Below are 72,089 nucleotides of genomic sequence, written 5' to 3' on the forward strand. Positions count from 1 at the left end.
ATGATGTTATAAATGTCTAGTTACTGACTCGGCTCAAGGTTTCTATTTCTATGGTTCGTAATCAGGCTTCATGTTCGGCCGTCAGTGATAAACTCCCTCAGGAGGCTTCCCAACCTTTAAAACACAGGCTTTACGTATCTCGAGAATTCTGGGGGAAGGCTAATCACTAAGCGCAACCGTTGAAAAGAACTTTCCTCACTTTCCACTTTTGATTATAGTGGGTTGGAACACTTGGTGTCAAAGTCGTTTCCCACTTAGGTCATTCCCTTCACACCAGCCATAAATGGCTTTAAGAGTTGATTCCAACTCCTTGGGAAGGCAGGCCTGCTAAAAGATTTATTGCTTGAAGTGAATAAAACCATAAGATTGGTTTGGATTTTTGATCACCCAGTTAAGGGGAGAGCATATTCCTTCCACTTTCGAGACAAGGCAAACAATTTTTCTTTTTAGCCTTTCAAGATAAATGATTTGCTAACTTCTATTGGGAGATGTTGCTCCAAAAAGCATGGTGTTAATTTTATTTCCCCAAATCAGTGATTTTTTTAATCTAGGAAAATAATCGAGTCAACAAAGCAAAAGTTTGATTTTTTATAACAAAAGGAAACAGGCAAAAGGGGAATAACTTCCCTCCTTTGATTGCAATAAAACTTTGTAAGTGTGGTTCTTTCCTTTGCAAAAATTAGAAATGAATCCTTTTATACACCAAAGGATGGTGAGGTTCTTTTTATAGCTATTTTTGCAAGAAGGAAGGTTTGTATGGTTTTTTTTAAAGCCCAAAAATAAGTTTTCTCCTATGAAAACAAGAAATGTTCTAATTTGTGGTTCTTTTTATAGCCCAAAAAAGTGAGTTCAATTTTAAGAACAAAAGAAGTTTAGATTTTAAACTAACTTAACTAAGTTAGTGAAAATTCTAACTATCTTAATATTTTAAAACTAAGCTCCCATCTGCAACAAATTTGTTAGAATCCTGCAAGAAAACAAGAGGAAAGTGTTAGATGATTGGTGGACTTCAACAAGTCTACTTTTTATCCCCGGTTACAGATTTTAAATTTTTTATTTCTATCTGTCAATGATGTGCTACAAAATAATAGTGATGCACTAAAAGAAATTGGTGATGCACTACACTATTTTTGGGATGCGCTATTCTGTGTTCCGAAAGTGCTGCTCTATTTTTCTCCCGCGCTGAGACCTACAGGAAGATTTTAGTATTCTAATGCGCTAATAAATAGACTTGACGCGCTAGATGATGGACCCAACGCACTGAATAGTAAACTGGATGCACTAGGCTGTTGACCAGATGCACTAGGGAATGCTTCCCACGTACTAATTCTTGTTTCCCACGGACCTACAAAAGTGGTTATATTTAAAAACCGATTTGATATATGGGGTAATGCCCCATGGTGGGCACCAGAAATGTATGCGGAAAAAGCTGGCTGATAGAACTCAATATGTGAAAAACGGAGCTCTATGGAGCCTTGCTCACACATCCATAGGACTTCTTGGTGTAAGCTATGGAGTCATGAAGTATGGCTTAGCTTCCCAAGGATGGTTCCATGGTTCTCTATCTTGCACGGTCCCTCAAACCAATGTTTTTGCTCTTAGATCACTGAGCAAAATGGTTTAGGGATGGCAAATGCAAGAACAAGGGATGCTTTTGTGGATTTTAATATGAGATGCATCCTAAGCTATGCATGATGCTTCAAATGCAATAAACTAGCTATAAGATGACAAGGTTAGTAAACAAGACTAACTTAGCATGCTATATTAGTTCATGATTTAATCTAAATGATAAGGAACATACTCTAAATTAGCATATTTAGATTAATTCTTGTTTCAAAAGAGAAGCTAAATGATGAGCATATAAAATATGTAAGCTTAAATGGATTTGAGTATAAGTGTGATGCTAAAGACTTGGATGATGAAAATGGAGGAATGAGAGCTCTATTTATAGCAAAAATAGGGCAATGGATAGTCAAGATTGAAAGAGTTAATCAAGGGCCAAGTTTGAAAGTTGGGAATCCATGTTTGCAATTGGCACCAATGAAATGGTGACAATTGTCAACATAAGGTTGGTTAAGAGGAGATGTAAGAAGAATTAAATTCTTGAGAAGACCTCATGGTTACCCTAGGGGTTAAGGGTTAGGGTTAAGTTAGGGTTATCTATTGGATAAAGCTTTTACCCAAAGGATAAAATCTTGTGCAAAGGTTTAAGGATAACCATGGTCAAAGCAATAAATACTTGATGAGAACCTTGGGTTAGATGGAGGTTGAGTTTATGGAAATTCTTTAACCATGTAAGAGGGTTGAGTTAACCATTAATGGTTATGAATACTTCGGGGATAAATTTGTAAGAGTCCTTCCAAATTTGGGGGTATTCAACAAGTTAGCTTGTTGAATGGATAAAGGCTTTAATGCTTTTTGAAGACTTTACTCCAAATTTGAGAAGTGACCTCCTCAAATTTAGGGAAAATGGATAATAGATGGGTTTGGGTTAATTAATTAGGTTTAGAAGAATCTAGAAGAGGTTAGAAAGAGGTTTAAGATGCAAGTGGGAGGTGTAGGATTTTGCAAGTGGGTGAGGGAAAATAGGTTTTAATTGAATTTAATTCAATTTGGTTGTAATTAAATAAATTAGATTTATTTAATTTAGGATAACTATTTTAATTAAATTTAAATTTAATTAAAAAGTGGACAGGGGCTTTAATTGAATAAAATGAATTTATCCTATTAAATGGTATAGTGAATTTAATTGAGTAATTTACTTAATTAAATAGAGGAATGTGGATTATTTAATTAAATAGAGAAATGAACATAAAATATTCATTTAGGAATATGGTCATTTTTATACGTCTACGGCTACATCAAGAGGAGCGAACACCAGAGCAAATTTGATGCGAAATGTGATGAGGGAATATTCATGGGGTATTCCACCAAGAGCAAAGCTCTCAAGTGTTTCAATAATAGGACAGAGAATTATGGAAAGCATCAATGTAAGAGTTGATGAAAGCTCTGAGAAAACTAAGGAAACCGGCCATGAGCAAGCAGTAAATGAACCAGTTGAAACCTTCTGGGAACTAGTTGTCAGTCAACCAAGTACCAGTAACAGTGTTCCTACACCGGTAGATTTAGATGCTGATACTAATGGAGATGAGGATGAAGAAGAAAAGCAAGAGGAATCTATCAAGACCGTTCCTCGGTATGTCAAGCTGAATCATGATCCTAAGCAGATCATAGGAGATAAGGATGTAGGAATCCTTACAAGAAGAAAGATCAAAGAAAACTTATGTATGATCTCTGAATTTGAGCCTAAATCATTCAAAGAGGCACATAAAGATGAAGACTAGATCAAGGCAATGGAAGAGGAACTTGACCAGATAGAGAAAAATGCTACATGGTCTTTGGTACCCAGACCGGAGCATAAAAATGTCATTGGTACCAAATGTGTTTTCAGAAATAAGTTGAATGAGGATGGCACAGTGATTAGAAACAAAGCCAGACAGGTGTGTAAAGGATATGCCCAAGAAGAAGGAGAAGACTATGGAGAAACCTTTGCTCCTATAGCCAGATTGGAAGGAGTTCGTATGCTTCTTGCATATACATCTTTTAAAGGATTCAAAATATATCAAATGGATGTAAAATCTGCATTCCTAAATGGTGTACTTGAAGAGGAATTGTATATACAGCAACTAGATGGGTTTGCCCTATCTGAAGATAGTGACATGGTGTGTAGGCTACATAAAGCCTTATATGGTCTAAAGCAAGCACCTAGAGCATGGTATGAACGCCTGCACTCCCATCTTGTGAAGATTGGATTTGAGAGAACAAGTGAAGATAGCAATATCTACTTGAAGTTTGAAGGAGATCAGATCCTGATCTGTGAGGTATTTGTTGATGACATTATCTTTGGTGGAGATGACAAGATGAGTCATGAGTTTGCAGATGAGATAAGGAAAGAGTTTGAAATGTCACTCATAGGGGAGATTAAGTTCTTCATTGGACTACAAATCCAGCAGATGAAAGATGGAATCTTTATCACTCAGTCCAAGTATGTCAAAGAGGTGTTGAAGACCTTTGGCATGGAAGATAGCAAACTAGTTCGTACACCTATGGTGACCGGTTGTAAATTATCCAAAGAGGATGACTCAGCATTGGTTGATGAGAAGGAATACTGATCAATGATTGGTAAGTTGCATTATGTAGTGCATAGCAGACCAGATATTGCACATGTAGTTGGCATTACTGCAAGGTTCTAGAAAAGCCCAAGAGAATCCCACTTGGTTGTAGTCAAGCAGATTCTTAGGTATCTGAAGGGAACTATTGATTATGAATTGTGGTATCCATATAGCAAGGACTTCAACTTGAAAGTATTCACAGATACTGATTGGGCAGGTAATGTGGACGACCGGAAGAGCACAACCAGTGGTGCATTCTTTCTCGGTGGTAGACTGGTCTCATGGATGAGTAAGAAGCAAAGTTGTGTCTCTCAGTCTACAGCGGAAGCAGAGTATTTTGAAACTTTCATGAATCGCACTTAGACAATTTGGATGAAGCATTTATTAAATGGCTTCAAAGTTCCTGTATCTGAACCAGTAAGTATATTATGTGACAATACTAGTGCAGTTAACATCTCTGAGAATCCGGTTTTGCATTCTAGAACCAAGCAATTTGAGCTTAAGTATCATTTCTTGAGGGAAAAAGTTCAGAACAAAGATATTGCACTGGAATATGTCTCCAGTAAGGAGTAGTTAGCAGACATATTCACCAAGCCTCTCCTAAAGGCTACATTTATGTACTTAAGAGGTGAATTAGGGGTGTTTCCCGTTCACGAGGTGAACTAAAGGTATATGCTCCACATCAGTCAGGTATTGCATAGTCAAATTTTTCTTCAGGATTGCTGTGTTGAAGGATGCTACTCCTCAGGGGGAGCAACATAATAGAACAGGGAAGCTTGTGCCTCCACTTTGGCATTGTTGTCAAAGAGGGAGAAGAAGAGAAGTGGAGAAGATATCTACAAAAATTGGGGGAGAAGATGTGAAGCGGAGAGATATCTTTGTATATTGCCATCAATACCAAAGGGGGAGATTGTTGGCATTACGTGAACCGGTATAAGGACATAATGACATTGTATGTTGTCATTGATGTCAATATGCTGAAGAGGAGAGAATTGGTATATATGAGAACCGGTATAACACTGTGAACCGACATTTGTGAAGTGGTGTGTTTGTTCAAGGTAAACGGGCATATGGTTATAGGAACCGGCACATGGAAGCTTTGTATGACTACCGATTGGTAGTCTCAACTTCAGGGTTTCCGGTTGAAGTGCTTCCAGCCTGTGTTGCTCAACCAATGACTTTGTGTGATGAGTTAGCATTGTAACGAAGAGAAGATCGTGTTGCCATGTCAGCCTTGTGCGCATGAAGGATCTTGCATGAACGAGATTGTTCCCATCTACCTCGAGAATGTGTGAAGCCTGTAAACGGTGATAACGCATGATGGGTTATCAGTCGCCATGAAATCGATCGAAAACAAACAATGGAGAATGTCTTGAGATTAGATCAAGACTATTGCATTTAGTGCAGTATGCTCAATGGTCAAGATTGAACTGTTTGAATTCCTTAATCTAATAGGTTTAGGGTTTAGGATTTATGCTACCGACCTATTTGTTTTCCCATAAGGTCGATGTTGTTTTTCTTTCTGAGGCTATTGGAAAAAGTTGTATGTGAGTATCCAAGTGAAGAGATGCATGATTCTTGCCAGACCAGAAGAGTGAAGTGATACCTGCAGAGTGTTAGTGCAGAAGGTGAAGAGCAGCTAAAGCAGATCTGCATTGGCATTGAGTGATGTTACCAGAACATTGTAATACTTGTTTATCTCTAACCACTTCAATAGTCAGGAAATCCCTTAACAGGGTAGTTTTAACCGGCTTGCTATAAATCCTTTAACAGGGTGACTCAAAGCCATTGAGTTCTTGAAATCCTCTAACAAGGTAACCTTTAATAGGGTTTAACTCTTAACCAAGTATTCTAGCCATCCCTTAACCGGGTGATCCCTAATAGGATCGGTTCCTAACAGAACCTATTGTATCAGCCTTTAACTGGACAAGGCTCCTAACAGAGCGGACTTCTAAAGAGTTCAAAACAGCTTGTGGGTATTCATCCCCACCGTGGTTTTTCCCAGTTGGGTTTCTACGTGAAAAATATGTGTGTCATATGTGATGTCCTTTTCATGTGATGATATGTTGTTTTCTGTCAAGCGGTGAATCATGTTGATCTAGTTGTTTACATATATGTCTTTGATGATAGTTTACCTGTTCATGCACTAGGATGAAATAGAAATGAAGTATTAGATTGTGAGAAGATAAGTGTCAACCGATTCATGCTTGTCTCAGTTATTCTAGGTTTCGCAGGTTGTACTCTGTTTAAAGACCGGTGTTACTATTTGTCTGTCAATGCACAGTGTCTGCTAACAAACTGGTTTAAGATTGTGTTTTTGTCTGTACTGATTCACCCCCACCCTCTCAGTACCGGTTTGGTACTATCCGTTCATCATTGAGTTATCAAATAAGTCCTTCAATCCTCCATCTAACACTCCTCCATCTTCAAAATCTATTTTGGGTCCTTATGTCCAAAAATCCACCATCCCAACTTCATCATCCACTTCTTCTATTTTGGGTCTTCATGTCCCAAAATCCACACTTCATCCTCTATCTAATTCAAAACCCTCTCCTCCACTACTCTACCACCCTTCAAGGTGTGTTCCAATGTTAATCTTTCATAAATTTTTCAAAACCCCATCCATTATCCACCATCCATTTTTCACAATCCCATTCCGTTAGTCCTATCCTTCGCAAATCCTTATCTTCCATCCCCTATCCATTTCATATCCCCAATTATTGTTACCAACATCTATGAGAATACCTCCAGTTCAAAGAAATACTAAGGGATACCATCCATGGAGCTATATTATTGAGTCCTCCCTTCCTCCTTCACGCATCCACTATCCACTCATCCTCATCCTTATCCATCCAAACTATTCTAAAAATTCAAAATAAAATAAAAAATCAAGAAAAATACAAAAAAAAACAAAAAAAAGTAAAGAAAAATCATTTCATCCAATGGTGAAAACCACTTCTTGTGGATCCTTTAGTAAGTACCATGATAAAAACTTGGCAAACAAGCATCATATGTAGTCCTCTCATCATCCTGCACTCTATTCTTGGGGGAAAGCTTCATCCATGCAATCAGCCCATCCATCTGCATCCTATCTAAGTCCATTCTCCTTTCCTATCTTTGATCTTGACTATCCTATCCATATCCTCCATCTCATATCCCTCATCCTATCAAAATGAATCATCCATTATTATCTTTGGTCTTGACCATATAGAGGAAAAATAATGTATGTGCATGCATGCTTTGGAGCATACAAGCCTTAATCCTCTACCATCCATATCCATTACATCCACAATCCTCGCATCCTTAATTCCACTACCTTTACTGTGGAGCATTTCACTCCTTTGCAGCATAGTCCTTGGGTCTCCATCACCCTACCCTCCATTCCTTTATATCCTATACATATACATCCACTCAATCTATCTATCTCATATCCAAACAGTATCTCCCTCCCTCCATCCATACATCCTTTTACCAATCCTTGGTTCTCCCTTGTCATTGGTTCTAGTGAATCAGATCCTATCCACCAATCCACCCCATCATATCCAATTTTTAATCCAATCCTATCTCATCCAATCATATTCTCCATCTCTTCCAATTAAATCATTAATCCCATCCTCAATCATCCATCCCCTTTTTTTATCATATCTAATTAGTTGTCCTTCTTCCATCCTATCCAATCCATCAAACTAATATTTTCCCATCTACCTGAGCTCACACTAACTTGTGCCTAATCCAAGCACCCATCCATACTTTGATAATTAAATTCAAGTGGAAATCCTCTCATCTGCAGACCTTGCACATCCAATTTGTCTTTTGTCATCCATCAATCTATCTGCACCCTGCCCATCAGGATGAATCCTTCCCATATCTAACAGTTTATCCAAATCCACCACTTTCCCACCGAGATGCATCCTTCCCTAGTCTGACAGTTTATCCAAATCCATGTCCTACTATTGGCAAGAGATTTCATTTGGTCATGTGCATGTTGTTTGCATGGTTGATCTTTCTACTTTGACTTTTATCTTGTGTCCCAGGACTACCTCGATCATCCTATATCTTGGTATAACTTGGATGGTGTATAATGGGGCATAGTTTTCATGGCATGGTGTGTTTGAAGGTTTTCCTTGTACGATCCAAAAACCCTACATTAGTGTTTATCAATACTTGCATGATTGTGTGCAAGGCATTCCCATTTGACTGAGTGTCAGTACATGCCTTGGATCTTCATATCATTCTGGTTCTTATAATCAGTCGTGTAGACTATCCATGGCAATATCAAATCTAGGTTTTCTCTCTATATTTTCTCAACAAGAAATCCAATCCATTTATCATTTCTTTATCTCATTTCATTCGCAACACTCCATTGTATCCTCGTTCCCTCTTTCATCATCTTCATCCTTCCATCACCTCGTCTTCTAATCCATTTCGAGAGCACACTCGTGTTCTTCGAACCCGCATGTCCTCTCAAGGGGACATACAACTATTTCCTCATCATCCTTCCTCCTCGTCATTCTTCCTCATCTTATGACTGGGGCATCATGCTACTAGTCCTTATCCTTTTCTTCCACTATGTTTTATTATTCTTTGATATAACATCATTTCACGACGCTATATCAAAGAGGGACAAAATGTAGACACCTAAAATTAATATTTAATTAATTTAAGCTTGCCAACATAATTAATTGATTTAATCATGTTATCCTTATTCTTACCAATGTTAATTAAATTTAATTTAATTAATCCTATCTCTATTGTCTATTAACTAATTTATCAAATAAATTAATTATTCCCCTATTCTCCTAGAGTCCCCTCCAATAATTATTTCTTCTAAACCCACTCAGTTAATTAATTAATCCTTCTAGAATCTCTCATAATCATACTTTTATTATCCTTCAATTTTATAGTCCCACTCATGTCACATCAACATTGAGTCTCTCAAAGAAATTCAAATTTATTTGAATCCCTCAATGCATCCTTATTTTAGAATTTTTAATTCCTCATTTTGAAATTCAAATTTCCTTTCGCCCCTCTTCTCAAGTAATTTTATATTCCTGTTTATTTTCCCAAGAAATCCTTGATCCATGCCTTCCATCTTAAATTAATCTCATCCCTCCATAACCAAATCAATCTTGGCCCTTCATTGGCCTCCTCCAATCTATAAATTGGAGGATCATTTCCTCACAAAAGGATCCACTTCCTCCATAGCATTCTCATGCTGCCCATTTCTCCTCTCTCTTCTTCCTTCAATCTTCCAATCCAAATCCATCAAAATCCTATCAAATCTAATCCCTCTTGTTGATCAAAGGAGAGAAATCCACATCCCCATCAAAATATCACACAAAAATTCATCACGATAAGATCCAATTCTTAATTTTACCAGACATTGTTCACTTACTAGTACATTGTGATAATCCTAAATCCATGCCATCTGATAAGGCTTAGGATGCTTCAATCTCTCCAATTTCAGCTTACCCTCTATCTCCTCTGAAACAAGGTTATCTGAACTACCACTGTCAATTATAATTTTACAACACTTAGTGGCTACTTTATATCTTATCTTGAACAAATTCTTCCTATGAAAAAGTTCCCACTTATCTCTGATCTAGCATAATGCTCTCCTCATCATCAATAATTCTCCATCTTCAGGTCTATTAGCTAATCTGGTAGGTTCTTCTTCCACCAATTCTTATCTTCCACTATTCTTTGTCTTCTTACATTGAAAAGCATGATGTCCTTCTCCTCTGCACTTAAAGAAGGTTCCTCTAAACATCTTCTTATCCTGTCGTCTATCTTTCTTTTCATAACCCTCATTCCGATAACCATCAATTTTTCTTCTCTGGTAAAAATTTGTCATCCCTCCGATATGAACTACCTTCTCTACTAGCTTTCTTATCTTTGTTTTGATCTGCAAAGGGTCTTCTTCCTCTGATATAGGTCCTTCCTCCTCTACCTCTTTGCTTTTGCTCATGTCTTTTATTCAATGTTTCCTCCGCCTTTAGGGCATATTAGTAAGATTCCTCAACATTTTCCAACTTGATTAGACTGAGTTCATCCTATATAGACATCCAGAACGCATTCAATTATCTAGCGACTTGTTCTATCTCATCATCAGTGTTTTGGATCTAATATTCAGCTTGTAGAATGCTTTAGTATATTCCTTCACACTAGATTCCTTCTACTTCAAATTTTGCAACTTTCGAAACAGATTCACTTGATAATCGACTAGCATGAACTTTGATTTCAACTTGTTAACCATCCACTCCCAAGATTTAATCTTCTCTTTACCTCTCCTCTATCTATCTACCTGTAAATGTTCCCACCCAAAGAGATGCGTGTCCTTTCAACTTGGTGCAAGCCTATTTTCCTTTCTTCTCTTTAGTTGTGCTCTCAAATTAAAAATACTTTTCCATCTCTGTGATCCAATCAAACAATTCATCTGAATCTATCTTGGTATAATAATCCAGTGGGTTAAAATGTGGTCTGGTATTCACTCTTGTCAAGGCTCTTATTAATCTCTCTTCTTTTGGATCAATTGCCGATGGATTTACTCCTTCTTCTCCTGCCACCTCTTCTTCTTTATCACCACTCACATCTTCAACATGTCGACCTCTTCTCTGGGCCATTTCAACTGCTTCCAATTAGGTTGCAATTCCTCTCAATATTTTCATCACAACAGGGTCTGCATTTCCTCTTCGGGCCATCTTTATGATGTCTGAAGCTAAATTACCTAATATCTATTGGAGAGAAGCTGTCAATACTGTTGTATACACATTCAGCAGAGTACACATTGAAGGCGATATCGGTAAGACTCCTTATGAACTATGGTTTGGTCATACTCCTACTGTTAGATAATTCAGAATTTTTGGAAGCAAATGTTACATTAGAAGAGATGATGCATTAGTAAAGTTTGATCCTAGAAGTGATGAAGGAATATTTTTGGATTATTCTACTAAGAGAAAAGCATATAGATGTTATAACAAAAGATTGAATAGGATATTGGAAAGCATAAATGTCAAGGTGGATGAGCATGGTAGTAATTAGATTTGGGCATATGATTATGGACCAGAAGATGAATTTATCAAACCTGAATTGGTAATGCAAGAATTAGTTATGTACAGTGAGCTAGTGACACTGGTAGCATCAGAAAATTCAATAGTGACAGAGGAACAACAGAATGAGTCAGCAAATCAAGAAAATTCAAAGACTCCCAGGTATGTAAAACTAAATCATTCTGAAGATTATATTATTGCAGATAAAAGGAAAGGTGTGATGACTAGGAGAAGGTTAGTTGTTGAAGAGGTATGTTTAATTTCTCAAATTGAACCAGAATCATTTATTGAAGCAAGTAAGGATGAAAATTGGATAAAAGCAATGGATGAAGAATTAGATCAGATCTTTGGGGTGTGCATCCTTGTTTTCCTTATGTTGTGCACCGCAGTGCTTGGGTTTGTGACATGGTGTGCATTCTTTCTTGGGAAGAAGTTGGTTTCATGGCTTAGTAAGAAACAATCATGCACTTCATTGTCTACTACTAAAGAAAAATATGTTGCAGCTGCTACCAATTATACTTAGATTTTATGGATGAAACCAATGTTAAAGGATATAAGAGTAAGTTATGATGAGCCTATTTTTATTCACTATAATAATAGTGCTGATATTTATATATCAAAGAATCTGGTATTTCATTCCAAATCAAAACACATTTATACAAGGTATAATTTCTTGAAGGAAAAGGTTGAAGCCAAGGAAGTCAGATTGGTTTATGTGCCTACTAAGGAAAAAATTGTAGATATTCTAATGAAACCATTGCCTAAAGACACTTTTGAATATCTTAGAGATAAATTGGGGGTTACCAACCCTCTAGAAGAGACTTGGAGATGTAGGGATGCATCAATCCAGTGAGCTTGTCAGACATAATTTTCTGATCTGGGTTGATGAAGATAGTGCTACTACTCAAGGGGAGTAGTCAGTTGTTTGGTTCAGTAATCTTGGTTTAGTATCTGTCCTTTGTCATTGATGTCAAAGGGGGAGAAGGTATTCATGTGAAAATTGCTAGATCTTTTGATGGTGTTTTGGAGATTGTTGGCATTCCTAGGCACTTGGATGATTTTCACATTCAATGTTGTCATCAATTCCAAAGGGGGAGATTATTGGCAATATGTTGGATTTGGTTAAGTTTTGTCATTGATATCAACACTGTATCCTAGTTGGAGACTATCCCAATTGGATCTATCCCAGTTAATCTTGGTGATCTTTTTGGTTTTGGCTGTGATTATGATCCGGTATGATCAGACCTCTAGAATTAGTTTTGGATGCTTATTTTGATGGTTATATGCTTGCTATATTCTGGTGGTTTCATGATTTGGTTATCGCTTTTGATGTTTTTCTTTACCGGCTTGTTCTTGGTTTTCTCGGCTAGCTTTTGGCTTTACCAACTTTTGGCGTTCCTGGTTAGATTTATCAGTATATTGTTTTGGTGACTTGGTCAGTGGATTTTGGGTCTGACTTATGGAATCAGTTTCTTTTATGCTGTTGGTGCTTCTTGATCATATCTCGAGTGTTTTATGACTTTTCATTGGATGGCATGCTATTATGGTGGTCCTATTTGGATCTGGTTAAACTTTCACTAAGGGTTTCTACCAGCAAGTGAAGCGTGTTGGATTTTGGTCTTATCGGAATCCCCAAAGGATATAATTGTTTGGTTACTTGATTTAGGTCCATGCTATGTAATGTAAATCATAATATTGGTCTAGTGGTATCATGTGATATAATTTTTTTAATTATGGGTTTATGGGTTTAGGGTTTAACTGACCTTGTCAATAAGGTTGATGATCTATATTTATAGGTGACTTATTCATGTAATTTGTATATCACTGGTTATGGTTGGTTAAGTATGCATTAACAAAGAAAGGATTATGTGCGATTAGAGTCATATCATTCCAATAAAGGTTAGAAAGGTTTTGTATTGCAAAGCAGACATCAGTGCTTAACCGAAAGTGTATTAGGCATTAGTAGATGCTACTTTCACAATTCATTATTTTCTGGATTGTAGTGCAATGTTTATGTAAGTCAGTGAGACTTTCCTTTGTGATGAGAAGTGCACTCTAGGTTGTTGGCCTTTCTGCAAGTGCATACCCCATTATAATTGTTCACAATACTACTGCAGAGTATTCATCTGACTGTGGGTAGGATTTCCCATCGTGGTTTTTCCCTTTCTGGGTTTTCCACATCAAAACATTGGTGTTATGTGTGTTGTGCTTTCATGATATATCTTTCATTATGTTTCACTCTGATATAAGGTTTATAATTGAATTAATTATTGTACTTGTTACTAAACTGATTCACCCCCCCCTCTCATTTTACTACCGGTATTTGTGCATTCCAACACTAACTTCACAACTGTGTATTATGATTCTTTCTCTAGTAGTAACTTCTTGATTTCCCCTTTCATAGGAATATGAGCCTCTATCATATCCATGCTTAACTCACCTCCAACATCTCTACAAAAATTCCTTCCAAGAAGAATACCATATCAAGCTGGCACATGAGCTACCAACACTATCATTTTAATCTTCTTCTCGAGAAATGCAACAAATGCAAACTGTGCATCCTTAATCGAGCCTATCAATGGTACTTGTTTATTATCCATAGAAAAACACCTACCAAAGGTCTTAGTAAAAGTTAGACCAATAGCATTTGCAACCTTTGCAGGCATCACTTTATCTGATGTACTAGAATCTATGATATAGTTGCTTAACTTGTGACCATTAATCAATAATGAAATATAAAATGGCTCAATTTTCTCCAAAGGCATTGGAGAAGTCACTAAGTTGTTTTGAGAAACATTGGACTTTTGGGAAGTACTTAAAACTTTGTCTTTTTCCTTGACAAAATTAACTAACCGATCAAATTGATCCAGGTTAGACCTCAAATATTCTACTTCAAACATTTGAAACTTTGTTTTCTTAGTATGGTCTATTATGTCAAATTCTTGAAAAGAATTGATCAAAGATTGAGAAAGATTCTCATTTTGAGGATTTGGAACATTTGTAGCATTGGTCTTCGATGCAACTACTAAAAAATTTACAAGAGTTGAAGGAGCACTTACATGTTTATCCTTCATATTATCTTTTGAAGGATTTGAGTTGTTCTTTGGTGGATTTAGCAAAGGAGTTCTATGCTTGGAAATAGTGACCAGGAAGTACTGAGAATCCTTTTCTTGTGTTGAATCATCACTCTTTGCATTTTCTTGCAACTGATTAGCTTGAGCTTGCGAACGAGTGAAAACCGCAAAGACATCTCCATCATGTCCTTCCTGCACATGATCTTCTGCATATTGCATGTATCGAATGTTAGAGTCTCCATCAATTCTACCTCTTCATCTTGTGGAATATTGGCATCTTCTTCACCAAAAGGTGGAAGATCATTTTATTCCACCTCATAATAACCAATAGCTGAATTTTGAGGCGGTACTTCCAATGCAAGTCTCTCCAAAGCTGGAGGTAACTTGTTTTGATTACGAGCAGCATAATTGGAAGCATTGTTAAGGAATGTTCTCCTTGGAACATCATGATATGGCACATTTCCTTGCATGAAAATTTGCTTCTTGAGTGCTAACAATTCATTTGCTAGTGTTTGAATCATAGGGTCAGCAAAATTTATTGAAGAAGACGATGCATCAACAATTTGACTATTCCTAACCTTGTTAGGATCCTTTCTTATCTTACCAGCAAGGATAATGTCATCTTCAACTAATGTAGCCATCTATTGTGTTGAGGCCAAATCTGTAGGATTATTTCTACGCAAAAGAAAACTTACTTCTGGTAACTGTGCATTTATGAAGAAACACTTCAAATTTCCTGCAGTAGGTTGTGAAGCAACCAGAATGTGATTGTGCAACTTATTGATTTTTGCCATAAATTCCCTCATAGGTTCTTGCGGTTCCTTCTTCATTTGAGTCAATTGCGCCAAGAGCGCATGCTCGTCTTCAGTGGGTTTAAACCTTACCTCAAACCTTGTTTTGAGGGTATCCCAATTATTAGGCAAATGGTAAAACTAATCAGCAGCTACACCTTGTAAGGTTTCAATAAATAACATTACAGATACATCTTAATGTTCAACTCCCAAAACACCACATGCAATATAAAATGCAGTGATGTGTTCATCAGGATGTTGGGTGCCATCACCCAAAAACTTGGGTAAATTCTTTTTGGAACCTCGAGAAAGATCATGTAGAGGTGGTGTTAGGCTCAAAGGGCCAAACACAGTTCCCTAAGGACCTTGAGTAGTCATCCTTGGTGGATTATACAGTGGTATAACAAAATGATTGACGGTTAGGATAACCACAACTTACAAACTTGATGCCTCACTTGGAATGGGAGACTGTTGTGCAGTAGGAGGAAAACTCCTTGTACGATGCAAGGGAAATCTCGTTCGTGGAGGAGTCAGGAATGGAAAATTATGATGTTGTAAAAACTCAAATGTAGGATCAAAAATTCCTTGTGCTCTTTGACCATGAGTATAACTTGGATCAGCTAGGTTAATACTTTGAGAAAATCAGCAATAAAGATATTTCAATGGAAAAACACACTGCAACCCAAAAGAGAAAATACCGGTTGCACATCGCTCCGCAGCAGAGTTGCCAAAAAACTATTGGGTGAATATTTTGACACCAGCATACCAATGACAAAATATGTATTTCAAACACAACTCTGTTAAGACAAAGTCTTTCCTCTCATCAAGGGGAGGTTCCTTGGAAGAATTTGGGTATTTCAACAACTTTGAAATTAAATTTGGGGGTAAGCTTAGGGCATGTGATTCTCTTTTTTCAGAATTAATGTATCTCCCTTCACTTGATATTTCTTACAACTAATAGAACTTCTTTACAATGATTTTTAATATCTCAACAATCATGTAAGCTCAAAGTCTTACATGAGTGCAACTTACTTTAATCACCACAATTACAACTATAATCACAAGTTCTCATAGCTCAAAGTCTCCAAGATGTGATTAATTTTCCTAAAAACTAAGAGCAACTAATAGCAATACAAAGCTTACTATGTAATCACTTAACTATCAGAAGATTTCCCAAATATGCAAATAGGACAAAGTCTACTTATCACAATTGGAAAGTTCTCTTACTCACATAAACAATATCACCAATAAGATTCAAGTATTTAGGAAATGATTATGAGAAATGGACATAAGAACAATTCAATCATAAACACAGTCTTCATCCCAACACAAAGTTTGGAAACCAACGGATTGCTATCTTTATTTCCTTGAATCAACTTTTACATCAAAAATCTCAAAGTCTTTGTTGATGCAAAAATTTGGTAGAGTCTTGCTTAGCATAATAAAAGATATCCATATTTACAAATGAGGTCCTCCTTATATAGGAAAAGAAGTTGAGAAAAATGTGGGCACAATTGACTAATTCAACTGCACAGTCCCACTTGACTATAACTACTACACAAAATAAAAATGCAGCTGGAAGAAAATTTATAGTAACTAAGAATGAAACGACATGAAAAGATAGTGTCAATGGGGACACTTTATTATTCTTTCTCCTTCTCATTGATTTTATTGAATTGCTCAAATTGAGCCAAAATAGCTTCCATCTCGGCTTTGTCTGGCATTGTGGTAGAGCTAGTGATAGTGTGAACCCTGGAAATTGCATCTCCAACTTTCACATACTTTTTTCTTCCATCCTTCAACATTGAAGCAAGAACTTCAAAACTAACCTGTATCTCAAGCAGTTTATCAAATGCATTCAATGAGGTATTGTTCTACCCAATGAGTAATTAGGGAAATAAAATCTTGTATGATGTTCTCACTAGATATTAGTTTTTGATCATCATCATACAAGCAACAAGGAATCTCAGCTATCCTTGCCAAGATCTGGTCAATCTCATTATCACATTCTTTCTTTTCTTGATCTAGCTCTATGATTATTGACCTTATATTATTTTACCTTTATGAGATAATAACGATAGAATTTTGATGTACTTCTCTCGTGTCGATATTACCTTGTTTTCTACAAGGACATTAATCCTGAAATCTTCCATTTTGCCCCAAAGAGTCATGCTCTTTTCAATGTCTTCCATTTCTTTGGACAAAGCAGTTTTGATACCTTGCATCTGACTTTGAACAACTTCAAAGTCCATCAATAACTTAACCATTGAATCTAGAAGAAGAGAACCCTTTGATTTCAAATGATCAACCCATTCATCCACTACTCGCCCCTTGACGCCTACCTGTTCCACCTTTTCGAGCACCTCAATGTCAATTGAGGACACAATTGGCTCAACCTCCTAGGAAGATTGTGTGACTTTGAGAAGCACACTTGTCAATTGATCACACTTTTGTTTCCACTCAATCTTTTCAACTCTTTCCTCATCCAACCTGTGTATAATTGCATTCAATGCATCTTGATAGTCTTGTTTGACACTCTCATTAGTTTCAATCCCGAGTTCCACTATTTGCATTGTGTAGTTAGTAGGCTGAAAATTATCTTTTCTTTTGTCCGTCGCAGGTATCAAAACTTCAAAATACTTTCTCTTAGTAGCAGGATCCACCAACACTCAAGAAATAGTCTTTGGCTTTTTAGTCCCTCTTGCCTTGGATGGAATTAACTGCTCAAAGTCAAAGTCATCTGGTGAAATCACTTGTTTCTTCCTTTTGGGTGCCACAATATCCATTCATGGTAGAAGATCTACTTTGGTGGTTGGAGTTGTGGCCTCCTTTTGAGTAGTCGGTATCTGAGACACATTTTGACTTGATGATGTGGTAGAAGAAGATGGAATTACTTGCATTATGGTTGTGGTAACATATGGTGGTTTTGTTGATAGAGCAACAATAGTCATTATCGGTGCCTCTCCCGAAACAATTGTGGTTACATCTGTTGATGGTGTTTTAGTGGTGACAATGGTACTTACAATAGGTAAAGCTTCAACCATGATAGTTATAGAAGGTAGGGTCATTGACTGCTTCTCTATAGCTATTTGCTCCAAAGATTCAGTGAAATCCAGAATTGAAGACTCAATAATGGATGTAGGAACATCATCAAAACTTGGGAGACTAGACAATGTAACATATTCCTAATCACCCTCCTCTTATGGTAATTCTATATTCAACACCTCATCATCATATTCTTCTACCTCTTGATCTGAATCTGATTCAATAGAATGAATGACAACTTGTGTAAGAGTTGATACTCGTGAAGCAATGGGGGTAGTACTTTCTCCTTGTTAAGTCAATTCTTCTACTTCTTACATTTACTCTTTATGAGGAATCTCCCTTTCTTGTTGTTCTTTTCCTGGTTCATTTGCATCTGGTTGTTCATAATCCTTAGATGTTACTTGTGGGGTTGATGAAGATTTACCTTTCTTTGAACCTTTCACTGTGAATTTGAACTTTGGTCATTTTCCCTTAGGTTTTTGTGAAGGGATTGACGGTGGGACCTGCACATCTTCTTTGTTCTTGGTCCTTAATTCAGATGTTTTGCCAACTGGACCATCTCTATCATCATCAACACCAGAAATGGAAGGAAGTTGCTTCATTCTAATCCCCCTTTTCAACAACCATGCATTAGTATTAGCCAAAATAGGAGCAATTCTTTGGGTAATAGACTTACTTTCCTTCTTGGACTATTAGGTGAGTGGCAGGGGAGAATCAACAATCTTTCATTGAAAGTAGACGGGGTCCATTATGTCATCTATATCTTCCATTGTGTCTGAGATCCTAGCCAAATCTAGGTTCTCAATCTGTTCTAAGGTGAGACAACTGAAATCCATCCTCCTCACATCTTCCTAATCTTCACAATCTGCCCAAACATCTTCAAGTCGATACACATGTGTATAGCTCCTCTTGATTTTGTTCTTCATCCTCAAAATTATTACGGGCTTTGAACCTCCTCATAGTCACCCATTGCATTTCATCCTCCATATTTTTGGCCTTTGGGTTGGTCAATACTGAATATCGGCCAACAGTTTCTGGAAATTTGAGGTTAGTTTTATGAGCTTGTGACTGCCTCTCATGTACATGAATCAATTGTCGATATAATTCCATGAGGACAATTTTATTTTAAGGATACCTTGGCAGCATGAATGGTTCACCTATAAAACATCCTATGCAGATATATGTGAAAGTAGGAAATTGAAGGAATACACAACCAAAGAAAGAAACTTCGTTGTATTACGCTTCTGAAAGTCTTCTCTTCTCTAAGCCTTTATCAAACATACACTTGCAGACATCAAATAAGGTGTCATTAACCCTTCTAAAGTGACTTCTTTGATTATCAATTATAAGTTGATAATAGTAAGCCCATACTGGCCTCAGTAGACAAACCTGGATATTTCCTCATGGAGGCGGCTGCATACATAAGGTATGAGGTCATATAGAATTTCAATGTTGTTTTGACCTCTTTCATCTATGCACATAGTGCATCACTAATTTTCTCTTCCCAATCTATTTTGGTAGTTCCTTTTTTGATTATGCTCATATAATAACACATCCAATTCTACAAGTAATGAGAATCTTTCAGACCTTTTACTTGTGAAAGCATAGTGACCATATCATTGTATTTCTCATTAAAATCACTTCTAAAGGAAGTATTTAGGCCATCTTGAAGTAGTGGAGACCCTGCCTGAAGATAAGAAAAATGTATTGATCATCTTCTTACATTTTTCTTCATCCTTCTCATAATACTCTTGAGCACTACCTTTGGTTATGTCTGCTACCTCTTCTATTGGAGAACCCTTAAAGACATTGTTAAAGAAAACACTATCTAGTGTCATGACAACATTTTTATTTACATCCTTCACCTGTCTTTTATTAGGATCGAAATGATCCGCCATTGCAAGTATAAAGTCTGGATCATGAGATACTACTGGGAAAGAAGCATACTTATGCAACTCTGAATTGATCAAGCATGTCATATGAGATGAAGCCTTTTTAACTCAATCAATAAATTATTGCATGTTTATGTGGTCAATCTTAGTGTCCTTGATTTCCTTGACATTTGATTCAACTAAGCTTTCCAGGAACGTATTCAAGTATTTATCATACTTGTACTTCATTTTTTTCATAGGTGGCTTGCTTGGTGAAGGCTCTAACTAACTTGAAGAAGGATTTGATTTTCCTTGAGTAGGCTTAGACATTTATGAAGTTTTGCATTCAACACTAAGGATTAGTGTTTTGAAAATAATCACCATTAGATGAGCAATTTCATTGAACAAAACAAGTTTCATGAGTCAAAAATAACTTAGGAAAAAATTGGACAAAAACTTGCAGGTCGGACTTTAAAGTCTGATCTACAAGGAAGAAAACCAATATTCACACATTAGATTGTAAAGTTTGATGTGCAGGGGAAAAACATCATGGGTTGCATATCGGACTTTAAAGTATGATGTGCGAATAGGAAGAACATATTTTGCAGATCGGAGAAAAAACTCCGACCTGCACTTGAGAAAAGTGCAAAGGAACACGCACATCAGACTTTAAAGTATGATATGCATCCAGGGTATAGCAAAATATCCCTACATGTTAGGTTTTAAAACCTGACATATAGAAAGATTGATAGGTCATCTGCAAGCCGAACTTTAAAGTTCAACTTGCAGACTCAATGAATCACACCTCTTTACATATCGAAATTTAAAGTTCGACTCACAGAGGCATAAATTTGACTTATCTTCATGTCAGACTTTAAACTCCGACATGTGGGAAGATAGGAAAAGCCAGCATGATATTTGGATTTTAATGTCCGACTTACATAAAAGGAAAAGAGGAGAAACGAACGCTTAAAATTTGGCTTGTTGACGAGCAAGGCTAGAAGGAAAAAAGAAAAAGAAAAGGCAAGTCGAATTACAAACACCGACCTTCCACAAATTAATCTAAGACAAAAACAAAACCCTAGACTAGAAAATAACAAATGAAAAATCAAGAATGATACAAAACTGACCTCAAATTGCGAAAAGATGGAGGAAATCGACTTCCAAAACCATAAATGTGCTTGCACGAGAAAAATCCGCAGTCACAAAGCTCAGGAAGACAAATTAATGGATTAAAATGAAAAAAAAAACCTAAAAATACATTAAATAGAGCTTAAAGTGCAATTAATCCATAAAGCGCACCATGCAGGTCGGAGAAAAAACCTCGACCTGCACTTGGTATAATCCGCAGGTTGGAGAAAAAACTCTGACCTGCACTTAACATGCGCAACAATAAAATTGTACATCGGGGAAAAAACCCTAACATGCATACCAAAGATGCCTGCACATTGGACTTTAAAACCCGATGTGCAGGAACAAAGACCCGCAGGTCAGACTTTAAAGTCTGATATGCACTTGACATGCAAGACCAACCCTGCAGGTCGGGTTTTAATATCCAACCTAGAGGTTAATTCAAATCTGGCAACTCAGCACATCGGACTTTAAAGTCTGATATGCTTAAAACATAAACCTACAAGCCTTTGCAGGTCGAACTTTAAAGTCTGATCTACATGAAAGACTGCAAAAATAAAGACAACTTAAAAATGATAAAACAAAATGACAAGATGAAAAAAGCGACTAACTGACGAGGTAGGCTATCATTTCTCGGAGCACGTGAGGTAGAAACATACAAGTTTCATAGGGCTGCCTCATGATTTTGGCCTTGTTGAAATCAATGACAATAAGCTTGAACCTTCTCATCATCCCAAACTTTGCAACTTTCTCTATGTTCATAGCAATTTTTAATGCTTGATACAAGTTCTCGGGTTCTTCCATCTTAGTCTATAACTCATATCAGGGTCAAATGTTCCTAAGTAAATACATAATTCTTGAGCATCATTCGGTCTTGTCCCTTTAGGAATCCTCTTCAAAGTCTTCATAAATCTCAAGTTAAAAGTCGATACTAACTCCTCTTCTTCAATGTGGATATCAAAAAAGTTAATGAGAAAAGTAAACTCACTAACCCATTCACCAAACTAATCATTAAATGTTGATTGAAATTCTAACCAAGAATTAATTTATTGGGGGAATAGATTTGAGAACCACTCTTGTGCTTCATTTGTCAAGGACTGCACAAATAATCTCATGACAACATCCTCATGATCCACTTCATAATCCTCCATTAGGTCATTAAATCTCTTCAAGTTCTTTTCGGTTGATTCATTTTTCTCCCCACTATATCAGGGTAGTCCTTTTCTAATCTCTGGTGGAATAGGATTTGGGTAACCATAAATGCCATCAAAATGTATAGCTTTGTATCATTTAGTGTTGAAACTTCTTCTATTATATGACTGTGACAACTCAGAAGGCATGGTTACATTTGAAACTATGCAAGGATGCATAGAATAAAACATAAATGACACTTATGCTCTTATAGAAATTATTCTACTACAAGAGACCTCAGAAATTACATAACTCATAACCTATTACAACAAAGGCTAAGGTCTTTTTCCATGAGCGTAAATGTAAGCAATACACATACTTTTTTCATAACAACAAAAGAAAATCAATGAAAATTAAGTATGCTAAAACAACCTCTATTTTTTCCCTAATCTAGTGCTTAAATCACTCATAGGGAACCATTATCATCTTACATTCTCAAAACATAACATCCATTTCTTAAAAAAATTTAGAATACCTGAAAATTTGCAGCAGCTTACTAGTCTCTTTCTTGACAGAAAATTTTGAAGATCTTCTTCAAATATCAGGTTCCTTACTCAGATTTTCCACCTCATTGCAAAGGAAAAATTTCAAACAGCTGGAAGTCATTTGAAGTACATCTCCATTCTGGGTTTTACATAGAAACAAAATCACATATTGATTTTTAAATCAGCTACAAATAAAACTTTATCTAGGCAGAAATTTTGTAGATCTAAAACAAATTTCATACTCTACACATTTTGGACTCTTTACCAAATGAATCTGCAACTTATCGTCCCCAGCAGAGTCACCAATCTTGTTGGTAATTTTTCTTGCAATCCTCGGTCCTAAGGATAAATAAACTTATAGGTTATGGGATTAGAGACCTAGAACATCTAATTTGTGGACAAGAAAATGCAACACAACAAGGCTTTCATAGCCTTCTTCACTTTGAGCTCCATCATACTCAAGAGGGTGTTCCTATTTTGAGTCTGCTTTGATAATAATTGTGCTACATCACAACCTGCAGGCTTATGGAAGATGGATTATTCTCAAATTTATAAGACACTTTTACATTACTTCAGATTCAATCTTAATCCCATTCACCATGCCTTTGAGAAGATCTGAGAATAAATAATTTGAATTAAATTAAAAAGAGAAAAAGGGAAAAAGGAAGATTAATTTTATTGGAAATGTTTCTAAAACAAATTTTGAACAATAACAGGCCAGTGCCTATCCCAAGGCATTGAGTCAATTCCTAGATTACAAATGCAAACCCAAATAGTAGATTACTTCAAATTAGTGAGCCTTTCAAACATTAATGTCTTGCATTAATGCAACTCCTTTTGTTGTTACATAAATCATTCTTGTTAATCCATAATATATTTCACAAACTCATTACAATTCGCACATAGACTTTAATTCCTTCCTTGAAGGAAACCAATAAGAACAATTAAACATTGATAGAAGAATGTCAAGACAAATCAAAACATCTTGAATATCTCGATTTATATGGTCTGAAGATACAAATGGAGATAGTTTCTGCAACAATTTGATGGTCTAGACATAAACTAATTGAAACCACTGAAGAATTTATACATTCATTCACTATATAATTTCTTTTGAACTAGACTATACACAACCCTACTTTCTTTGCCCAGGAAAAGAAAAATTTCAGAACCCCTAATACAACCTTGGTATTCCTTTTATAATGGTAAGGAATGTGACAAGCCTCAAGTTGTTTACATGTGACCAGCTTACTCTTTCAGTTAGCCTTTTCTTTCAAAAGTTGCTGAATGGATCCGATCGCCTCTATTTTGTCCTGATGTGAAATTGTCTAGATGACCATGTGTGGTAGCCATCATACCCAAGTCAGAGAGCATCAATGGGAGCCTACCACCACACCGACCACATAACCACCAACCATGGGTGGTTATAGATGCAAAAGATACTAGCTCGAGTGGCCTTCTCTATTCATCCTAGTAGGGGAGAGCTTTGAGAGCTTGGGTTAACAACGCTATGAACCTAATTCCTCAGTGTCTGCATCACCCACTATCTCCCTACACTTCTACATCCAAAGGGAAAATTTTTTCGCCAAAGGAAATCTAGTCAAATGCAAACTGTAGAACAGTATTGCATATGCACATTAATCATCTTGTTCCTCTCTGGCACTCAGGTGCATTTTCATGCTCCCTTTGGTTGTATGATAGATTCTTCACAAGTTTCCTTTTAGGAATTCAACACCTCTTCTGCAACATGATCCATTTCTCACAAAGCTTTGGCATAACTGTAAACATCTCTTAAGCTCAATCTTTAGTTGAACTAGTCATATGAATTAATGACTTATCCATCATTACATTGATATGTATTTAAATACATCCATATTGTCCTTACAAGCTCCGCTATATACCAAATACTGCATCTCTGGCTTCACACATATAATCATGGTCATGAAGATCAACCTTTCATGATTTTATTCCTTCAAACATGTGTGAACCATCTTGCACATCCCTGCAATTCTGACATCTGTTTTGAGTATAAAACTCAAACATTGAGGTTTTTGGCATGCTTGATTGGCCCTATACCATGTTAATGGTCATGATATATTCATATGATAGGCCTACTAATCACTGAATCACCCACCTCACCACATTTGAACACAACTCAAGTCTCATTGAAGATATTCTAAACATCTCACTAAGTACCAAGCTAATAACTCACCTTTCTCTTAGCACACAACCCACTTCCTCCTTTTACTTGGGGCTCAGTGAGATTAACCTGGGCATGTCACCGAGCAGTGAGTTGGTAGCTCAAACTCTATTCAGCACACAGTGCACATCTTCTCATCTGCTCATGACTTGCCAAAGTGGAAAAGACATTCCTACTAAGTCCTAAGTGGTCCCACACACTCACAACCACAAAAACATGGAGCTTGCCCAACCAGCAAATCGAGACCCACCGAAGGCCGAATATTCAATTTTCTTCTCTATGACTTGGGACTCAGCTAGAACAGAAACACATTTTGCCGAGTGTTGAGTTCTTTCCCAAAGGATATCTTGGAAAAGTCAAGTACACTAAGTGGGACCACAAGATTTGCGACCCACCTTTGGCATGGGCTGACAAGGACTTATTTCCTGCCATTCCGATTTCAAAAAATTTATAGGATCTTGATGAATTTTAATGGGGTCAAAATTCAAGGCTAACAAGATGTACAAATAGGAGAGAGGAAGCGCAACTTCTACAAATTATAGTGGAGAAGACTAGGAAAATGACTCCTACTAACAAGAAGTGGTGGCAAGTTAACTCCATGAGACTAGCAAGCTGAATCTATGAGACTAGATGACTAACTACATTCAAAACTAGCACACCTAAGAAATATTAAATGCAAGTATGGGAATAATAGATAATAAACAATGAAGATAAATTTAATATCCTACATTGTCATAGTTTATCAAGTTGTAAGGGGGAGTAGTCACAATGTTATTTTTTATATTTCGTTTCTAGTTTTGGAGAAAACTTGTGAAGACATAATTATGGATTATGTATTGGGGTTGCTTACAACATAGAAATGAAAAAATCCTATACTTGTAGTTGTGGATAGATTTTGTAAGATGACATATTTAATTGCATACTATATTACCAAAAATGTGATGTTACAATCTCATTTTTGTTTCAATAGTTGAAATGGGTTTCTATGTTGCAAACACCCATTTCTAAGCAATGCAACAATTTTTGAATGTTGTGTTGGGAGTTGGAGCTGATTTTTTTTAATTGATAGAAGTCTAGTATAATATTGGTAATAGTGAGACAATACATAAACAACTTACAACATATATCTGTTATCCCACAATATGATTTAGTTACAAAATTACATCTTCCTCTTCAAAATGGAAACCACAACTACATACCTAATCATGCCTAAGTATCAATAATTATTATGTTTGATGAAAATTAAGGATATGACATCTAGGTAGGTGAAATTTTGCATATTTAATTTGTTTCTTTTATCACTTCCTGACCTCCTCCTCTCCATTAGTCACCCAAGACTTATTTTATCCCCTACCCATCTTTGAGTTGCATCCATTTGTCTAGTATTCTTAGCCTGCAATACCCTCTATAGAGGTGTGTAGAGGCAGTTTCATTTAAGAGCTTATTTTACAATTCTTATAATTGGACCTTACAAGAAGCTTAAAAAAGGCATTTAATGTCCTCAAATGACCAAAAGAATTCAAAATGTTCATAAGATACATCAACACAAAGGGTAGAACCACAAGAAAATGGGCCTACAACATCTCCCAAAGGCAACACACCCATTGCTTGTGAATGATAAAACTCTTAGCAACCAAAACAACTTTTCAGCCCATCATCCAACTTGTCAAAGGTAATCCGTGTTCTCATTTTCTCTATAACATGAATAAATGTGCCAAGTATACACTTATAAAAAGTGAAACCGAGCATTTCATTTTCATCAGATTGTTGAATGGGCATTCTCAAGAACTTCAATCTCGCCATCTTCACTTTTTTTTTTTGCATTGAATGGATACCTAGAAATGTCGTTTGAATTTTATTTCAGTTCTATTTGATGTTTTAAGCTTCAATGCCTATTTACAGAAACTTGACAATCTATCATAAAACAAAAAGTCAAAAAACAATATTTCTAAATTTGTTTTCAGATTAGATGCTATTCTTGTACTCCTAATGTTTAGTTGCCTACCCATGCCCTTTTCCAACACTCCTTTTGCATATGCTCAAGGTACACTAGCAAATTCAATTTGTCTAGTTGACAGACTTGCCTCTAAGAAGACAATTTTGTTGCCATCTTTACCAAATCCTAGTACAAACACAATCCCTATATTCTTTGGCAGGAATTTTGTTGCTTTGTGGCCCTTTTTATTCTAATTGATCCTATTGATTGTTTAGTCAATATTTAAGAAAACACATTAATTCAATAAAGAAAACAAGATGATATTTCATTATAAGAAGATTTCCCTATGAATTTCATTAAGAATGAATTGACCAATTACTAAAGTAAAAAATTTTAAGAATGATTAGTAGTCATTAATCATTACAATGAAGCTAAAATAAAATCCATGTGGCCTTCTAAACTAGAACTAGAAACTTTAACAGTAAATTTCACAATTTTTTTTATATTGTGAAAGATTTGAATCCAACATCATCTAGACTTCTACCACATAAACTTTCTCATTGAACCAAATGTGTTTTGTCTTGAATATCACAATTGAGGGTCTAAGAATTAATCAACGAAAATGTTTTAAATAAAAATCTTTTTATCAAAGGCACTCTCTATGTTGGACGACTCTGCTAAATTATTGTTGTAGTCTAGAGTGCAATCACTGAGTTTTGTCACTGAATGCAGATTTGGAGGATCAGGAGAAAATGGATTGGTTAAGAAAGCTTTCAAAACTTTCAAACAGATGCAATTGGCCATGTTCTTTACAACCGTATATGAGTTTTGAAATTTTGCAGGCATAATCATTGTCGAGTATTGAAAGTTTGCAGGCCTATACATTTAAAACAAGAGATCTTTCCTTGTTATTATATTTAAATTATTCTATATAATGTGGCATTTTCTAAAACAAAGCTTATTTTTAATGAATTTATATAAAAACGATTAATCAAGGCTAACTATTCTAATAGGATATCATTTTATTTCTTTAATTCAATTTTGGTGAAAGAAATTAAATATTCCTAGCTATAAGCCAATTTAGCAAATATATTTCACAATCAAAGCATCGATTTTAATCAAACAACTAAACCTTTCCATCTAACTAGGCAAAGAAGAAAATTCGCAAAACAAATTTTGGTTAGTCTTCAATTGAAATCAAACATGCATTCACATTAAACTACACGCGTTTGTGAAATTCCATCACACCATTCGCTTTTGGATGGCTAGGTGACCCTTTCTTGGGCCCTATTCTCATCTCCACACTTGTTGCACACTTACCAGTTACTGAGAATTACATGAGTACCATGAGTCCACAAATTGATAATCATAAACTAAACTTGCATTTAACCAAACATCTATCAATTAAGAAATCCATAATCATATTCAATAATTTGCATAAAAAATCAATAGTCAATATTATGATTATTTCTCTGATATCCCTAATCATGCCTAAGTATCAATAATTATTGCATTTGACGAAATTCGGGCTATGGCATCTAGGTGGGTGAAATTGTCATCTTTGAGACATATCCGCTCCTTTCTTGCTTTGAATGTGCTCTAATTTTATTTTTTACCATGATAAAAATGAATTTAAAATCATCACATTTATATAGATTTTCAAAAATTCAAGCCTATATAATTTTCTCTGAAGCTAAAACGTTTCTTTAAATCCTTTCTCCTCTACCTCTTCTATAAAAATTGCTATCTTGTTGACCATCCCTTGAACTTTTATATAGTTTCTTCCATGTGGGTCTTCAATTTGTAATCTTCTATATCATATCACTTTCAACGGTTGACACTTGATTTCTTGTGGCATCATTCTTAATGTTATTTCCTGTGAAACTTATTTTTTCTATATAGATTTATATGTTGTTACAAACACGGAACGAAGAAGTCCAACAAAGTCAATCATTCAAAAGAAAGTGAAATAAGAGATCTTTTTTTAATTGCATGTTATAGCCTATAGCCTACTCCTAAGATGTCATTAATACAATGATTTTATCCATGGCTACCCTTGATCCATATATGATCCAAGCTATCTATTTGAAGTAGGATTCATTTACAGCCATACAGTTAAAATGAATGTATCCTAAAAAAGTTCATTCAAAATTATACACATGAAAAACCCTAATCTGAAACATTATTCTAAATAGTGCCCATATTTGGGCATAAAAAGAGACATTAGATGGGTGTAGTTGAAGAAAGGAGTTTTTTGAGTTAGAGAGGTATAATTTATTGAAAATAATTGTATTTTAGAATTTCAGTCAATTTTGTGGAGGGAAGTGTTGTTGTATCGATGTGGCTCGTCGCACGTTGCAAGTGTTGACTAGTTATGCTCGTTTCTGTGTTTTGTTTACAGCAATGATATATTTATTAAAAAGAAAACATTGTCAGTTGGGGATGTAGCTCAGATGGTAGAGCGCTCGCTTAGCATGCGAGAGGTACGGGGATCGATACCCCGCATCTCCACCAAGTCGGATTTTCGTTCATATTTCCTTTCGTTTTGTTATCGAAATAATAAAATAGAAATTTCCAAAGTCAAGTCAGATTTTCATTCATATTTCGTTTCGTTTTTTTATATCAAAATAATAAAATATAAATTTTCAAAAGTCTATGGGGATCAAGATTGAACCCGACGTGAATCGAACACACAACCTTCTGATCTGGGGTCAGACAGGCTACCACTGGCACAGATCCTGCGATCAGGGAACGAATTTCTTTGCGTACTCATTCTTTTATCAAATAGGTGATGGTGAATTCGCCATGGCACAAACGAACTTAAAAATAAATTGAATCTTTGATATGATTGTCTCATCTCCGACGATGATAAAGGGAGGTGAGCCACCAGCGAGGATCGAAAATAGCAAAAATGTTCAACCATTAATGATAATGAGTTGATTTTAGCGAAAATGTTCCAACCATTAACGAGTTGAATTTAACCTTTCAAATGACGCAGAGAAGTGTATACGGAAGATTAAGCCCCCAGCGAGGATCGAACTCGCGACCTTTCGCTTACGAAGCGAACGCACTACCACTATGCTATGGAGGCCACAGTTTTTCTGTTTTGTAGATATTCATTTCCTCTCTTTACAGAAAATTGTACTGCGAGATAAATTATAATCTTTTACGCTAGAAGGAGGGCTTGAACCTCCGACCTTGTGGTTAACAGCCACACGCTCTAACCAACTGAGCTATTCCAGCTGTTGTAAAGCGATTGCTAATTATTGATTACTTGACTAGAGTTAGCATAAAAAAATTGTTCGCAACATGGGAATTTTGGTACCGATTCTGTACAAACTTCAAAAAGTGTACGATTTCCGTTGCCGGGATTTGAACCCGGGTCGTCTGGGTAAAAGCCATATATCCTAACCGGACTAGACGACAACGGAACTGAAATGGTATTACGTTATTTATTAGGTAGTCCATTGTCAAAGCTATAAAGTTTTAAAATTTTGGAATACCTAGAAATAGAAACCGAAACATCTTGTAGAGGGTGATGAGACTTAAAATATTTAACGGATTGTCTTGAAGTTGAAGTAATGAGGAAGTATAACATGTTTCTTTTATTTTTATGGTTTCAAATGTACACTTAAAAATAAACTAGTACATGTACTAAAATAAAGTCCAATGGGTAGGATGATAGAAAAATATAATTTCCAAAAGGTATCCAAGGTCTAAATTTCCAACTCACACAAGTATTGGGTATATTCGATTATGCGTGCTTAATGAAACCTTTATTTCCAATGACCTTTCATTGAAAGAGTTATTCAAAAAAGCTTCTACAAAGGTCAATTTTTTTTGGCATCCTAACCTTTGGATCCTAGGATACCATTGGAATTTTTGTTCTCAATGTATGTATGAGTCTCTTGAAGCTCAAAACTGTCAGAAGCGACAAAGAAAAAGGAGGTGTCTATTTCAAGTGACAACTATTTGCACAGGCTTCATGCAGGAGAGAATTTGTTCGGGAAAGGTTTGTATATAATTATCATTGGATATCTTGTTGCAAGTTTATGTGAGATGTTAAATCTTGGATGCATCATAAGATTTGATACTTATGTAGTCAATGATATGTTCTAGCATAAAAATGTCCTAAATTTTTAAAGAAGATGAGAGTTTCCTTTTAGGAATTTTTCCAATTGAAGACTCTCTTGGGTAGTATAAACTAAGAAGACATTAGGGATCATGGAGGAAAATGTATGGTACATCAATTAGGCAACCTTAGTCATGACAAAGTTGGTGATGGAGTTTTAGAATTGGGGAGAAAAATTATTTAAATTTATAACTAAAGATTATGGAATAATTATTTCATTAAATTATTTAAATTTTATATTGAAAGTTTTACACAATAAAAATGATTCTTAATAAATTTTTAATCTATTTTTATAATAAAACAACAACTATATTGTCTTTAAATTTATCAACATCTTTAACCCTAAAAAAATGTAAGAAATTCGATGATATCCTAAAGACCATATAATATCAAAAGTCACACCACATATTGCATTGTTAATCATTTTCTATTTCCTTACTTTAATCAATTGTCACACACTTTGAACTTCATTATAATTTATGTAGACATGTCGGGAGTTCAAATCAGATACAAGAAGATATTTTAATCCCTGATAGCCATACAAATTTGATTATTTTAATCCTTGACACTCTCTCCTTTTGTTGGAGCTATGTGTGGAACAGAGGATAATGGACGCGGTGGATGCAAAGCTTGGGGGAGAATATAATGGTGGAGAGATGGAGAGAGTGCTTAAGTTGAGAATTTTGTATTCTCATCCTCAACCAAAGTGCATGCCTAACATGAAATAGGTGTTACAAATATTGGAAGCACAAGCTCCAATTCCACTTGTTCATATTGCAGTTGTAAATAAGAGGGACTATATTCAAGGAACTCTTTGGTGTCAAGTATTCAGTGATAATGCAGGTTTCGGTCCTTCACTACTTGATAATAAGTTGTAAGTTGGCGTATTAGACACCATAATGTATTTTGATCATATTTATTAATTAATTTTTTTAAAAAGAATATGATATTTTTATTTTATTTTCAATTGATTAATAAATATTGTAAAATGTACATTTCGATGTTTAGATAGATGTCATTTTAGATTAAAATGTATTACAATTTTTGAGTTTTTTAGTACAACTTGAAAGATATATGTTGGTTTTTAAAAATATTTTTTTTAATCGATAAGTGTAGTTTTAATGGGACCACCCACGATTATATTATAATTGAAAAATTTACATAAGCTCCTTAAAGTAGGGTATGAGGCCATAAGTAGCCATGTTGGTGGCCCATCCAATCTTTTTACCCTAGAAACAAAATTGTATTTTGCTACCCTGAATGTTGTTATCAAAATGGGTTGTACATATCTTCTATGTTATATCACTCAAAGCCAAGACAACAAGTAAAAGAGCAACAACTCTGGTATAAAAGTGGGCAATATTTCCATCAAAAGACAATGAGTATAACATTGAAACATGACAGTAGGTAGAAGTTTTTCACATTAGTGATGATATTTCACTGTATCTTCAAGAGGTCAACAAGAATATTTTTCAAAGAATAGAACAATATAGGTTCAAGTGATAGTTATAATAGTTAGTTCTTATTAGATCAAGAAAGAATAGTCATGTGAAAAAGACAATGGAATAATAAGTTAAAGAAAAAGTTTCAACAATGTGTCCTAAATAGCAAGTGTGACAGTCTTAGGATAGCCATTAGAGCAATATCAAACATTCAAAATGATAAGGGAATAAAAGGACTTTATAACTATTTTGTGTGAAGAGCTATGCATAAAATAGGCACAAATATTTGCTTGAAAGTAGTTCAGATGTTATAGTATGACATTATTTTTGAAAGAATTCATGATTGTTTTGTGTAAAAAAATTGTGAATATGTACCACACAAGGAAATGACAAGTGAAATCCATAATGGCAATCTTGAAGAAATCATGCACAGGCCAATGAAAAAGAGGTAAGATGAAAGAGTGAATAGATGCCATAAAAGATTATCCTTGTGAAGAGCTAAAAAGAGAGGAGATTTTAGACATAAAGTAATTCATGGTTCATGTAACCACATGAGCAAAGTCATTTAAGGGTAGATCTAAATTTTAAAGTCATGGTCACTTTGACAATGAATAAGGATGCGAGTCAAAGAAATAGAAAAAAAGATAGTTGTGAAGAAGAGTGAGAGACAATGTACAAGTTTGTATTGAGTTAAACAACCTACTCATTCTTGTGTGCAGGCACCAAAGACTAGTTTCATTACTATTGCAAATTCAACATAGTAATTATGAAGGAATAGAAAATAATTTGTTCACTTCAATATATTTTAAGCATGTTGATTGTTAACAAAGAGCTTGATGTCCATGCAAATGTTAAGACAAGGTGTTAAGGACTACAAGGATTGTGGTAGAAGCAGTCATTTATGGAACTTCAATAAATGCAAAAATGGGGGAAAGAAAAATATGATGAGGATGAAAGGTCAACTAGTTAAGACAAAAGGAGGTTAGTGGATCTAAAGATGAGAATGTGAGAATCACAGTGACAAGCCATACAATACCTTTGTAGGATAATATTGAAAAGAAAGCAGTGATAAAAGGAGAGTATTGAGTTTGTGAACTCATTATCAATAAGGCAATGAAGTCAACATAGTGGAGAGAACATGATAATGAAAATTATGTTTAATCATGGAAAGGACAATGACAAGGTATGACAAGGTACAATCATGGAATAAGGTAGCTAACAGTCATAATGGCTATCATAAACAAAGAAAAGACAATTCCAAGTTTAAAAGAATTAATGTTGCATCTACATTTCTAGGATAATGGCATCAAGGGACAATACTCTAAGGGTAGTTAAGAATCACATGAGAAAAAGCATGATGAGTAGGACCAAGTGAATGAAAATGAAGTTGAATAAGATGTAGTAGTCTACAAGTGACAATCACATTAGTTCAAGGGGTAGTCACAACTATTAAATGATAATCATGTAACATATAGGAAAACAATGTGGAAAGTGGAGTCATCATGTCGATCAAATGTGTTCGGTTAGTACATAGCATATAGGGAAAAGTGGCAAGAGCCTTAAATTAAATGAAGGTGGAATGTTTAGGAATAAATTCATACATGGGCATTGTTGGCATTATACACTCAGATGAGAATGATAGATGTTGTCATTGATGGCAACAAGGTTCAACAAGGTATCACAGATTCAACCGGAAATAGACTTCACCTATCGGCACCGGCAGATACAACAAGGTTTATTCACACCGGCATCCAGTTTACACCAGCAACAGATCATACCGGCATCCAAAGCCAACTTGGAAATAATATTGTTTATGTAATGTAAATTGTAACTATATGGCCGACATGATGTATTGTAAAGACTCATATATGTATGAGATCTTGTAGGTCATTTGGTTAGTAGAAGTAGGTAATGAAATGTGTGTATGTAGGTGATATATGTGATAAGATAGGGATATGATACCGAATAATTGTATATGCACTTTGATGTGTTTATCTTGAGAGCGAATAAGAAGTAGAGCAGAGCGAAGACTATTTAGTAAGTAGAATCATTTACCGGCAAGGTTTTTTTCTGAGGTATCAGACAAAGCTTAAACCGGTACTGAATCCAGCATTGCAAATGCTATTTTGAAGCAGTACATTGTTATTGGATTTAACCATCCTATTGTGTAGTCAATGGGACTCCATTCCTGTTGTTGAGAAGTGATTTCTAGGTAGTTGGCCTTCCTGCATGTGCAAACCCCTATTGTACTAAGTAGTATTTATTCATATTGGCCAGTGAGTAAATATTGTGGGTCACAAATCCCACCGAGGTTTTTCCCTCACCGGGTTTCCTTTTCAAAATATTTGTGTTATGGTGTGCATTGATGCTAATTCTTTTGTTTCTCTTTACTGCATTATTATTTGCTTACTGGTATATTAATTTCGATTACAATATTGTAGATAAGTTTAAATCTTTCATCTACCGGTCAGACACTGATTAACCCCCCCTCTCATTGTCTTTGGGATTAACCAAGTATCTAACAACTGGTATCAGAGCCTGGTCCTCTATTTGCAGAAGCCTAACAACTTGAGGAAGATTCTAAAACCGGTACCTATGGAAAGTTTGAGACAACAGTTGGAAGCGGCTCTTGAAGATTTTGATGCAGAAAAATTAAAGAATATCAAACTGGAAGAAGAACTCAGATCTGCTCAAGAATTCATCAAAGCACTTCAAGAAAACCTGGTCATAGCACATAATAAGATAAAATAATTACATGTGCAACTGCAAAAACAAGATGATGAAGAAAAATAAACTCTCAAAGATATTGTAGAGAAACTGAGACAAGAGAACAATAACATGAAGAATGAGATGCAATATTTAACCATGAGACTATGTAAGGATATTGAAGATAGAAAGAAGAATGCAGAAGATTTGGTCAGACAACTTAATGAAAGATCATATGAATCTCTAAGGCTTAGTTATGAAAATGATATGCTTAAAATAGAGTTGATTCAGATGCAACATGACAAAGAGGAACTTATGAGACAATTTAGCACTTTGGAAGGTGAGCTAGTCGCTGCAAATGAATACAAGGATAAATTCAAAAAGAGCTCAGAAAAGCTTGATGATATGCTGAAAAGTCAAAAACCTTATGGAGAAACAGTTGGACTTGGATTTGAACATGGAGAAAGTTTTGGAACTGCAAACAATCATGATCACAAAAAACCAGTAAGGCAACCCAATGCTTATAAATTCAATGGCAAATATTTTAATTGAAACAAATTTGGTCATAGAGAAAATTAGTGCAGATTTAGGAATAATCATAATACAAACTTATCCACCGGTCAATGTTCCAAATGCAACAAACATGGTCATAACCTAAACAATTGTAGAATGAATGTAAAATGCTATGCTTGTGGTATATTTAGACATCTATCTAATCAATGCAGAACTCAAACTGGGCAAGGTTATGGAAAAGCTATTCAAAGAAACAATGTAACCTGTTATGTATGTAACAAGATTGGGCATATTGCAAGATTTTGCAAAAGCAAGAATGTACCGACAAACAACAGAGGATCTAATGACAAAGGCAAGGAAAAAGTGAATGAAATCAAGAAAGAATTCTCTAAATAATGGGTCAAGAAGAGAGATTAGAGAAATGATGAATCTGGCTCTGCACCGGTAGAACAGAGCATTCCTGCATCGACAGGAGATTCTTCATCTAACTAAGGAACAATCCTTAGGGGTAAGGCAACTAATTGAATATCATGCATTTTACCCTTAGATGGTGGTAAGAAGTCATAATTCTTCTTTACCAGCACATATGTTGAGTATTCACTTAACCGACGAAGCATTTAATGCAGTTGTTAAGTTAACTTTTTGGTTATAAGGCATTGAAATCTCTCATTTTGACTTACCAAGCATTCAAGTATTCAAGGAGCATAAAATTTGAGCACCGACATTCAAGAAGAGAAGCAACAAATATTTTCAAGGCATCCAAAGTTTTCACTTAAAAGACAAACAAGGTGTAGTCAAACTGGAACACAAGATTGTGGAAGATTTAGGGTTCATTGACATCCTTCACATGTCTGAATTTTTCAGATGAGATTATCCATTACATTCTTAGCAGAATTCACAGTGAATTTTTATGGCTAGACTCAGTTTCCAAAATCACTAAGGAATCAATTAGGGTTGTTACTGGTTTACCTTCTACAGACACTAGGCCTGAGAAGAAAAATAAAATTCCAAACAAAGAGGTTATGAACTCAACCGACGCTACATCAGATAATAGATCACTCAGGGTCATCGATATAACTGATAACAATGTCAAATATGCAAGTATGGTTATTGGATATAAGGTTTCACATACTAATAGGCTGAATTTTGTTTCTAGTTTATGCATTCATAGTGCTTATGAGATGATAATGAACAATGCTCAAATTGACATTTGTGAGTGGTTGAAAGATGAACTGTTAGAAAATTTGGATAAGATCAAAGGTGATAAGAAGGGAACTTTCAAATTTGGGAATTTGATTGTATGTTTAATGCTATATTTCTCGAAGAAGATTCCCGGTATAGGCCACAAAGACTTTGCCTATGATATTTCTGTTGGAAAATAGATTAAGGAGGCAATTATTGGCATGGGCTCAGATGGTGACAAGTGGGTAAAAGAATATTCAAGGACTTTCAAGCTAAAATGAAGCAAAGGGAAAGAATCCCTCATAATATTGTTGATAAATATGACAAACATATATGCTTTGTTATTAAGAGAGATGAAGTATGGATGGAGGCAGTTAAACCTAGAACTGTCTGGGTAACTGAGATGGGTTATAAAGTGATTCAAACATTCTAGAATCATATGCCGAGATACTCCTAGATGCTCCACCAGAACCAATAGAGAAGATCTTTGGCAATGTTGAAACTATTAAAAAAGATGTTGAAACTCAGAAGCAGAGGAAGAAAAGAGACAAAATATTGAAAGATGCTTCAAAGTTTGTTGAAGTTGTTACTAAGGGCTTATTGAAACTTGATCCGATGAGTGGTGTTTCTACACAATAAAGAAAATCAGAACAACAATCGGTAGCACATATTTCTCCCGTGGCTACCTCATCCGACTCTGATAATGACAAGGCTACAGAATTCAAAAGGGTGGATAGGAAGAAGAGAAAATCATCACCGACACCTGCTCCATCACCGAAAAAAAAAAGATTTTAAGAAAGAAACAACAGGATTTGAGAGAGCCCAATGGTCCGAAGAAGAAGGTCACACAGAAGAAACCGGAACAAAAGGTATCTGATACTCTTTCATTGGAAGAGCTTGTAAATGAAATAACTCAGGATGGCAATCTTGGAAATGTTAGGGTGTTTTATCATTCTTTTAAAGATTCTGATAAGGATACCATTGAGGAGAGCATAATTTTATACTTGGATATATATAAGAAAGTTCTTATTGAAGTCATTGATGTTCTCCCTAATGACTTATATCTGAGACTTGAAGCTAAGAGAACATCTACTATGGAATTGGATAAGAAATTGAAGGTTGAAGCACTATTGGTTGTTCATCCAGTCAAATCTAGACAAGAAATTGATGAACTAATAGTTGAAGCTAACATAACTATTCTTGCAAGTGGTCACCGGCAAGTAAGCCTCATGGCCGACAGAATAAATGAAATAACAGATGAAACAACAGATAAATGGGACATTTTCTTTGTGGAGAAAGAGAAAAGAGAAGAAAAAGAAAGACAAAAGGTCAACAAATCTTTTCCTAAGGTATACCAAAAAGGAGATAAAGGAAAGAATAAGGTTGGCAGTGTACCTAACTTCACAATAAAATATAACTTACCCCCACTGGCTCAGGACACCTCACCGACAATAGCAGAGACACCGACATATGTGTAAAATCATCCTAAAGAGAAGTCAGAGGAAGTGAAAGAAGATGATGTTGATCCTAAGTCAAACATTCTATTCACAATGAATGTTGACACTCAGGACATTGATATTGTAATGGATAAGGAAATTGCCGAGGAAAAGAAATTAGAATCTATCACAGTTGACACTCAATAGAATGTTGAGATATCGACATAAAAAGAACAAGAACAAGAACAAATAGAATCTGAACTGGTAAAGAATAAGAATGAGAGTAAGGATGAGAATAAGGAAGTGGTTAAGGTGGCTAAACAAGTATCTAGAGAAGAGAAGAAACTTAATGCACAACCTAGCACTTCTCCCAGTACTTCCATTGTGGACTTTAGACCGACAACTATCACTGATTTATTATTGGATTCTATAAAGAAGATAAATGAGTGCAATGCCTTAGCATTTAAGTCTATTGATGACTCTCTACCGATTTTGCAAATGATTGCACCGACGTGCAAGGTAGATCACATTGTTGGCTCAATAGGTAAATTGGACACATTGTCCAAATTCATCTCTTCTAACATTCAGTCTTTAGATAAAATAAATGAGGAAACTATTTAGGAAAGAGTAAATAAAGAAAAGGAAGAATTCTTTGATAAAACCATAAAGGATTGTAATTAGTAGATTGATTCATTGCTACCGGCATTGAATTCCACTATTTTGGAATATAAGGAATTGTACCAAGAAGCTTGCAAACCTCATCATTTAACTAAAGATATTGATGATAAAATTAGGAAAACCTAGAAGGAAATTGATGACATTGTAGATAAAATGATTGGTTCTTCAGAACTAACATCAGTTTTGGATCAAGAAATGGCTATTCATGAAGAAAAGATTGAAAATCTAGAAAAAGAAAAGGCAAGATTGAAGATGAAAACCCAGAAGTTAAAGAATAAACTTGGTCCAAGATTGGATAATCTATTAACAAACTAGAATGCACTATCCAAGGCAACAATTAAAGGAGTAAGATCACCAGAGCAACAAATGCATTATCTTACCAAGATGATCAAGCAAACAGAGACAATAATTTTTTATAGCACAAAATTATTGCAGGGTCTTAACTTAGTTTTGGCAGATATTTTTCAGATTGTACATAACAAACTATAGGTGTATAGGTAATTTTTGAATTTTTTTGAGACTTTTGACATCCTTTTTCATTGATGTCAAAGGGGGAGTGGTATAATGAGAAAAATGTACAGAGTAAGGCATGGTGACAAGTGAACAAAAGGAGATCATTTGCTCAGGGGGAGCACTTTCAGTTTTGGATTTTTCTCATGAGTGTTTCCATCAATGCCAAAGGGGGATATTGTTGGCATTATACACTCAAATGAGAATGGTAGATGTTGTCATTGATGGCAACAAAGTGGCAACAAGGTTCAACAAGGTATCGCAAGTTCAACCAACAACAAACTTCACCTACCGGCACTGGCAGATACAACAAGGTTTATTCACACCAACATCTAGTTTACACCGACAACAGATCATACCGACATCCAAAGCTGACTTGGAAATAATATTGTTTATGTAATGTAAATTGTAATTGTATGGCCGACATGATGTATGATAACTCAATGATGAACCATTAGTACCAAACCCATACTGAGAGGGGGTGTGAATCAGTACAAACACAAATACAATCCAAAACCGATTTGACAGCAAATACTCCAAACGACTGGCAAATAGGAATACCTGTTCAACACAGACTGCAACTGGTAAAGCCAAGAGTGTCTAAAACAAGCATTGACTAGTTGAACACTTAGCTTTTCATTTAACTCAAAGCAACCCTACCATTTCACCCTCATGCATGAATAGGTAAACTATCCTCTGATCATCACAACAGTTAGTTCAATATGCTTTATAGACAGGCATAAAACACAGAACCATCATATGCTCAACAGGTAATAACAAAGGATCACAAGATAAAAACATCACACATGACACATATTTTTTCACATGGAAACCCAACTGGGAAAAACCACAGTGGGAATGAATACCCACAAGCTACTTTTGAACTCTTTTGAAGTCCGCTCTATTAGGAGCCTTGTCCGGTTAAAGACATTACAATAGGTTCTGCTAGGAACCGATCCTATTAGGGATCACCCGGTTAAGGGTTAAACCCGGTTAGGGTTACCTTGTTAGAGGATTTCTAGAACTCAATAGCTAAAGGATCTCCTGAGCTCTATAGCTTCTCAGAACTCATTAACCTCGAGTTACCTAGTTAAGGGATTTGAATCAAGCCTGTTAAGACCACCCTGTTAGGGGATTTTGCATCAAGCCAGTTAAGGCTACCTTTTTAGGGGATTTCACAACTGTTGAAGTGGTTAGAGATCAATAGGAATTACAGTGATCTAATAATAGCACTCAATGCTAATGCAGATCTATTTTGGCTCCTCTTCTCCTTCTGCACATTTACTTTGCAAGTATCTCTTTTCTCCTTTGGTCTAGCAAGAATCATGTATCTCTTCCCTTGGAAACACACTCACAACTTTTGCCAACAACCTTAGAAAGAAACATAACATCGACCTTATAGGAAACAGATAGGTCGATAGCAAAAACCCTAAACCCTAAATTTGTTGGGTTAAGCAATTCAAGCGGTTCAATTCTGACCATTGAATCATACTGCATTAAATGCAACAATCTTGAATCGATCTCAAGACATTCTCCATCATCCATTTTCCACTGATTTCATGGCGGCTAATAACCCATCACGTGTTATCACCATTTGACAGACTTCGCACATTCCCGAGGTAGATAGGAATAGTCTTCTTCATGCTAGATCCTTCACGTGCACAGAGCTTATGTGGTAACATGATTTGTTCTCCATTATACTACTAACTCATCACACAAAGATCATCGATTGAGTTACACAGGCTTGAGATGCTCCAACCGGAAATCCTGAAGTGTAAACTACCTACCAACCGGTAGTAACACAATGCTTCCATGTGCTGGTTCCCGTAACTGCATGCCGGTTCATCTTGAACAAATATGCCGCTTCACTTTGGCATATAAACCGGTTCATACATATGTCGGTTCCTCTCTCTTTTCACCTATCACATGTGCCAGTTCACACCATGTCTCATATTGACATCAATGACAACATGCAATATCATTATGTCTTCATGCCGGTTCACATAATGCCAACAATCTCCCCCTTTGGCATTGATGGCAATATACAAAGATATCTTCTCCACTTCACATCTTCTCCCCATTTGCTGCAGATATCTTTTCACTTCACTCCTTCTCCCCCTTTGACAACAATGCCAAAGTGGAGGTACAAGCATCTCTTATTCCATCATGCTGCTCCCCCTGAGGAGTAGCATCCTTCAACACATCAATCAACAAAAAATTGACTTTGCAATACTTGACTGATGTGGAACAATTACTTTTAGTTCACCTCCTGAAGGGGCAGTACCCCCAATTCGGCAGTACCCCCAATTCACCTCTTAAATGCACAAATGTAGTCTTTGGGAGAGGCTTAGTGAATATGTCTGCTAACTGCTCCTTACTGGATACATGCTCCAGTGCAATCTCTTTATTCTGAACCTTTTCACTCAAGAAATGATACGTAAGCTCAAAATGCTTGGTTCTAGAATGTAAAACTAGATTCTTAGATATATTGATAGCACTTGTGTTATCACAAAATATGCTTACTGGTTCAGATACAAGGATTTTGAAGCCTTCCAGTACATACTTCATCCAAATTGTTTGAGTGCAATTCATGAAAGCTGCAACATACTCCACTTCCGCTATAGATTGAGAGATACAACTCTGCTTTTTACTCATCCATGAGACTAGTCTACCACCAAGAAAGAATGCACCACCGGTTGTGCTCTTTCGGTCATCCACATTACCTGCCCAATCAGCATCTGTGAACACTTTCAGATTAAAATCATTGTTGTATGGGTACCACAATCCATAGTCAACTGTTCCCTTTAGATACCTAAGAATCCACTTGACTGCAAACAAGTGGGATTCTCTTGGACTCTTTTGGAACCTTGCAGTAATGCCCACTGCATGTGCAATATCCAGTCTGCTATGCACTACATAATGCAACTTACCAATCATTAATCGGTATTCATTCTCATCAACTAGTGCAGAATCATCCTCTTTTGTCAATTTGCAACTGGTCACCATCGATGTACCAACCAGTTTGCTATCTTCAATGCCAAAGGTCTTCAGTACCTCTTTGACATATTTGGTCTCAGTGATAAAGATTCCATCTTCCATCTGCTGGATCTGTAGTCCAATGAAGAACTTAATGTCCCCTATGAGTGACATCTCAAACTCTTTCTTCATCTCATTAGCAAACTCATGACTCATCTTGTCATCTCCTCCAAAGATAATGTCATCAACAAAAACCTCACAGATCAGGATCTAATCTCCTTCAGACTTCAAGTAGATATTGCTATCTTCACTTGTTCTCTCAAATCCAATCTTCACAAGATGGGAAAGTAGGCACTCATACCATGCCCTAGGTGCTTGCTTTAGACCATATAATGCTTTATGTAGCCTACACACCATATCACTGTCTTCAGATAGAGAAAAACCATTTGGTTGCTCTATATATACCTCCTCTTCAAGTACACCATTTAGGAATGCAGATTTTACATCCATTTGATATACTTTGAACCTTTTAAAAGCTGCATATGCAAGAAGCATACAAACTCCTTCTAATCTGGCTATAGAAGCAAAGGTTTCTCCATAGTCTTCTCTTTCTTCTTGAGCATATCCTTTGCATACCAATTTGGCTTTATTCCTAATCACTGTGCCATCCTCATTCAACTTGTTTCTGAACACCCATTTGGTGCCAATGACATTTTTATGCTCAGGTCTGGGTACCAAGGACCATGTACCATTTTTCTCTATCTGATCAAGTTCCTCTTCCATTGCCTTGATCCAGTCTTCATCTTTATGAGCCTCTTTGAATGATTTAGGCTCAAATTCAGAGATCATATATGAGTTTTCTCTGATCTTTCTTCTTGTAAGGATTCCTACATCCTTATCACCTATGATCTGCTTAGGATCATGATTCAACTTGACATACCGAGGAATGGTCTTAACTGGTTCTTCTTTCTTTTCTTCTTCATCCTCATCTTCATCAGTATCAGCATTCACCGGTTCAGGGACACTGTTACTGGTACTTGGTTGGCTAACAACCGGTTCCCAGAAGGTTGCAACCGGTTCATTTATAGCTTGCTCACTATCAGTTTCCTTAGTTTTATCAAAGGATTCATCAACTCTTACATTGATACTTTCCATAATTCTCTGAGTCCTATTGTTGTAGCACTTGAAAGCTTTACTCTTGGTGGAATATCCTAGAAATATTCCCTCATCACATTTAGCTTCAAATTTGCCCTGATGTTCACTCCTCTTGATGTAACATTTTCTAGCAAATACCTTAAAGTAGCTAACCATAGGTGTCTTACTAGTCCAATACTCATAAGGAGTTTTGTCCTTAGCTTTTTTGATGAGTACCCGGTTCATAGTGTAGACTGCAGTGCTCACCGCTTCTCTCCAAAAGGTGTGAGCTACCTTTCCTTGAATCAACATGGTTCTGGATGCTTCAACCACAGTCTGATTATTCCTCTCTACTAGGCCATTTTGCTGTGGAGTTTGGGGGGCAGACAGATGTCTCTTGATGCCAAATTCTTCACAATACTTGTTGAATTCACTAGAAGTGAATTCCCCTCCTTGATCAGTTCTGAGACACTTGATCCTTTTACCGCTTTCCTTCTCCACTAATGCTCTGAAAGCTTTGAATTTCCCAAAGGCTTCAAACTTGTCTTTCAAGAATGTGACCCACATCATTCTTGAGCAATCATTAGTGAGGATCATGAAGTACCTATCACCCTGCACACTCCTAGTTTTCATAGGACCACACAAATCAGTATGTACAAGATCAAGCAAGTTGTCAGCAGTGAAAGATTTACTTTTAAAAGTTGAGGAAGACATTTTCCCCAATTGACACTCTCTACACAAGGTATTATCCGGTTTGTTTAGCACCGGCAACCCTCTAACTGCCTTGATCTTACTAGCTTTTACAATGTTATCAAAGTTTACATGACAAAGTCTCCTATGCCATATCCAACTATCATCAAGCCTAGCCATAAGACAAGTACTTACATTTTCATTCAATTGAAATAGGTTACCTTTGGTCTGCATTCTAGTGGCCACCAATTTACCATCTTTTCCTTTGATTCTGCAAACTCCATTCTTGAATTGCAGAGTGAGGCCACTGTCATTTAGCTGGGCAACACTTAGAAGGTTGTGTCTGAGACCATCAACCCAGTACACATTGTCAGCACTACTCTTTCCATTCAGAGAGATGGACCCTTTGCCTTTGACCATGCATGGTGCATCATTGCCAAAGTGAACCACACCACCATCATACTCCTCCAAGGATAGAAACTTGCTTCGGTCACCAGTCATATGGTGAGAACAACCACTGTCAATGATCCACTCATTTGAATTATCAAATCAGGAGACAAGAGCCTTCTTATCTGCCACATCTTCCTTTACAACAACAAACACAATGTCTTCATTCTCTTCATCTTCTGATTCCTCATCTGTGACACCTTCATCAACAACCACAAAATAGTTTCTTCGGTTTCCTCCTTTGAATTTCTTGAACCTTTCTGGTTTATCCTTGTTGTCACTATTAGGATAGTTCATAGCAATATGTCCTATCCGGTTACAGGAAAAACATTTCAAAGGTAGCTTACCTTTGTATTTACCAGTTCCTTTTGAAAATTTCCTAGCAAAAAGAGCTTCAAATTCCATCATTCAATTCTCTGCTCTGATTAGGTTCCCCACTAGTGCTAGCCTCTTTTCCTTTTTTGGATGGTATAGCAAAGGCTTTAAATGCTGATTCTGTCTTTTGAACCTGCCATCAAAACTATCCAGCTCATAGGCTATCAACTTGGCTATGATGGAGTCCAAGGACACCTTAGACTTGTCTATTGATCTCAGCTCCTGAATAGCAGCGACCCTTATTGCATGGACTGACAATAGGGATCTCAGGACTTTATTGCATAGACCAGCAATAGGGATCTCAGGACTTTACTTACCACAATGGAATCTTCTATTTTGCCACCTACACTCTTGATTTCTCCAACAACCGTTTTGATTCTTATTCCATAATGCTGGATGGTCTCTCCTTCAACCATCTGCATGTCTTCAAACTTCCCTCTCAAGCTTTCTTCCTTAGCCTGTTTTACATGCTCATCACCACCATAGATATTTTCAAGAGCATCCCATACCTCTTTGGGATTTGCCTTGTCCTGAACATCAATAAACTCAATGTCAGATAGACTATTGATGAGGGCTTCCATGACTTGCCTATTTTCTTATATCTCTCTCTTTTGGTCATTGGTGAGAGTACCGGTAGGAATAACATATACATTTTCAACATAACTCCAATGTTGAACACCCATGCTTTTGATGAATATCTTCATCCTGTCTTTCCATATACCGAATTTTTCCCTGTTAAACTTTGGACCTTCCCTCTTCATCATTTGACTAGGATCTTTTCCTCAAGCGGTTAAGCTTACAACACAGAGGACCTGGAGCGCTCTGATACCAATTGATAACTCAATGATGAACCATTAGTACCAAACCGGTACTGAGAGGGGGGGTGTGAATAAGTACAAACACAAATACAGTCCAAAACCGGTTTGATAGCAAATACTCCAAACGACTGGCAAACAGGAATACCTGTTCAACACAGACTACAACTGGTAAAGCCAAGAGTGTCTAAAACAAGCATTGACCGGTTGAACACTTAGCTTTTCATTTAACTCAAAACAACCCTAACATTTCACCCTCATGCATGAATAGGTAAACTATCCTCTGATCGTCATAACAGTTAGTTCAGTATGCTTTATAGACAGGCATAAAACATAGAACCATCATATGCTCAACAGGTAATAACAAAGCATCACAAGATAAAAACATCACACATGACACACATATTTTTTCACATGGAAACCCAACTAGGAAAAACCACGGTGGGGATGAATACCCACAAGGTGCTTTTAAACTCTTTTGAAGTCCGCTCTATTAGGAGCCTTGTCCGGTTAAAGGAATTACAATAGGTTCTGCTAGGAACCGATCTTGTTAGGGATCACTCGGTTAAGGGATGGCTATAATACCCAGTTAAGGGTTAAACCCGGTTAGGGTTACCTTATTAGAGGATTTCTAGAACTCAATAGCTAAAGGATCTCCCAAGCTTTATAGCTTCTCAGAACTCATTAACCTCGAGTTATCCGGTTAAGGGATTTGAATCAAGCCTGTTAAGACCACCCTGTTAGGGGATTTTGCATCAAGCTAGTTAAGGCTACCCTATCAAGGGATTTCACAACTATTGAAGTGGTTAGAGATCAATAGGAATTATAGTGATCTAATAACAACACTCAATGCTAATGCAGATCCGTTTTGGCTCCTCTTCTTCTTCTACACATTTACTTTGCAGGTATCTCTTTTCTCCTTTGGTCTGGCAAGAATCATGTATTTCTTCCCTTAGATACACACTCACAACTTTTGCCAACAACCTTAGAAAGAAACACAACATCGACCTTATAGGAAATAGACAGGTCGATAGCAAAAACCCTAAACCCTAAATTTGTTGGGTTAAGCAATTCAAGTGGTTCAATTTTGACCATTGAGTCATACTGCATTAAATGCAACAATCTTGAATCGATCTCAAGACATTCTCCATCATCCATTTTCCATCGATTTCATGGCGGCTAATAACCCATCACACATTATCACCGTTTGACAGACTTCGCACATTCCCGAGGTAGATAGGAATAGTCTTCTTCATGCTAGATCCTTCACGCGCACAAAGCTTACGTGGCAACATGATCTGTTCTCCATTATAATGCTAACTCATCACACAAAGATCACCGATTGAGTTACATAGGCTTGATATGCTCCAACCGAAAATCCTGAAGTGTAAACTACCTACCAACCGGTAGTAACACAATGCTTCCATGTGCCGGTTCCCGTAACTGCATGCCAGTTCATCTTGAACAAATATGTTGCTTCACTTTGGCATATAAACTAGTTCATACATATGTCGGTTCCTCTCTCTTTTCACCTATCACATGTGTCGGTTCACACCATGTCTCATATTGACATCAATGACAACATGCAATATCATTATGTCTTCATGTCGTTTCACATAATGCCAACAATGTATTGTAAAGACTCATATATGTATGAGATCTTGTAGGTCATTTGGTTAGTAGAAGTAGGTAATGAAATGTGTGTATGTAAATGATATATGTGATAAGATAGAGATATGATACCAGATAATTGTATATGCACTTTGATGTGTTTATGTTGAGAGTGAATAAGAAGCAGAGCAGAGCAGAGACTATTTAGTGTAAGCAGAATCATTTACCAATAAGGTTTTTTTTGAGGCATCAAACAAGGCTTAAACCGATACTGAATCCAACTTTGCAGATGCTATTTTGAAGTAGTACATTGTTATTGTATTTAATCATCCAATTGTGTAGTAAGTGGGACTCCATTCTTGTTGTTGAGCAGTGAGCTCTAGGCAGTTGGCCTTCCTGCATTCACATGCCCCTATTGTACTAAGTAATATTTATTCATATTGGCCAGTGAGTAAATATTGTGGGTCACAAATCCCATCGAGGTTTTTCCCTCACTGGTTTTCCTCGCCAAAATATCTATGTTATGGTGTGTATTGATGTTGATTCTTTTGTTTCTCTTTATTGCATTATTATTTGCTTACTGGTATATTAATTTCAATTACAATATTGCAAATAAGTTTAAATATTTCATCTACCGGTCAAACACTGATTCACCCCCCCCTCTCAGTGTCTTTGGAATTAACCAAGTATCTAATAGGCATAATAAATATATAATCAAGATGAATGAATCTAATTATGCATATATGGATAAAGTGGGGGATAAAATCATGGGAATGAATGCAAAGGTAGGTGTAATAAATAGATAATGTATAGGAATATGAGTTAAAACATATATGACAAAATGAAATGTGGGTGAGCATGTGTAAATAGAGACAAAAAATAGATCAGGAAATGAGACAAACTTTGGAAAAGATTTGAGTGTTTATTGAAGACCATTCTCAAGAAAAAGAAAAGTGTGTGAGAGCATATGTAAATGGAGTTGGAGAATGGATTGGGGAATGAGAAAAACTTTTTGGAAAAGATTGAGTGTTTCTTGAAGACCATTCTCAACAACTCAAGCACAATGGAGGAATCTAGCTTAATCATACTAGTGTTTCTTGAAGATCATTCTCAAGAAGAAGAAAAATGTGTGTGACCATGTGTAAATCGAGATGGAGAATGGATTGAGGAATGAGCCAAACTTTGGAAAATATTGAGTGTTTCTTGAAGACCATTCTCAAGAAGAATAAAAATGTGTGTGAGCATGTATGAATGGAAATGGAGAATGGATTGGGGAATGAGCCAAACTTTTGGAAAATTTTGAGTGTTTTTTGAATGAGCATAATGGAGGAATCAATATTAATCAATATGGTAGGGAAGACTTTGATCTATTTTCATTTATCAATATGAAATTGTATAAAAGTACTCCCATAAAAATGGGAATAAATATAAATGCAAAAATTATAGATATGACAATACCGCCATTACATTTATCTCCCATTACAATACATGCAAATCCTAGAATGATCATGCATCTAAAATAAAATAGTTCACTAAATAAAATAATAATTTTCAACTAAAATATTGATACAATTATTTACTAGTTTCCTTATGCAATCATTAGTCTACAGTCATAGGAAGGGAGTTGGAATCAACCTCTTCCCCACCCATCCTTTGGAACACTGCTGGAATTTGAGTTAACGTTATCCGGCAAGGAGGGAGACACTAAACAAATTACTTCCTTCCAGGAGGGAGCCCTACAACTCTATGGGACTACCGAGGGAGGGAGAACTATAGTTGTGAGAACTCCAGGCTTGTCCTCACCCCCGGTGAAGGATGCCTCAAATTCCTGGCTGGATTCTTCTAGGATGGAAGCTCTAGGGTAAGGGTCTTGCCTCCTGAAGGATGGAGCAGGAAGTTGGATGAAAGTTAGGACAACCAATAATAATGTTAGGCCAGCCAAGCATGCTCGACCAACTACTATGGAAGGTAGTTAGTTGTCTACTCCAAGCCGAGAATGGGTAACCAACCAGATAGAAACAAAGCTTGCCTCCCTCCCACCCATGGTTAATTGACTGTTATGATATAACTTATAATGTCACAACCAAATATTAAAAATAAGAGTTGATAATATCTAATTCCTTACCATACAAACCTTATATTTTACATCAATGTTTACCAAGAAAATTAACTACTCTAAAATACACCTTAAACTTCATAATACTAGCCTAAAATACATAAAATTGAAGATAAATGTAACATGGGATGATGTTATACCTTACAACATAATGTGAGAGGTGACTTATCCTGAGTGGCCATGAGAATAAGGTTATTGTTAGCGAGGTCATAGGTACACTCTGAAGAGAAGATCTACATTGGAACAAAAAATGGTGAGACCCTCATTTGAAAATAGCATAAACTTGTTCCACACCATCAATGTGGTGGTCCTTGCATAGAAAAAATGTTGGTCCATAAAATCTTGAGCAGTTAAATCTTTTGATTGTAGACATATTTGGGAAAAATTCTACTAAATCAGATGCAATGCAGGTGGAAGAGGATTACTAACAAGGGTAAACTGTAGAGGCTCAATCATCTTTGCACTGATAGGTTTTCTCCCATCTAATATTTTTCAAAAGCCCTAGCATGTGCATGTGAGGTGGGAAAAAATGACAACGAAAAAAATGATAAAAAAAATCAGCGTGAGACATGACATTTCCAGCAAAGGGGGAAAAATTAGGGTTTCCACCCAAAGGAGGATGAAAACCACTAATTTTATGACCTAAAGACCTTTACATTCAAAAGAGGGTTAGAATCCACTAGATCCAATCATAAATTAGATAAGGAATAAATACTAAGTAGACTGGATTGATTTGGTTAATTTAAGTTCCCTCTTTTGTGAGTTGAATGCTGATTTAGGGTAAAGTGTTGAAATTGGAGATAAAACTGAGAAAATAATGAGTTACATGTTCTAGATTCTTTCGTGTACCTGGATTTGATTAATATAAGCTGATTCGGATATGCCCTATGAAAATGCCCCAAAAAATCAAGGACTAGGAAATGGCAACATGATCCTCTGACTTTTCCACACACCAAAAAGGGTTGTTCCATCCTTGTGTCTGAAGCGTATTCTGAGAAGTACAATTGCACACCTATTTCCTCAGATCTGAAATGATTGATGATGATTCTTTGCTTCTTGAATGTAATCACACATGTGTGAAATGGCATGAACATGAAAGAACCCTAACACACATACATGCTTGGAAATGATGATGTAATGTTGCTCCATAATGGATAGATGAAGAATATGTAGCCTTGAAGACCTCTAGAAATACTTGATGATGAACTATCCAATGCTTGAATGCTTGACTATAGTAATAATTTCCTTATGATCATTATTAATGTATTTATATATATCAAAGTGAGAGGGGAATACCTCCTTATATACTTTCCTATTTCAAACATATTAATTTTTTGACATAGGACGACATGGAGAAGCAATTATCGCTCAAATTTGAGATAGGGTCTAGGGTTCAAATAGGGCCCCAATTAGGGAGGACCAAGGCATGGCACCTTAGTCCTTGTGAGTTCCAAGGCACCACACTTTGGTCCTACCCCAAATTGGGCTAGGGTTAAGGGGTCCCAACAAGGTATAATATGAAAATATGATGTTTAGTGCATGGCAGAGGCATAAACAAACCCTGATCAAGCATGGGGATGAGAACGCTAAGGTGAGAGACCCAAATGCGGTCAAAATTGCAAAGGATGCAATTTTAAGATGCTATATTTAGCCCCCACTTTATCGGGAGTATGATCTTACACAAATACTCACTGTAAAGTAGAAGAAAGAGAGATGAAAAAGAGGAATGCAGAGCATAATTACAAAGAGTGTAAGACATCACTAATTTTGAGGAACCAAGCCCCCAATATTAGGATCTTAACTCACTCAAACATATGCAAGGGCATACAAAAACAAGACAAAATAAATAAGGCAAACAAAGACAAAAGACACAAAAAGACACACAACAAAAGCTAAAGATCAAAACAAGACCTCAAGTCAACTAGCCGAAGAGATAGGTCAATATCAAAATGTCTCAACAACTAATATCATTCTTAAAAAAATTCCATCTCATTAACACAAGAGATCACATAAAAGATAAAAACAAGCATCATCCATGAAATATCAATAGCAAAGCTATGAGTTCATGAGAAGAAGAAGAGAGAGAGAATGAATACAAGATGTGTTTATCTAGGTGATCCATGAGAAGAATGATGAAAAAGAGGAAAACATAAACACCTTGCCCCTAGATGTTTGCATCTAGGTGATCTATGTTGGGGAGGAGAGTAGGGATAGTCTACCCCTATTTTGGTAGTTCCACTCATCCTTGTGAGTGTGTGCAGGTGATGTTTGGTTTCAAGTGTATAAAACCCCATATAATGGTTTGTTTTCTCTAGTTTTGAGTGTGCTTCAACCCATTTAAGACATGTAATACAAATGCCAAGGGAAAATTATGTGTGCAAATGTGTGTGCTAATTCCAAGGGGCGAATGTGCAACTTTGGGAACATCTCGTTTAAGAGTTTTGTCTTATTTTGAGAATGTGTAATCCTGATTGAAATGGATAAATGCCTCATTTTCAAGACATCTTGTGTAAGAGTTTTTCTTTGGCTTCGGTGATGTGTTTTCCCATCAAAGACATATATCAAATGTTGCATCTGGTTTTAGGTATGAAGCATCTCGTGTAAGAGTTTTTCTCTTGTTTTGAGAAACACCCTGCTTAAGACATGCAAAAAGTGATATACAAAAATATGGTACAATATGATACAAAGGGAGAAATATGAGTTCCTCCCCTTAAGATGTCAACATAGACCTATGTTGATGTCTTAAGGAAGCTAGAAACAAGGATACCTAACCTTCAACACAAAGATGATATCCTTTAGGCAACGATGTCATAAATCCAAACTAAAGAGGGAATACTCTTATAAGAAAGGATAAGATAATTGAAAAAGAGATATCTTGCAACAAGTGTAAAGGAGATCCTTGGAGGAGAAGCTATCTTTTCTCAAAAGACATCTACCTCCAAAAGGAGTTATCTTGAATAAAAATAACATCTTCTACCAAAAAGAAGGGAAGGAGAACAAGAATACATACCTTCCCCCTATTTATAGGTGAAAGAGATTTTTGATGAAGGATGACTCACTTTTGACCCAATACGAGGGATAAATTTATGATAGATGTACATTGCCAAGTGAAGAAGAGGTTGTAACCAAGGACTTACACCTCTTGCATAAGGGATGATCCTTGAGAAAACAATAGCTTCACACAAGGAATAACATCAAATCATGAACATGGGTTTCGAGGTCCCTTCAAAACCTGTTTTTCCCGTAATCAAAAACATCAAATCATGAACATAATACTACTCAACAAAGGAAAATTAGATCCTTAGAGAGAAGAGAGGAGGTGAAATAATTGCTTCCCAAGTGTAAGGACAATGAGAATAATTACACAATCTTTTAAGAAGAGATTAGGCGTGAGAAAATGCACAAGACATTAGTATATGTAAAATGCTACTCAAAAGAAGATGCAATCTTCAAAGAGAGAGAGAGAGAGAGAGAGAGAGAGAGAGAGAGAGAGAGAGAGAGAGAGAGAGAGAGAGAGAGAGAGAGAGAGAGAGAGATCACATATTCTTCTAAGGAGTAATTAATCATAAGAGACATATCATTTCATGTAAGAAAGAATGTCAAGATATGAAAAATGCAACCCCTAAAGGGAATAGTGATACATTAGATACAAAGAGAGAGATAGAAAAATCCATCCTTGCCCCCCAAGAAAGAGAACAAGGAGAAGAACTACACATCTTATAGAGAGAGGTTATTCATAAGAGACGAGTTGTTTCTAACAAGGAATAGATCCTAGTCACGAAACAATCATATTCTCACAAGAAGGATAACCCTATGCAAGAAAGGACATCACGTTATGAATAATGCAATCCATAAAAAGAGAGAAATAAAAGAGAAGAATGTTGCTACCCAAAGATATTTGAAGTTGAAACAACACCACCTCTAATGACAACGAGCCCCAAATTAATCTAACTACTTATGTCATAGGGTGAGGAGAAACATGAGGGTGAAAGGAGTGCTAAGGCACTACTTGTTCGCCTAGAAAGAGAGCAAGATCTATTGAAAGACATATATGAGCATGATCATATTGTTCTTTAACAAATTCCTTAAATTATTTACACTTTCCAAGAGAATGAGAACCACCAAGATGAAAAAGACAATATCCATTTCCTTCTTTATGTTTATTGCTAAACTTCACAAAATGAAAAATAACATTCTTGGCATTCTTCAATTTCCAAAAGATTCTAGCAGCCAATTTTTCTTCATCATTAATAGGTGTAGGTTTATTCTTTTGAGATTGAGGACATGTTTTGTTATTAGAATAAGAAGGATTTTCATCAATGATTCTAACTTTTCCACTATCGATAAGTTCTTTTATTAAATTTTGAAATCAGGACAATCATTAACATGGTGATCATGAATGAAATGAATGACATCATCTTCTCTACAAATGTTTTGATGTTTAAGATAGGATCTAGAAGAACAAGGAGGATCTAGAGATATTGAAACACCAATATTTTGATTTTGCCCCCCTTGTGCAAGGGTATGTTTATAAGAAGAAGATGGGGCCATGTTTCTCTTCAATGTTGGCTCTCCATTAGAGAGATCATTGATAGGAGTATTGGTTCTTTCTTCATTCACATTAGATACCCTAGGAGAGATACAAGTGTTAGGCTTCTCATTTTCATATGTAGGATTAGGATATACAAAAGATTTTAGGGGATCTACATATGAAATGCATTTGCCCAAAAACATCACAATAACACAACATACATAATAAATACAAGCTTTGAGATATAATTGTTGAAAATGAAGCAATTTGAAAACCCTAAAAATGCAATATGTCCAAGTGCTATGAATGAAAAGAAGTAACATGAAGTGGAAGAAGCCATTACCCAGCACACGATTGTAATAAATGTATGTAAAAAACAATGTAATCATATGTGAAATAGCAAATAAGTCCAATCCATTAATTGTCATGATGAAAAATTAATTTAAATAAATTAAGATTTTATAAATAAAACCTCTTAATTTATTTAAATTGATGAAATTCACAAATTTGATTTATTTTTTTTTGAAAAAAAATGCAATCTCCTAGGAAATTTAAATTTATAATTAGGGCTTTTGAAAATAACCTCTTAATTTAAATTTAAAATTAGGGCTTTTTTGAATAACCTCTTAATTTTAAAAATTAAATTTGAATTTTGATCCAAGATTTCAATTTTGAATTTGTATTGAAATTAACTACCAAATTTGAAGAGGGAAATTTAAAATTTAAACAACCCACAAGCTCAAATTTCTTTTAAAAAAATTAGGGTTTTTAAAATTAATTGCTTAATTTTAAAATTTAATTATGAAATTTGACTTGTAGATGAAATTTGGAGTTTTGAAAAAGTGCTCAGATCCAAAATAAATAATTCAAATTAAACAATTCACAAGCTCAATTTTGAAATTAAAAATTACGGTTATAGGGAAATTAAACTCTAAATTTTTTAAATTTGAAAGGAAATCAAACTTGTAAACAAAAACTTGAATTTTTATTTGCATACACTCATATCAAAAAACAAAAATCAGAATTAATGGTGTAAGGAGCTGAGTTCACCAAAATGTAAAGGGGGGAAAATTAGAGTTTCTGCCCAAAGGAGGATGAAAACCACTAATTTTATGACTTAAAGACCTTTATATTCAAAAGAGGGTTAGAATCCACAAGATCTAGACACAAATCAGATAAGGAATGAATACTAAGTGGATTGGATTGTTTTGGTTAATTAAGTTCCCTCTTTTGTGACTTGAAATGTTGATTTAGGGTAAAGTGTTGAAATTGGAGATAAAAATGAGAAAATAATGAGTTACAGGTTCGAGATTTTGCCATGCACCTGGATTTGATTAATATAAGCTGATTTGGATCTGCCTTGCAAAAATGCCCCCAAAAAGAAGGCACCAAGACGTGGCAACATGATCCTCCGACTTTTTTTGCACACCAAAAATGGTTGTTTCGTCTCTATGTCTGAAACTTATTCTAAGAAGTATAGTTGTGTTGGTATTTTGGTATGGTTTTGTCATTGATGTCAACACCTGCTAAATACACCTACTTTGGAGATCCAGCAACATTCACCGGCAATCAGTAAACTATTCAAACAGTCACCGGTATATGGTTAACTGGCAGGATATAATGTTCACCGGTACCTGCAATGACATGGAAGACACTTGGTAATGTTTAAGACATCATGTGGACACTTTTCTTTGAAGTAATAATCATTGGTATATTCTTATTTGCATATTTGCTTTTACCGGCAAATAGGTCCAGGTTATCTAGGGTTACATTGGCAGGTTCATCTTTTCCAGATCAGTATGACACACTATGGAGATGATTTATTATTATTGTAAACGCATTAAGCCGACATGTTCAATCGGTTATTGCATCGGATATTGTATTATTTGTAAAATGTTTTATTGTAATATCTTGTAGAGCCAACCTACTAAAATTGGTCTTAGGGTATGGTATAAAAGTAAGATCTTATTTGTAAGATCAAATGTGGAATGCGAAAAAGATTTAAGGAAGGATATATGCAAGATCAAGCAGAGATATACATGAAGAAATCATTTGAAGGTGAAGTTAGGTTTTTTGTAGAAGCATATTAGCATTACACCAGTACTGAATCCAGCATATGAAGATGCTATTTTGTGCAGTACATTCTAATTGGATTTAACCTTCCAACTGTAGTCAGTGTGACTCCCATCTGTGATTGAGCAGTGAGCTCTAGGCTATTGGCCTTTCTGCATGTGTAGAACCCTCTTTGTACACTTACTATCTGCAGTAGTATCATCTGATTGTGGGTAAGGTTTCCCATCGTGGTTTTTCCCCTTATAGGGTTTCCATGTCCAAATATTTGTGTCATGTGTTGTGGATGACTTTATGTTTATGTTTCATGCATTAATTCTTACCGGTATAGCAATTTTTTGTTAACACTGTTTACCGACATACTTAACTGTCTTACCGGTACCAAGCATTAAGTTGGTTAATATGATTTTGGTTTGAATTTATTAGACAACTGATTCACCCCCCCCCCCCCCCCCCCCCTCTCAGTTGTCCCTGGGACCTACAATTGGTATCAGAGCCTAGTCCTCCTTTTTGCAGAAGTTTAACAACTTGAGGAGATCTAATGTCTACTAATTATTTCAGAAAGGATAGTCCTAAACTTGATGGAACCAACTATGGAATATGGAAAATCAGAATGGAGACACATTTGAATTGCATTGGTAAAGACATTTAGGAAGTTACTAAGAATGGTTATACTACTGCTGTAGCTGGTCAGCCTACTCCTATCACCTTAGCTAAAGATGAAGAAAATGATTGCAAAGCAAGAGAAGTACTTTTGAGTGCATTATCAGATCAACAAATCATGGGGTTATCAGATAGATCTACTGCAAAAGCTATTTGGGTTCATTTGGAAACACTGAATGAAGGGGATTCCACAGTCAAAACTGCAAAACTTGAAAGCTTCCAAGTTAGGTATGAACATTTGAAAATGGAAGAAGATGAAAGAATTTCTACTTTTATGGAAAGAGTAAATGAAATTGTTTTAGGTATCAAATGTTGTGGAGGAACCTTGAGTGAAGATGAGATTGTTTCAAAAATCTTAAGAGGTTAGCCATCGACATATAAAATGAAGGTTACTGCTATTAATGAGTTGAGAACAATGCCTAATACATCAGTAACTAGGGATACATTGATTGGAAAACTTTCAGCTTTTGAAATTGAGGAATTTGGTCCTGTTACTACTATAAAAATTGATTTGGCCTACAAAGAATCAACATCATCTGCTCCATCTTTTGACAAATCAGACTGGAGAGCCTTTTATGCAAGTGAACTTGAAGAAACCAGGAAGGAGAATGAAGAGCTTGAAGAACTTGAAGCACTATTTGCAAGAAAAATGCCAAAAGGTCCAATTGGAAGTAAGTATGAAGGTAAAGCATCCTTTAAATGTTTCAACTGCAATAAGATTGGTCATATGGCTTCAAGATGCCCTGATAGACATGCTAGACTAAGAGAAGAAGCTAGAAGGACATACAAACCTAATCCTGAATATCAGAGATACAGATTTAAGAAAAACAAAGATAAATAGAAGATTCTGATGATTCTGATGAGGATCCAACAGACAATGGATGGGTCTTTGTTGCTATAAAAAAAGATCAACCGATACCTATTGCTCAACCGGTAGAACAAGCCCTAGTAGCTAAAGTTGAATCAAAGGATGAATGGATTATTGACTTAGGATGCTCACATCACATGACTAGAGACAAAGGTAAATTCTTGAACTTTCAAGAATACAATGGAGGTTTAGTAAGATTCGAAGATGACAAAGCCTGTTCAATCAAAGGTAAGGGTTCAATATCTCTTGATGGTAAACATATAACACTGACAATGTCTACTATGTTGAAGGATTAAAACATAATCTTTTAAGTGTTGGTCAATTAGTTGAAAAAGGTTTTCAGTTACAATTTAAAAATGGAAAATGCAAAATCATGAATAGAACTGGTTTGGAAATTGCAACCGATAATCAGACTAGAGGTAATATCTTTCATTTGAATAACAGTGAAAAGGCATGCTTAATTGCACATATAGATGAAAGTTGGCTATGGCATAAAAGACTATGTCATGTAAATTTTGATTGCATGGTAAAAATCAGTACTTCTAAGGCAGTTAGAGATCTACCTAAAATTGTGAAACCTCAGAATACAATTTGCAAGGAATGTCAATTTGGAAAACAAGTTAGAGCTAGTTTCAAAAGTATTCCAAAAAAATCCAATAATGCTCTTGATTTAATTCACACTAATTTATGTGGTCCAGCTAGAACTAAAAGCTTACAAGGTGATAGATATTTCATGCTAATTATTGATAATTATTCAAGAATGTGGTGGGTTACTTTCCTCAGAGAAAAATCAGAAGCACTTGGGAAGTTCAAACTATTCAAAGCAATGGTTGAAAATGAAACCGGTAAGAAAATTAAATGTTTAAGATCAGATCAAGGAGGAGAATTCACATCTAGAGATTTTAATACATTCTGTGAAGTAAATGGAATCAAAATACAGTTATCAGCACCTCGGACACCACAACAGAATGGAGTTGTTGAAAGGAAAAATAGAACTATTTTGGATGTAGCAAGAAGTATGTTATCAGAAGCAAATCTACCACATGTGTACTGGAGAGAGGCAGTAAGCATTGCTGTCTGTACATTCAACAAAGTTCACATCAAAGGTGAAACTGGTAAGACCCCTCATGAACTATGGTTTGGTAATACTCCTACTCTTAAGTATTTTAGAATTTTTGGAAGTAAATGTTATATTAGAAGAGATGAGTATATTGGCAAGTTTGATCCTAGAAGTGATGAAGGAATATTTCTTGGTTATTCATCTAAGAGTAAAGCTTATAGATGTTTTAATAAAAGATTATAGAAAATTGTTGAGAGTACAAATGTAAAGATTGATGAACAATTCAGAGGAACTTCAAGGTATAAAGACTCTGAACCAGTAACAAAAATTATGACAAATGAACCAACAGTAAATCCACCAGTACAGAATGATGATCCAGTTACTTTGGTATCATCAGAGGATACCACAATAATTGAAGAACAACAACAAACTAAGACACCCCGGTATGTAAGACTGAATCATTCTGAAGATCAGATAATTGGAAGCAAATTTAAAGGAGTCATGACAAGAGGAAGATTGGCAAATGAAGAGGTATGTCTTATTTCTCAAATTGAACCATTATCTATCAATGAGGCATGTGAAGATAAATTATGGATTAAAGCTATGGAAGAAGAATTAGGACAAATTGAGAAATATAATACTTGGACATTAGTTCCCCGACCAGAAAATAAAAATGTAATTGGAACCAAATGGGTATTTAGAAACAAACTCAATGAAGATGGTAAGGTTGTCAGGAATAAAGCAAGACTAGTGTGTAAGGGATATTCTCAGAAAGAAGGAGTTGATTACAATGAAACCTTTGCACCGGTAGCCAAAATTGAGGCAGTTAGATTATTCTTGGCCTTTGCAGCTCACAAGGATTACAAAGTTTATCAAATGGATATTAAATGTGCATTTTTGAATGGAGATCTTGAAGAGGAAGTCTATATTGAACAACATGATGGATTTGCTTTGATAGATAACAATGATATGGTTTGCAAATTAAGAAAAGCTCTGTATGGACTAAAACAAGCTCCAAGAGCCTGGTATGCAAGATTGGATAAGTATCTTTTAAAAATTGGTTTTACTAAAAGAAATTTAGATAACAATTTATATTACAAAGTAACTAATGATGACATCTTGATTATGGAAGTATTTGTTGATGATATAATCTTTGGAGGAGAAGATGGATTATGCAAAGAATTTTCTCTTAAAATGCAGCTTGAATTTGAAATGTCTATGATTGGAGAAATAAAATTCTTTTTAGGATTGCAAATTTTAGAGACTAATAAAGGCATATTTTTGAGTCAATCTAAGTCCTTAAAAGAGCTACTCAAGAAATTTGGGATGGAAAACTCTAAACCGGTAAGCACACCTATGACTACAAATGACAAATTATCTCAAAGGGATGAATCTACACCTGTTAATCCAACTAGATACAAATCTATGATAGGAGGTTTACTATATTTGACACAAACCAGACCTGATATTATGAATGTAGTATGTATAGTTTCTAGATTTCAGAGTAATCCCAAGGAAAATCATGAATCAACAGTAAAAAGGATTTTCCAGTACTTACAAGGCACAACAAATCTTAGATTATGGTATCCTAAAGATGAAAATTTTGATCTATATGCATACACAGATGCAAATTGGGTAGGAGATGTGGATGATAGAAAAAGCACCACTGGAGGAGCATTCTTTCTTGGAAAGAGATTAGTTTCTTGGTTAAGTAAGAAACAGAGTTGTACATCTTTATCAATAGCAGAATCAGAATATGTTGCAGTAGCAACAAACTGTACACAGGTACTCTGGCTTAAGCAAATGTTGAAAGACATAAAGGTAAAATGCAAGGAACCTATTACTATATATTGTGATAACACTTTAGCAATTGATATATCTAAGAATCCAGTATTACATTCTAAAACAAAACATGTTTCTATCAAACTAAATTTTCTAAGGGAAAAAGTTGAAGAAGAGGAAATAAAACTGGTTTATGTGAATACTAAAGAACAACTTGCAGATATTTTTACAAAACCTTTGCCTAAGGAAACTTTTGAGTATCTTAGAGATAAGCTCGGAGTCTTACCTCCAGCAGTAGAGACTTAGACAGTTGATGATTGTAATCAACCGGTAGAATTAAATGGACAAATCTTTTATTCCGGTATTTGATGAGGAAGCTACTTCTCAGGGGGAGTAGTTGGTATATTGAATTGGTTGGTATTTTGTATGAACTTGACCTTTTTGTGACTTTGGCATTTGATGTCAAAGGGGGAGAGATATATGGAAAAACATTAAGGAAAGATATATGGAAAAATGCATTATCTTTTTAAGGAGAGATTGGTATTGAAAATAAATCTTTGAATAAACACATATTACTCCCAGGGGGAGAATTGGTTTTTGTACTTGGCATTTCTGTTTTGGCACTTTGATGGTTTTTCCATCTTGTGTTGCCATCAATGCCAAAGGGGGAGATTGTTGGTATTTTGGTATGGTTTTGTCATTGATGTCAACACCTGCTAAATACACCTACTTTGGAGATCCAGCAACATTCACCGGCAATCAGTAAACTGTTCAAACAGTCACCAGTATATGGTTAACTGACAGGATATAATGTTCACCGGTACCTGCAATGACATGGAAGACACTTGGTAATGTTTAAGACATCATGTGGACACTTTTCTTTGAAGTAATAATCATTGGTATATTCTTATTTGCATATTTGCTTTTACCGGCAAATAGGTCCAGGTTATCTAGGGTTACACCGGTAGGTTCATCTTTTCCAGATCAGCACGTCATGCTATGGAGATGATTTATTATTGTTGTGAACGCATTAAGCTGACATGTTCAATCGGTTATTGCATCAGATATTGTATTATTTGTAAAATGTTTTATTGTAATATCTTGTAGAGCCGACCTACTAAAATTGGTCTTAGGGTATGGTATAAATGTAAGATCTTATTTGTAAGATCAAATGTGGAATGCAAAAAAGATTTAAGGAAGGATATATGCAAGATCAAGCAGAGATATACACGAAGACATCATTTGAAGGTGAAGTTAGGTTTTTTGTAGAAGCATATTAGCATTACACCGGTACTGAATCCAACATATGAAGATGCTATTTTGTGCAGTACATTCTCATTGGATTTAACCATCCAACTGTAGTCAGTGTGACTCCCATCTGTGATTGAGTAGTGAGCTCTAGGCTGTTGGCCTTTCTGCATGTGTAGAACCCTCTTTGTACACTTACTATCTGCAGTAGTATCATCTGATTGTGGGTAAGGTTTCCCACCGTGGTTTTTCCCCTTATAGGGTTTCCACGTCCAAATATTTGTGTCATGTGTTGTGGATGACTTTATGTTTATGTTTCATGCATTAATTCTTGCCGGTATAGCAATTTTCTATTAACACTGTTTACTAGCATACTTAACTGTCTTACCGGTACCAAGCATTAAGTTGGTTAATATGATTTTGGTTTGAATTTATTAGACAACTGATTCACCCCCCCCTCTTAGTTGTCCCCGAGACCTACAAGTTGCACACCTATTTCCTCATATCTGCAATGATTGATGATGATGCTTTGCTTCCTTAATGTAATCACATATGTGGTGTGAAATGGCATGAACATGACAAAACCATAACACACACACACATGCTTACAAATGATGATGTAATGTTGCCTCACAATGGATAGATGAAGAATATGCAACCTTGAAGACCTCTAGAAATACTTGATGATGATTTCTCCAATGCCTCATTTCTTGACTATAGTCTTCCTTGTCTTATGATCATCATTAATGTATGTATATATATCAAAGTGAGAGGGGAATACCTCCTTATATACTTTTATGTCTTCAAACATTGATTTTCTGACATAGGCCGACATGGAGAAGCAATTCCCGCTCAAATTTGAGATAGGGCCTAGGGTTCAAATTGGGCCCTAATTAGGGAGGACCAAGGTGTGGCACCCTAGTCCCTATGAGGACCAAGGTGCCATACCTTGGTCCTACCCCAAATTGGGCCAGAGTTAAGGGGTCCCAACAAGGTATAATATGAAAATATGATGTTTATTGTATGGAAAAGGCATAAATAGGTCTTGATCAAGCATGGGGATGGGAATGCTAAGGGGAGGGCACCAAATGCAGTCAAAATTGCAAAGGGTGCAATTTTAGGATGCTACAATATTCATTTGGTTTATTGAATCCATATTATTTTAGATGTAAATTAATTTTAGTAAACTATGAATTAGTAATATACAGTTGTATTAAAAATATACACAAAAAAAAAACATTTTAGAAGAAGTTACTTTTCCATTGCTAGAAAATGAATGAATGAAATTTAACAACGAGTAGTATTCCTTTCAAATATATGCACTCTCTACATATGTATTTTTTAAATATAAATAATATAGAAATGTTTTTTATTATTTCATTTTCTTTTAAAGTGAAGGGATTAATTATGGCCCATTAGGCTTGAACCTTATCACCAAATCTGCCCTAGAGGGGGGCTCAATCTCCATGAGGAATAGTCCCTTGCAAGCCATGGTCCATAGAGGGTTGATGACCCTCATTAAGGGTCCTCCCCCAAGAACAAGTGGAATTCACTAGTTTCATTACTATTATTTTATTTTAATAGTAAAAAAAATATAAAATAGGCAAATATAAATGTTATCTCGCCACACACACATGTATATACATACATGCACAAACACATATCTAGACAATGTATATATCCCTCAATCAATCATATACAATGTGTGTGAAAGTATAAGTATGTATATATAAATAATATCTAGATAAATATACATGTATATACATAATATATATATACCAAACCAAATGGGAGACATGTTGGTTTTTCTTCAATAATAGAAGATGGTATATTTTTCTCCATGTTCTCGTGGATCCTCAAACTTACAAAGAAAAAGGAAAGAAAATTAATGTGAGAGATGTCCTTTTGTTTTGTCTCCATTGTAGATTAGGGTTCTTTAATGCTCCAAATCTAAGAGTTGAAATTAAACTTAATTCAATGGATGAGATTTAGTGGTCAACCCATTAGGAGCATTAAACATGTTATGATTTAAATTATCAAACTAATTAAAATATAATGGTGAATCAAACCATGGTGGAGAATCTTGTGACTAGGCAACCTTAGCTTAAAATTTGTAACTTAAAAATTTCTTGTAATTATAATAATAAAGTGAATTAATTCATTAAATTATCTGAGATTTTGTGATTTTAAATTATTATTATTTTAATTAATTTAAGGAAAAAGGACTCTCCTAATGGTTGCCTCTACCTCAACCTCTATGCAACATAAATAATTTTTATTTTGCAAAGTTAAGTTAATTATAATAATTAGATGTATGATGCTAATATGGCTAGTTATGCTAATAACCTAGGATGGTGATTAAGTCAACTATCAAGATTTAATCATTCAGGACATGACCGGACATTGAGTCTAAATTTTTAAGTTCTAGTATTATAGTGATATTTAGTTAAATATATTTATTCTTATTCAGATTTTCCTTTGGATGGTCCACATTAGTCCTTAGTCCCTAGGATACAACCTCATTCAAATATATGCATACATCATCCTAGTTAATTATTAATAAATTGATCACTTGGTGACTTCCCCATTATTTTGTTTGGCACTAAGTCATAAGGAGTGGCACCATGTAGGTGTACATACTACCCCATGCCAATTTTCTCATGACATTCTTTTACAAATCATGTATTGTGAAGTGTACATATACTTGAATGATGTGTCATAAAAATAGATTTTCTTGTGGAGTTATTTTTGGGCATGACATTTGGTAGCAAGGCACAAGTTCCAACACAAAGAAATTTGTGAAATATTTGGGACTTATTTATTGTGTGTTAGAAAAATTTATAATAAACTAGACTACTATACCCAAAAAATACCTCCAATTTTTTTAATGATTTCTCAAGTTATTTATTGTTCATTCATTTGTAGACTTAGGTACTTATTTTCATGTAGGGTAGGAATTTATCCATTTGAGATATTCATCTAACCAAATGGGACAAGCATCTATCCATAAAGAATAGTCATATGATCTTGTTAGAGACTTAGACTCATCAAGACCATCTAGGTCATGATTCACTATGTAAAGACTACTCTCCCCTATTGAGAGTGGTAGAGTGCTCCAAGGTAATCATATTTAAGAGTATATAGTATAAAATAAAGGCTTGAAACACACCTCAAAATTTAGCACAAATCCCTAGGGAATCAAGAAATCTATCAATTGGATTCTTTCGAGTTTGTCAAGAATATATATTATTTTTTAATTTATCTTAGAGAATCTACTTTTCCTTTGCGCCTTAATTGAATTTTTTCCTTGGATGATTAATTTTATTTTAATATTAATATTGTTTCCATTACCTTTATTGGACACTCCCTAATCACCATCCCCAAAGACCTTCATACTACGAACATCCTTCATTCTCTAGACTACCTACATACACCTATTCCAAATTCAAGCATAATATATGTAATTCTATTTATAAGCTAGATTTGATGTAAACTATTATGTGGGTGTGCAAGGTTGTCTAGGGAACCTTTTCCCTAGACAATTCTTCCATGACTACTACCCATAAAGGGAATTATTGAAAGTAATTGATTATGACTTTTAATCATTTCCTATTTTCATATAATGTCTAGTCTTATTGAGTAATGGTTGCAGGGAAGCAAATTTCCTACCAAAGAGTGAAAGAACAAAGAACAAATTTATTTTTGTTTGATCTATTTCTAGACAGAGTAGAAAAAAGTCAGTCAATCAATTTTAGTAAAGAAATGTAGTTTCCTAAAATTGCACCCTTGTATAATTGTTACCAAATTTTGCTACAGCAAAATTTGGTGGCCTATTACAGGCCTTACACATTGCATTTTGAAGAAAGGTACACAATTTTATTTCAAAAAGTTTCTTCATTGTGAACATCATGTTTTAAAAGTTGAAGTTCATTTCACATATGCAAGTAGTTCAAGCAAATAACACCAAAAAATTGCATAGAAATAGCTTTTGTATTACAAGAAATGTGTAAGGTGTCCCACACAAGTCGTGGGAATAGCTAACTAGCTACAGACATACACTCTCATATAGTTATACAGATAAACTATATAAATAAATGAAAGCGTGAATGTAATAGTAGGGCAACCCATCATTGCCTAGAATGATGAGCTCAGGCTTGAAGGAGTGGTTGGATCTTCATCTATTCATCCATCTTCGGTTTCTTCTGCTCCCATCCCATCGGTACCTATAAGAGAATTGAAAAAATTATGTTAGAGAAATGACGATAACCATACTTTCACACTCAAACTCATTAGAATACATAGTCTATCTGCATAAGAATATCAAAATATATGTCTACAACTATTAGGATATCAGATTCATAAGCAAATGAATCAACAAGATGTCATGAGATAACAACATATACCATGTTTTATCTAACATGTTCATTTCATGTGCAGATACATGGATTAAATAGTGCATTACATGTTTTATCATTTAATCACGTGGGATTAAATGAGGCTCCCATAAGGGTTGCGCCCAACATGCTAATATGTCAATATAGCTTCATAGAATAGGGACCCATCATCCACAATAGTGAAACTTTCAAGATTGTTGTCATGAATGATGTGCTTGTGTCCAATGGAACTATATTGGCATATCAAAAGACCAGACAACCCTAATAGGGTCTCAAAGTAGTCAAAAGACCATGAATGTTCACATGAAATACTATCAAAGAGCAAATAAGGATGCAGTCATCTCAGTAAACCCTAAGACATAATAGTTGAAAGATCACGCTACAGTCAAAAGTCTACTATAACCATAAAAGATAGAGGTTGCATGGACAAAGATAGCATGAATAGAGCAATAGGTGCTTCATTATCACATCACCAAGACATGGTAATACACTATCAAGAAATCATTAAGATATGACAAGAAACAATATGCAACAACAAAAGATCAGTCTAAGAAGGCATAAATGCAGCCTATAGCCCTTTAAGAACTCCATGAAAGAGCAGTAAAAGTGATCATCAAAATCAGGGCAGGAACCCTCATAATTCATGGAGTTTGATAGTATAGAGTGTAATACATAGTGATTTCATTGTAGTTACTATTCAAAGCATTTGTAGAATTCAACTCATATATGATGCATGAGATCCCCTATATAGACACAGTAGCATGTGCCCAGTATCTTGAAAAGATGGAAACATAGTCATAAAGAGCAACCATGGTTTAGGGGGAGAATATAGTCTCAACCACAATGACTATAGTAAGAAATCTTACTGCATATAATAGACACTACTATTTAGACACAATCATAGGAATTTATAGAAAACTATGGTCATCAAGTATAATAGTTCCATAATTGAAGTGTATAAAGAGCTGTCAAAAAATCACAGTGGCAACATCATAAAAATAGTCATGGTTTTTCTACAAGGTCTATTATAGACTTGAAGATAGAGAACCATAACTTCTAGTATAGATTTACACAAAAGGGTAGAAATATAGTTTCAAAGATAGTATGGAGCAAAGAAAAGATAACGAACCAAAAGTAACCCTCCTTTCCTATAATCATAGTGAGAAACATGCATAATAGCATCTCAAGGTAGTCACCTTGATGAAAGATGCACTAGGACAGTCCCATGACTTTAAAAAGATGGTACACAATGAAAATGACAGTCACACAAATGGCTTCAATGATTATAATAGTGCCTACAAACATTTAAGATCTTAGATTATATATGATAAAAGACAAGTCATAGTTAGGGAATTAACATAGATCAAACACATGAGAGAAAATATGCAAACACCAACCATAAGGAGTTATAGTGACATTTCACAATGACAAGAGTCAATACAGTTAAGAGCAAGGTGATCACCCAAGATAGTCACATACATAATGCAATGGTGTACACAACCTAAGGTATGATGCCATGAGCTTTAATGTTGAAAAGCATTCCACCCATAAAATATGACAATCCATGAACCAAGGGTCAAACTTCACTATGAAAATCAAAGCTCTAAACCATTATAGCAGAAAATATGGAAGAATATTTAGTGAAAAGAACAGTCTAATCAGAGCAACAAAATATTGAAGGCCATGTCAGTGAGGGCACATAATTGCTAGGGCAGAATTGATAGGGTTATGACAATCCCAGATCAAAGGGAAGACCATCTCATGACTGTCTTGAAGAATTATTCATAGAGATATAGCTCATTATTATCTTGAGGCTTTCAAGAGTTTGTTGATTAGAAAAGTGTACATCTTATCACCATCAAGCCTAAAGGTACTGTTAAGATATTGCAAAACATGATCAAGTAATATAGTTAGAAAGATCATAGTGATAGATCCTTATTAGACCAAACCATAGCAAAGATATCAGCCTACAATGCAACATTAAAAGGCACAAATGCAGTTAGAGAACCTAGTACTGTCAAATGCAACTCATAAAGTGTTGTCACAAGACACAACAAATGGTGTCAAATATTATCATAATAGTGATAAGGTATTAAGTCTTTCATAGTAACCACATTCAAAATCAATCCTCTAAAGGATAGAAAGACAGTCATAGACAGTGAACAATTGGGGGCACTGCCCAGTATACAGTCTCAAAACATTACTCATAGATGCAGCTACAAAGATCATATGTACATTGAACAACAAGGTGTAGTCCTCATATTAAAACAATATCACATAAAAAGTACAATCACAGTGATACTAGTGAAAGATATCACTTATATCTGTAATAAGATAGTTTAAATTAAGAAAAGAGCAAATACTATTTAAAAACATCATAGATCAATCCTCAACGATAATTCAAAATAAAAGCAATGAGTCATGGAACATCAAAGGGAAGATTTGATAATTGTTAAATGACATAAAATAGCTTAAGCTTGTAGTTATTGTCCTCATGAAGAATGCTGATAACAACGGTCAAAATGACATAAGGTTTGAAATGGATACAATCAATACATTAAGCATTCAAAAGCCCAGTCATGAGAGAAGTCTACCAAAGGAACCATTGAATAGTCTTAAAGCATCAATTGCATTCACAACTGACAATATGAAAAGAAAAGAATAAAAGGGTTCATATACAACAAAAACACCCCAATACTGTGAGAGAAGACCTCAAAATGGTAGCAAGGGTATCTTTGTTAGAAGTTTGTAAGCTCAATTATACTTATGAAGATAATACACAATGATAAGGAAGGGATGATAGAGGTTTGGCCACATGAATAAAATAAAAAAGGATAACACATGCAATGGCAATAAGTAATGATAGCTTGCAATATCAAAAGAGTGCAACTTATATGCTTAGAAAAATATGCTACTTCCTGAGAATAGAGTTTAAATGCAAATGATAACTTGTTATAGTTATATGAAGGTTTAGTATATAAAAGGTTCTTGATAATATGAGAAAGTAGTGAGCAAGTCTAAAATGACAACAAATATCCACCTACAAGATAGTCAAAGCAATCTTTTGATAGTTAAATGCTCAAGGTACAATGTTACAACCTATTGAATACACAATGATAACACTGTCTTAAAGAGTGCACAACAAATAAATCTTAAGGAGTACAACTAACAACCATAAGCATCACAATCCTAGGTGGATAGACAAATATAGAAAGCATATAGGGCATTAAATCTTAGTTCAATGCCATGACAATAAGCCATGTATTATTGTCAATGGAGGACATTGATAGAAGAAGACAGTGAGTTGGTCATTTTCATCAAAAGTGCAGTCCATAAAGTGTATACCTTGAGAGGTGATTAAGTAGAATAGTCAATGAAAAGAAGAGTGGGCAGATTTCAAAGGTGATTAAAGACAACCATACAAAAGCAAACTTGAATGATGGTCATGACACTAAAAAGTATTATTCCTTGAGAAGTAAGATTCAAGACTTGATTAATAACAATACCATATCTGTGGCTGGTGAGAATAATAAAGGAAACAAATCAATAGCTCCTCCTAATCAAAATCTTCAAATTTTCATTGATCCTTACCTTCCCATTCCACTAATGTGATTGAGATTTATCATCTTGCCTTCTCTCCCAATGATCTTAGCCTTGATTCTAATAATGTGTTGAACCTTATTGATAAAAATGAACCTCCTAAGGACTTATGCATTACATTTGATCCTAGTGAGACTATTGAAGCACTTGATGGCCCATTATATCACTACAAGTATCAAAGGCATATCCTCTTGAGGGGTTCTCATTATTCCAACTTGTATGGTTAATGTGATAACCAAAGAATTTCTTTATACCTTATAGTTACATCAAGTGTCATATGATAAATCTAATGTGATGATTAAAATATTTGATGGTTTCTCTTGCACCGCCATTAGTTCTATTTCTCTTCCCATTGAGGTTGGTACTAAAGCTTTAGATGTTAAATTTTCTATAATTCCTACATCAAAACATTCTTTTGTGAAGTCAAGACATCCTTGGCTCTCTTCCATGAAAGTGATCTCCTCTACCATTCATAATTGCTTAAAATTACCTCTTGAGGACAAGATCATAACTTTTAATCATAGAATGTACCAACCCATGGTTAGGCAAAGAGATGTTTGTCTTGATTACTTTTGGTCTGAGAAATTACAACCTCTTAAACCTAGAAGTGATCCTCTTTTCAAATCTTATCCAAAATGGAAGAATGAGATGATCTTATCTTTGAGTAAACCTAGATATACAACACTTACTCTTCCTCCAACTAATGAGCATATGCCTTTTCTTGTGGACAAGTCTATCCTTCCTCCTAAGGAAAGAGATATTATTTCTCCTAAGGAAGAATCTATTCCTTCTCCTGAGGATGAGTCTATTCATCCTCCCAAGGATAGAAAAGATCTTCCTCCTAAGCATCAACCAATCCCTCCTTCTAAGGATAAACATGTTATTCCTCCTAAGGATATACCTATTCCTCCTCCTCATGATGGACCTAGTCTCCTTCCTACACCTTTTGTTCCTCTTTTACATGGTATAGTTCCACCTCCTACATCTTACAAAGGGAAGTGCCCGACATCTCCTATTGTTCAACCTAAAAGACCTTCCCCTATGCATCCTTCTCGCAAAGAAAAAATAAGCCTACACCTGATGATCCTAGAAATTCACAACCTTCATCTAAAACTAAAAGAAACCGTTGTGCAAGAGAACGTCGTTGGAGACATTGTGTGAGGTCTCGTGAACTTTCTTCTCCAAATACTTCTTCCCCGAAGATACCAAGCCTCGATGTAAAACCATTTTCTTAACAATCCCCTAATGAAGAGGTTCAACATAATTCTCCAAGATGTAAAATGATTAAGACAAATGATGATCCAAGTTCTATTCCTATTAGAGATCCTATTTTTGTTAATCTTGATGAAGAAATAGGTGAGAATATTGTTAATGATGAAAAAGTTGATCCTAATATATTAGATAATGAATATGAATATGTTGATGAATTTTCAAAAGCATTGTATACACTAAAAATTGGTCTGGAGATAATTTATTAAATACAAAGTTATTTAACTAATTAAAATCTTTTATTCCTCTACTATATAAATGGTGCAGGAGCACTGAGTGAACCAAGTGTACCTCCTGATTCCAATGACCTATATGGGGTCAAATATTAACATTTTGAGTTCTCAATGATTTCTTGTGACAAATAAGGTCTAATGAGACCAATAACATTGTAATAAGGTCATTTGACCATTCATGTAATCAAGTTGTCTAGATGGTCCTAGGAGGGTCTTGATTTGGCCAATATTTGTGCAAATGAGTCAAAATGGATCAAATTGATGTAATAATGTAAAAGTTGGTTCCAACGGTCCTTTCATGTCTATTTGGACCTATTTCAATGTGTTTAAGGTCATGGTTTAGAAAAATGTTGAAAGTAACCCAATCATTTTGGTAGACTATGATAGTCTAGAGTCTAAGTTGGTTGAGTAATGCAAAAATTGTCATATTGTCAATTTGTTGTCATGACAATTTTGCACTTTTTGTAAGTCATGATTCTCCAACAGTCAGTTCAGTTTGAAACATGGTTGGAGGAGATTGTGTTTGTTTGGGGTGACACCTTTAAGGATCCCAAACCCTAAAAGATGTAAGTGTGTGTTGATTTTATTGTTTTGAGAAGGAAATTGAAACATCAAAATTGTTGGAAACGCAGGAAATTGTCTAATTTCTATTGATTGCTTACT

At 35.4% G+C, this 72,089-nt stretch overlaps 4 non-coding genes across 4 annotated transcripts; 1 reads left to right on the forward strand and 3 right to left on the reverse strand.

The window, feature by feature from the left end:
- Window positions 1-29,383: 29,383 nt before the first annotated feature.
- TRNAA-AGC (transfer RNA alanine (anticodon AGC)) lies at window positions 29,384-29,456 on the forward strand. Its single transcript has one exon. It is a non-coding gene; the product is annotated as a tRNA-Ala (tRNA).
- A 508-nt stretch (window positions 29,457-29,964) lies between these two features.
- Window positions 29,965-30,036, reverse strand: TRNAT-CGU (transfer RNA threonine (anticodon CGU)). Its single transcript has one exon. It is a non-coding gene; the product is annotated as a tRNA-Thr (tRNA).
- A 78-nt stretch (window positions 30,037-30,114) lies between these two features.
- TRNAN-GUU (transfer RNA asparagine (anticodon GUU)) lies at window positions 30,115-30,188 on the reverse strand. Its single transcript has one exon. It is a non-coding gene; the product is annotated as a tRNA-Asn (tRNA).
- Window positions 30,189-30,302: 114 nt separating this feature from the next.
- On the reverse strand, window positions 30,303-30,376 carry TRNAE-UUC (transfer RNA glutamic acid (anticodon UUC)). The gene has a single exon. It is a non-coding gene; the product is annotated as a tRNA-Lys (tRNA).
- Between the last annotated feature and the right edge of the window lie 41,713 nt (window positions 30,377-72,089).

This window comes from Cryptomeria japonica, chromosome 6, assembly GCF_030272615.1.
Source record: "Cryptomeria japonica chromosome 6, Sugi_1.0, whole genome shotgun sequence".
In the NCBI taxonomy this organism is placed as follows: Eukaryota; Viridiplantae; Streptophyta; class Pinopsida; order Cupressales; family Cupressaceae; genus Cryptomeria; species Cryptomeria japonica.